Genomic DNA, 72,089 nt, shown 5'->3' with positions numbered 1-72,089 from the left:
TGTGTGTCATCCTAAATTTGGCTAGCTCCTTCACCTAGTTATTCAAGATATACCTGGAGTTGGCATTGCTACTGGGTAGGCTAAAGGGTGTCTCTATGGTGATCACTAGCTTCGACAAATGGTACATTTGCTGATAATTTTGTGCCCTGAAGATAACATTCTCTATCTCGCTGACACTACTTAACACCATCGTCTCGGGATCAATGTGAAAGACGATCCAATATATCATGTCCACGCATGGGAACGAGGGATACCTGTATGCAGTCAGGTACAAGTTCTACTTGTGAATGTTCACATAGACTTGCCAATCTTCGAGATTTTCCCCAAATGTGCCTGAGAATGCATCATTGACCTCCTACAATTTCAGCTTGATGTCTTTGTTTACGATCTGCTCAGTGTCTTTGTACATCAGCAAACTCATAGACACTCGCTCAACTACATCTCCAGTTGTGCTTCTGTTGATGTTGTTTGACCCTACTCTCTTGGAGGCCATTGATCCTGAACTGTTGAGAGATGGATGAACACCTGCTATATCTGAAGACATGGTGACATGTATGGAAATAACTATGTCAGTTAAAACCAAAGCAAACTTGAGGACTGGCATGCAACATACCATGGGAACTGTTGGCAAGGATTGCACAATTTTCATTGGGAAGTTGGGAGACTGATTGTCGGAAATGTGTAAAACTAAATCCAGACTGTTAGGAGGCCGGTTGACTGCTGGAATTGTGGAATGTGCAATCCAGACTGGCCTGCTGGGTACTGAGATTGTGCAATGCACAATTTGAGTTGGCAAGTGACTGCACAAAGCAAGGCTGGAGGGCACTGATTGGCCAGATATGAAAATTTTTTGGGAGGAAGGCAGAGCCTTCCTTTTTGGAATTACGCAATGATGTCCGGGCAAGGCAGAGTCAGGGCTAAGGTTGCCCAGACACGCTGACGGGAAATTGAAAGCATATGAAAATGTGAATGCATGGCGATACTAAGTGTAAGCAATAGTGAATGATCATTCATGCAAACAATGAATGCAAGATTCAGAAACCAGAAACATATGCATGTGTGTGAAACGAGTCGCCGAATCGGCGACTGTTCGTGCAAAACAGTGTCATGCATGCGACAACAGTGAGATGCAAATGAAAACTAAAATGGTGCTTGTACAAGCTAACATGGATGCAAATGACAAGCAGCGTTCAGAAAAATCAAACAGAAAACACTCACATAAGCCAAAACAGAAAAAGCGACAAAAATGCTACAAAAGACAAGTAAAATGAACTTACTTGGAAATAGCTGAGCTGGATGTACCGAAGAGCCCCGTATGTGTTGTGGGATGTCAGAGCTCCAAGATTGATGTGAATAATGAGCTCTGAAGTGTCAAATAAATAAGTTTGAGGCTCATGACGAGCATGCCACAAATCTAGGAAAAAGCAACACTTGGAGGAAAATTTCTAAAACGATATTTGCACGTAACCTTCAGCTGCTAAAAATATCTCCCTAAAATCTAGGGATGCTTTTTGCATGTTTCTTTTTTCTATTTTGGGAAAAAACAACCCATTCATGCAAGTCAAGATTTTGGGTCCTGGGTGGAACCGGTCAACTTGAAGGCACATGCAATAGCTTGCTTGACTGAGGGATAATTTTGCACAATTTCTGGAAGGAGTTGGGTTGGCTGTCCAGAGGGATTGCACAATTCCTTAGAGGAGCAGCTGACTGTTGCCCATAATTATGAAAATTCTAGGCTAAGCTGCAATGTTGGGTCAGATTGTGCGATTTTCCTGACAAAGGCTGTTTGACTAAATAGCGTAATTTCTGGGCCCAACAGGCTGCCCAACAGATTTGTGCAATTTCTTGAGGGAAGGCTAGTTCCCCTCTATAATTTTGCAATTTTCTGAGGGAGCTGCTTAGCTAGCAGCTAGCCCAAGTCTGGAGTTGAAGCTTATGAGGGGAGTGAAGCAAACTATCGTGCATATGCTGGAAAGCTACTGAAAAACCAATCAAGCCTACGTACTTGATAGTGCAATACATGCTGCTAAGGATGGTTGGTAGGGAGGCTCCAAAATGAAGCTAAGGCAAAATTTTGGAGGGTGGTTGTAGTCTTTACAACACTTGGCAACACACTGGTAGAACTCTAGCTCTTTAAATGGACCTTTTTTGTGAAAAGTAAGTCTAACACCTTTGGAAGTATTGTTTAGTACTCTGTTCATCTTAGTTTCCACTGTTGCTTGATTGTAAGATGTAGCATCTGCCATGATCTTGGTTAGTCGACACACATTCCAAGCCAAGCCAACACAACTATTTCGATTAGGGATGAGGGATATATTGGTGCACAAGCTTTATGGTCGTCAGAGTTTTAGTTTCATCTCTGGTGTTGCTCTACTGTCAGTAGGTTTGGACAGTACCCTGGCAGAGTCACGCAGGAACACAAGTATCGCTCAACTGCCAGTGAGCTTGGTTACTACCCTGGCGGATTTACTTGCATCACCTCTCTATGTAGGAAGTCTTTCTCTTCTTTCACCTTATTCATTTTTCATTTTTTTCATTTTCATAGCTGTGCATTACACTTATTCATTTCAGAGGCGGAAGAGGGATCCCAACTTATTGAGACCAAAAGAGGTTGTTCCTTTAGAGAAGTAGTTTATATATACCTCTGATGTGCTTGTTAAGGTTTTCCCCCTCACCTTACTCTACTTGACTGAGCTGACAAGGATTAACCCAAACACAACCGACTAGAGTAGGTGACACTAGTTAGCACCTAAGCATTGTGTTTTCACCAAGGTTCACTTCTAACAATATGTATTTTCCATCGACGTATGATGGATTGAATATAACAAGTTCTTCATATAGAGGCATGACGATAGATAACAAAGTATTGATAATTGCAAAAGTCCTCTTGTACTTTACCCAGCTTGTTTTAAGAGTCCCACATGGTTCCATGCGAACTAACCTATAAACGTAAACAAGAAAACAAACAACAAAACAAAGCAAAAGAAGAAGTGAATGCGTAAGCAAAGTGAGTAAGAAAACAAGTGAGAAAGTAAACAAACAAACAAAGTAAGAAGCAAACAAGCATGCAAGCAAACAAACCAAAAGAAAACACCACTCCTAAAGTGCCTCGATAGTCTGGGGTGTTTCGACTTCGTCAACAGATAGATCATCATAAACAGGTGGCTTGGAAAAATCAATTGCAATAGAATCATGATCATGATTGAAAACGGGGGTAAATAGATCACGACAACTACGATCAACAAAATCAATGATTTCATCGACATCCTCATGATCCGATGAATCAAATAGAGGGGTAGATGAGAAGCAGAAAAATTCACCCTTTGTGTTCTCAAAAAAGGTAGATGAAAAATTGATTGGATTTTCAATGAATGATTTGTCCCCTCCATCGTCTGATGATGGACTGACATCTGGTGTGTTCTATGAATGATCAAAATTGGGTGCATTTGTATACAAAGATACACATGCGAAACCAAGGATGGAAGAATCCCCAAAGATATCAGGAAAGAACGGAGGAGGCTCAGATAGAAGGGAGTCATCCTTCGTCGAGGGTTGATGCTCAAGCTCCTAGTCATAATCCTCATGAATGACAATGCTGATCCAGGTGGATATTGGTGGCCACCTGCCAAGTCCACTTGGACCCCCACCATTGTTCTTTCAGCTTTTCAGTTTCCTTAATTGTAGCATAGTTTACTATTTTTAGCAGTTTTTTGGGTCCTGAACTTCCAGAGCCGTTTTGAGGCCCTGAACGACGTTTTTTGGGAAAACTAAGAGCATCATGGGTTCATGGACCGATGTTGCTCTTCCCAAAGTTGTAGTTATTGGATAGATCTTTCTAATGAGATATTGTGCGCATCAAACGAAGATCATATGCCAAAGTTACGACCCCGAGAAGTTGATGTACGAATTTATCCCAATGGGGCCCACAGTTTGGTGTTTCATCTTCTAGGGTTAGGTTTTTGGATGTTTAGGGTTTTCCATTGTTTCTCAACAATAAATAGGCCTTTGAGCCTCATTGTAACACAGTTCAGAGCCATGTAGCTGCCACATCTCTTCTCAGAGATAAGCTACCATCGCCCTAGCTGGTTTATTTCCATTGTTGTTTGTAAGCATATTTCAGTATTTTAAATTAATGAAATGAAGTATTATTTCCAATGCATCTCTGTGTTTATGGTTATCTCATTAGTTTGTTGTGTTCCTGTTTAAATCCGGATCAAATGTGGGTTGGTTGCACAACACCAACTCTCTCGATAGCTTGATCCTCGTTCACAATAGGTGTAGAGTCAGGACTGGAAGAACACAAGGCAGTGCAATCCAGAGGATCAACATAACATGAAGAAAAAGGTTGAGGTAAAATAGACATGTGACAACCCATGGGCTTCGCAACCAAATTTGCATGAAAATGAGAGAAGTGATGTTGGAAGGATGTGACAGCTGAACGGATGTGTGTGCCTATTCTCCCACATCACTCTGAAGTGGTGGAGTTGTTTGATGAGGGGATGGCGGATAGTCACTTGTGACAGTGATCATGTCAGTCTGTGATTGAGTAGCTCCATCACCAAAGTCTTCTAAGTGGGGCTTGGGCTTAAAATTTCTCTTAGGATTAACGGATTTCGAAGGACAACACTCAAATCTGTCCATGAGATACTGGAATTTCATTTGACTTTTTGGAGCTTGAAACTGCAACACGCAGAAGCGGTCCCAAAATTCCATAGGCGATTCATGTGGGGCCTTCCATTGTTGTAACATTTTTTGGTCAAGAGATTCTGGATCAAAATGATGGAAAGTAGATTCAACGAGATCACATCAGTGCTCAAGTGAGTGCACTTTGCCGGGAGGTAGACTCCAACACCACCGTAGTGGGGATTTGTGAAGTATGTATGAATGTAGCAGGCTAGTCTCTTCATCAAATCATTCATCTGCATTGTGAAGCATTGCAAAGAAGTCTTGTAAGTGCATAAGCCAGGCCACTTCGCCTTCACCATCATACGTGAATTCGAACAAGAGATCAGAAAAATCCCTCGTGATGTCGAGAGGTTCAGAATGCACAAAACATCATGGAGGTGTGAGTGTGACAATATCCATGATAGATGTGCGAAGGTTCAAAATAGGATGAGAGGACACAGCTTGTCATCTAGCCCTCCTTCTAGCGCCATAAATGTTGACGGTGTTGGACCCGCCAACAGGTCTGGGGATCTCCTTGCTAAGAATTCCCAACTAGACCTCAGACCGTTTGGTGTAGGAGTCCCAGGAGTGGGTCATATGGTATCGACTTGACCGCATTTGCGCATAGAGGAAAGTAAGATATCCTTGTTAGTAGCAAGGGTGTGACATATGCAGCAAGCCATGGAAGGTGCATAAACGGTTCTATCACACGGAAAGTGGGGTGAGTGCACCCCTTGGAAACCTGTGAAAGCACATGCTTGGAATGGAACACACGTGCGAAGATGCATCACAAACTGGAAATAAAGTAAGCTAACAATCCAAAGTGATGGTTAAACCAACAACACATTTCAGTAAATTCATACATACGTATACATAAAGAGTCCATACATGCATGCGTAAGAAAACAATACATATATCATTAGAGTAAGGAAGTTAGTTGAGGTACAATAACAACAAATGCATGAAACATGCTAGCTCTGTTATATTAAGAAGTGAAAGTTTCAATCATATAGTACAACCATGTTCAACCACTAGTCTCGATAGTGGAATGTTACAGTCACTGCTTCCTACTCCTCCAAAGAGTTGTACTAGCTCTGCACAATGGAGAAGCCAAGGCTCATTACAATACTCTCCAAGATTTCTCTAAGATACTCCTATCGGAAGCTTAGCTTACCAAAATCCTATACAATGAGTTATGAGGTACTATATATAGCAAAGGGTGAGGTGACCCTTGACATTCCCCTTTGTGACTATTCATCTACCCTCATGACTCTTCAACTAATCTATGACTGTTACATTCAGGTATCGACACTTGAACTTCCACTTGACAAGATGTTACATACAATCTGCACATGTACCCATGTGAGAAAAAATAGGCTTGAGAAATCCATGCAATACACCACTATGACTTAGACAACTGTGGGAAGACCAACCAACTCTTCGACATCCTCATGATGGTCGACAGTGGCGAATTGATGCCAAGCTCGGTAGTCCGTGATGGTGTCCATATACTATGTGGTGACATATTTCTGGAAACAAACTCTTGCCTATGTTGCATTTGGGTACACTTCTTTGGCTCCTCTGTCTAACTCGTATGATAACATGTGCATCAATGTCTTGAGTGTGGCCAGAGAAATGACACACTGATGCATAGTGTTTGCACTGATCACCAAGTCTGCGCCGGTGGTTATGCACATCAACTCGTCAAAGTACGAGTCTAGCTCCAGGTGGACTTGTGCCTTTGTATTTGCCTCAGTGAGTGTCCCAATAGATGGGATCACATGTGCACGCACAACAACATCCATGATTCTGAATACCCGTGCATGGGAAGCCTACAAACTAGTGATGAGCTTCGAGAATTCTTCATAGTTCTGGATTTGACTTCGGATGCATGCATCAACTCAACCAATCTAGGCTTCATCATCTTGAGCAAGTGTAACGGGGCTCCCTTGTATCTCATTGTCCATGTTTTCATGTAATCGACAACAACATGCAAGTTTGACAAGATACTATCTCTCCTAGCAAAACGTTGCTGCCAACCATTGAGATGGACAATTGCCTTATGCATGGTACCAAATCTGGAATACAACGCTTGCGTGAATGTCTTAAGGGGTGATAATTCATCTAGTATCACCTTCTTCAACTCTTCTTGGGCGGATGTTGTAACCAATTCTCCTCCTGCTTGGCCTTCTGTAACTCCTTAGCCATCCACTCGTTCTTTGCTATCAAGAAGTGAACACTTGAGCTAGTGGCTTCGATATATGCTCTGATAGCATTGACCAATGCTGCTAGATGCTTGCGCACGTCAGATATGATCAGTCATTCCTCAAACTGCACAGGAGATGTGCAGTAATCCAGAGTAGACACTCTGCGCAATTGCACAACTCTATGTTGTGACTCATCAAATTATATGTTGTGCATCTCTTCTTCTGAATTGTCTCTAAGGATCTCAATATATCCTTGGTCGATTGGGACCTACTCTTCTTCTGCATTCAGTGAAGCTGGTGGATCAACCTCTTGGTGGTAAGGCATGAGGCCGATGTCTTGTTATAACTCTGGTTGCTCCATCTTTGTATCCATCTGCCCGAGTACTCGTTCAATCTCTTGAGCAAAGTCCCGCTCCTCCGACTACTCACCCCGTCCACTTTACGCAAGCTGCTCAGATGAGTCTACTACTTATATGGGTGAAATTTCATTAATTTGTGCATGTTGTGCCCCCTACTGTATCTGTCCCTGCTGCACTTCCTTATCTTGTTTACGAAGCTCTTGTTGCTTCTAGAGTTTCTCCTTCAACTCATGAAACTCCTTCACCGTTTCCTCCATCCTCTGTTTTTCTCTTTGCCTTTGCGCGGTCCTCTTATCGCATTGTTGCCTCTTTGCCTCTATTGCTAAAGTTGATTTCTGCACAAGTGGGTCTGCTCTGAACTTGCAACTTTGTTTTTCCTCTGTGCTGTCGACAATATTTCTCTTGCGTTTGTCACGTGCCAGTATGTTTACCTCTATTGCTACTGTTGTTAGTGCTCTCTTGGATGTTGCTTCGGTAACCATTCTAAAACGATGTCAACCAGTTCATTGGGCTTGGAGAAGCTATGACAATATCTCCATGGCTCTTCCTCAGCCTAATGACACGCCCCGTGAATCCAAGGAAACTGTACTCTCGCATAGTGATCCTTCACAAAACAATGCGGGTCATACAGATTGAAGCTTTAGGTGCCAAAAGTAAATTTCTTGAACTCTTCTGTCTTGGCATCCGCATGCTTGCGATTTTGTATCTCATACAACCCAATCTGCAATGGAAGAGTGGGCCAAGGTGCCTTCTTCTTCCGGTGTAGCCTAGCTAACAGCCCTGCCAAAATGTGGTACGATACTTCTTGCATGACTTCTCCGCCAAGGCTTCTTCGCATTGTACATCCGTATGAAGGTGCCAAATGGTGAGGCATACGAATCCGCTATGTCAATTAGTGCCTCCATTGCTGCCTTCGACATGGAAGGTGGATCTTGCTCAAATATCATCTTATACACCAGGGTGAGCAAATGTTCTGACAACTGTGTGATGACCCCTTGGAATCTGCATTCAGAAAACAATTTACAATAAGTGTTCACAGAGGTTTCTGTCGGTGTCAATGCCTACTTCAAGCCTGAGAACTGTTTTCGTGCATAGATTGCATCTAAGATTTAAGAGGACATGTATATTTTTGCTTTTTGACCTTTAGGTAGCTGTCGAGCTCTTGTTAATTGTTTCTATAGCCTATGAGTCAACATGTCGGACCAGTTGCATGTGTTGCCTTCACTAGCTAGTTGGTCCAATGCGATCACCCAACTCTGCAAGAAGGTATCCGTGCTCTCTTGGCCATACAAGCGATATGAAAAGATGACCATGTACTGATACACCTTCCACAATATCTTCGTCTTGTAAATTTGGTTGGGTGTCATCCTAAATTTGGTTGGCTCCTTCACCCAGTTCTTCAAGATATCGTTGGAGTTGGCATTACTACTGGGTATGCTGAAGGGTGTCTCCATTGTGATTACTGGCTTTGAGAAATGGTACATCTGCTAATAATCTTGTGCCCTAAAGGTAGAAATCTCTGTTCCGCTGAAACTTCTTAAAATCATCATGGGATCAGTGTGCGAGATGATCCAATGTATCATGTCCACGCATGGGAATGCAGATACTTACATGCAATCCAGTCCAAGCCGGACTTGTGAATGTTCACATAGACTTGGAGGTCTTCAAGATCTTCCCCAAATGTGCCTGAGAATGCATCATTGACCTCCTACCATTTCAGCTTGATGTCTTTGTCTACAATTAGCTTAGTGTCTTCGTATATCGGTAAACTCATAGACACTCGCTCAACTACATCTCCAACTGCGCTTTCGTTGGTGTCCTTTGACCCTGCTCTCTTGGAGGCCATTCATCCTGAACTGCTAAGAGATGGATGAACACATGCTATATCTGGAGACATGGAGACATGCATGGAAAGAAATTTGTCAGTTAAAACCAAAGCAAACTTGAGGACTGACATGCAACATACCCGGGGAACTACTGGCAAGGATTTTGCAATTTTCATTGGGAGGTTAGGAGACTGACTACCAGAACTGTGAAAAAGGTAGTTCTGACTATCAGGAGGTTGGTTGACTGTTGGAATTGCGCAATGCACAATCCAAACTAGCTTGTTGGGTGCTAAGATTGTGCAATGCGCAATTTCAGTTGGCAAGTGATGTAAGCTCAGGGATTGTGTAGTGCAATTTTATGGGCCAACAGACACTGCCTCTCATAATTGCACAAAGCAAGACTGGAGGGCACTGACTAGCTAGATATGCGAATTTTCTAGGAGGAAGGCAGAGCCTTCCCCCTCAGAATCATGCAATGATGTCCGGGCAAGGCAGAGTCCGAGCCAAGGTTGCCGAGACCCACCGACGGGCAACTGAAAGCATATGAAGATGTGTATACATGGTGATACAGAGTGTAATGAGGAGTGAATGATCATGCATGCAAACAACAAATGCTAGATTCAAAAAACATAACCATATGCATGTGTGTGGAACGAGTCTCCGAATTGGCGACCATTCGTGCAAAACAGTGTCATGCATGCGACAACAGTGAGATGTAAATGAAAACTAACACAGTGGTTGTACAGGCTAACATGCATGCAAACTACATCAAGCATTCATAGAAATCAAGCAGTCAACACTCACACAAGCTAGAACACAAAAAGCAACAGAAGTGCTGCAAAAGACAAGTAAAGCGAACTTACCCGAAAGTAGCTAAGTTGGATGTGCTGAAGACTCCTGAATGTGTTGTGGGATGTCAGAGCTCCAATATTGATGTGAATAATGAGCTCTGAAGCATCGAATAAATAAGTTTGAGGTGCATGATGCGCATGCCACAAATCTAGGAAAAAACAAAGCTTGGAAGAAAGTTTCTAAAACAATCTTTGCATGTATTAACCTCCAGCTGCTAAAAATAGCTCCCTAAAATCTAGAGATGCCTTTTGCATGTTGCTTTTTGTTGTTTTGGGAAAAAGAAGCCCATGCGTGCAAGTCAAGTTGTTGGGTCCCGGGTGGAACCGGTCAACCTGAAGGAACATGCAATAACTTGCTTGACTAAGGGAAAATTTTGCGCAATTTCTGGGAGGAGCTGGGCTGGCTATCCAGAGGGATTGCACAATTTCTGGGAGGAGCAATGGACTGCTGCCCATAATTGTGCAATTTCTGGGTTGAGCTGCATTGCTGGGCCAGAGTGTGTAATTTTCCTAAGGAAGGATGTTTGTTTGAATTGCGCAAGTTCTAGGTCGAGCAGGCTGCCCAACAGATTTGCACAATTTCTAGAAGGAAGGTTGGTTCCCCTCCAGAATTGCGCAATTTTCTGAGGGAGCTGCTCAGCCAGCAACTGGCCCAAGTCCGGAGTAGCATGCTATGAGGGGAGTGAAGAAAACTATTGTGCACAGGCTGGAAAGCTGCTAAAAAACCAATGAAGCCGATGTACTTGACAGTGTAAGACATGCTGCTAAGGATGGTTGGTAGGGAGGCTCCAAAACGAAGCTAAGGAAAAAAATTTGAGGGTAGTTGTAGCCGCTACAACAAAACCCTAGAAACATGAAGAACATGCTTTTACTTAGAAGACAATCAATAAGATGCATGAAACCCATGCTTTAATAACAATAACTTTTTCTTTTCTTATTTTCTTTGTTACATATGATACATATTGAAATGAGTACAACAATAATTATGAATACAAAAACTAGTTATATTTTCTACACATCCTTGGGTACGCCCCCCATCCTTGGGTCTACCCAAATATTATTGGGTTCACATAAAAAATAATAATTCCCAGGGTGCTGCTTCGGACCTCGTTTAGGGAGCTACCACCCCCCTACAACCCCGTCGACAATGGGGGGTTACTGTGCTCCCCATGCCTGAGGCTAGTCATGCAAATAATATAACACACACCAACACCCTTATCAGTAACATTGGTCCTTGTCATCTTCCTTGCTAAAAGAAGGGATATACATGTGCTATATATAATATAATAAATTCAATTTGGGACAAGCTAGCCTGATGGGGCAAGGGATGCCTAGTACCTCTATTGTGAATGGACACTGCAAGATTTAAGTCATGTTGTTCCAAAATTGGAACCAAGTGGTGTAGTATTATTGACTTTAAGACCTTATTCTGAATTCTTGCCCTTATATTTCTTTGTTCATTTACCATTTTGTAGGAATATTAGACTAAAGAAACTTGAATTCATGTATTTTGCAGAAAATGTTGGTTTATGATCCCTCTAAAATGTTGGTTTGAGAACACACATTTCTATTTATATAATATTACTATATCTACAAGAATGAAGTTACATTATAAAATTGTAATAGATGCAACCAATGATTCACTCCATCTTGATTATTCCTAATAAAAATAAATAACATAAAAATTAGGGAGGCCCTTTAGATTATAAAACATCCACAGAATCTCAACAGGGACAATGGTATCGAGATCAGTTGAAGTTGACTTCTCTTAATTAGAGAGATTAGGACCACCAATACATCTTAGGTATAGCATCTCAGGATTTTGTTTCCTCTCCTATCCTTGAAAATTAACCTCTAATCTTATATTATTAATAATTATTATTATTATTCTTAATAATAATTAAGTATCTAATAATAATAATAATAATAATAATAATTATTATTATTATTATTAATTATTTATAATAATTATTAGTATTAAATTATTATAATATCTATTAATCAATTAATTAAATTAACTAATTATTTCTTTTAGAAATAAGATATAATGATAATTTGTTTTTAATTATTATGTTATCTTTATAATTAATTAATTAAATTTCCTTTTAATAAGAACATTAATTATTCTAATAATATCAAAGAGTATTAATCTAATATTAATCTAATATTAATGTTATTAATAAAGTAATTAGTTATAATAATATTAATATTCTCATTATTCATAATAATATTGAAAAAATCATTAATAAAAATAAAAACAATTTGTTATCAATAATAAATAAAAAAAATTAGTTGTTTATAATAACATTAGAGCATTTAAAAATTATTAGAATTATAATAAAAAATTGTTGATAATAATAATTATTATTATAAATAAAATTTTTAAGGTTTCTAATTTATTAGTAGTAGCCGACCTTCATATCACCCTTAAAACAAATTATCTTTTAACTATTTATCCTCTCATTTAAGTTCTGCTACTATCATCATTCAAAAAAGGTTTCTAATTTATTAGTAGTAGCCGACCTTCATATCACCCTTAAAACAAATTATCTTTTAACTATTTATCCTCTCATTTAAGTTCTGCTACTATCAGCATTCAAAAAATGTTCTGATGATGGATCCATGTTGGGATTTGAAACGTTGACAAAATATGGTTAGTACTGTGGATACTCTAAAATTAAACTCAAAAGAAATGAACCACAAATGTCTTAAATCCAGAACATAAAAATTAGTTTAGATCCACATATTTTTTTGTTTGTAAACTTGGCAGTTCCTCTATTTATATTCCATTTTCAAAAATTTTAACAACCATTTGCTCCAGGTGGTTTACCTGCCCAAAGGAAACCAGATAACCACCTGTCAACTTTAAACCCTGTCCAAAATTTAAATAGGTTTATTGCTATCCATCTAGCATCACTGTTTTGACTGTCAATACTATTGTTCCTAGAAAGCAAATTAAACATGTAAATGCATTTCATCAAAAGAGGCCATTTTTTGATATCAAACTGGTTCACTGCTTCAATCCTCATCCGAGGATATTACCGGGGCTGGTGCCTTGGCACTGGATCCTGGAATCTCGCTTCGCTGCTCAATTCTCCACTTCAGGTCTTTCAGAGTCTGTTCAATTCTACCCAGGGCCAGGTTATTTCTGTAGGTCTGTATCTGAATTGTCGCTATCTCCCTGAGTAGTTTTGCCCTGACTGGGTCCTTTTCCTTGTTCTTGTCCTGTGCCTCTGCTTCTTCTCCCGCAATTTGTTCTCGATGTAGGGTCATGGCCCATGCCACCACGTTCTTCATTACCCAGTACTGTTGTATGGTTTTCCTGAATAGGGAATGCCTCCCACGAGTGTTCCTGGGGTCCAACACCATGCTTTCCCACTCTTCCATGGGGATGTCTCGGTGCTTGATACTGTCGTTTAGTTCCCTCTCCCAACTCGCAATCTGGGCTCTAATGTCTGGCAGATTCCCTGCCATGTAGGCGTCGATGATTGTCTTCATATGTTCACTGCCTGGTTTCCTACCTCTTTTCCTGGTCGGCCCACTTGTTCCTTCTTCCGTCTTGGTTACTCTCTTTCCTCTCCTAGGGGCCATTTTGCTCCCTGCCTAGCTGCAACTATCTTCTTCCTGGTGTTCTCTATTTTGTTCACTGTACTTTCCCTAGTATGTTAATATACCTATCACAAAATCGATGCATTTATTAGAGTTATAATATTGAATCAAAGAAATTTCCCAATTTCTCATTTTCTTTCCCTTTCCTGTATTTGCTACCTTCAGGTTTTTGGTCAAATTGGGTTTAGAGCCAGTCCTTTTTTTGGTTGAGGTTTGGTATTTTCTTGGGTTTCTTCCCTTTTTCCTCCCCTGGTAGCAATTTGTGCCCTGCCTTTCCATTTTAGTCAACCTCGTGGGTTCCTCCCCGGATGAGGTCAGGTTTTGTTTCCACCTTTCCCAGGGTCTCCCTGTCTTGTCAACAGGTTTCCTGGAGCCGGCTCTCCTTCCCTCCCCCCTAGGTTGCATGATTGCCTAGTTCCCTCTAATCCTTAGGTTTTTTTCCCTCCCAGGTTTCTTCCCTTTTGTCTACTGGCTCGCTCCCATCAATTCCTACAGGCCTGGCTAGGGTCATGTTCTTTCGGGGAATACTACAGGCTTTTTTCCCAGGATGGCCCTCTCCCTTCCTGGGTGCGAGACCCTCCCACCCAATCTCCATGCCCTGGAAATTCAGATGCTCTACGGAATTGGTTTTGCCCTTATCGCAAGAAGTTCTGTTATCCTTTTTTACAGTCTTATACATGTTCCAACTCAGTCTTCCTATTTTCCTACTGAAAATACTTTTGAGTCTAGCAGGAATGTGGAGCGAAAGGACTACATACCAACTTGCCGATCTATTTCCTCTTCCTTCTGCCTCCTGCATCTTCGCTCTTTTGCCACCTTCCTTCTCGCCAGCTTTCCTCATCTTCGTCTGCATGCAATTTGCTATATTCTTATTTTCGTTAAGTTTTATTCCTCTCTCCCTCCGGTCCCTTGCCTTTACTGCCACCTATCTAGCTTTGTTATCGACACGGATCCCTTCACCCTCATCTTGGGATGTTTCCCTTTTGTCCTTTCTGCCTTCACTTCTCATTAATCCATATTTTCTCCTAGTTGCTCTTGTCGTGTTACTACTATCCTTGTTCTGCCACTTGGTATCATTCTTCTGCCCGCCCTCCTGCTCTCTGCCCTGCCCTCCTCTCTGTCGTTATTATTCATCACTGCCCTCGTACTCTTGAGAGTTGTACCTTCTCTGCCCTGCTTCGTCACCTGCCAGATTACCTATCTACTTAATTCATTTTCCGCATCTTTCCTTTCCCCCACTTGTCCTCTTCCTTCCCCTTCCCAGTCGCTCCTCCCCAGTCTCTCTAGATTTTCTATGATGTTCCTGGATCTGGAGTTCCTCTCTCCTTCTTTGTCTTTTTCGAGGAGTTGCATTAAGTTTTCCATCTCCTCCATCTGAATTAGCTCGGCCTCACTTGCATCCAGAGTTCTTCCACCATTCCTGCAACCCCAATTTGCCAGACTGTTTGCTAGTTCATTGCCCTTCCTTCTCACATGGGTGGGAAGGATGTAGGCTACCTGTCTTAGGAGTTTACTTATCTCCTTCACCAACCAGGTAGTTCTCTAGCTACGGCTGATTTTTTCTGCTGGTGTTCCTTGCTGTAGCTGTTTGACTATATCCACTACCAGTTTCGCATCTCCTTCTACCTGTAGCTTTTGGTATTCCTCCCTTATGGCAATTTCCAGCCCTCTTTTCAGTGCATGAAGCTCTGCTTCATTGTTTGTTGCATTGTCGCAGTCCATCACGTAGATTCTGAGCGTTGTTCCCTTGTCGTCTCTGAATACTCCACCAGTCCCTGCCTCTCCTGGGTTTCCTTTCATTGCCCTGTCGAAATTCAACTTGATGAACCCCTGTTGAGGATTTCTGTAGTGATTGACCTCTTCCATCTCATTAGTTTGGTGTTTCCTTGCTATCTTGTTCGTCATACTAGGCTTTAGTTGCAGGCGTGTCATTATTCTTGTCTCTGTTTGGTCAATTTTCCAATCCTCCTCGTACCACCTCTTTGTGAGAATGGTCTCTCTTATATTCTGGATGATTTGGTTCCATATCTCGTTATTTGCTCTACCATCCTCCTTGAAAATCAGGCGGTTCCTCTCTTTCCAGATGTTCCACAGAACGAATCCTATTGAGAGTTTCCAAGCCCTATTCAGGATTGTATTCTGGTAAGGTTTGTTCCTCCAATTCTCTATCGTTATTTTCATGTTGTTTATGTCTCTGTCACTGATTTCAAAAAGTTGCTGATGTTGTCTCCACAGGTTGTCATTGACTTTGCAAGCATTGGTTAAATGCTCCATGGTTTCTTCTTGTTCTCAGCAGAGGGCACATCGCGATGGGCCTTGCGTTCCTTTTTTCCTCAGTTGGTCCCATGATAGTGCTCTCCTGTGGCTCGAGATCCAGGTAAATAATGCTACCTTCGACCATGTTTTTGTTTTCCATATGCTTTCCCATTTTTTTGTTTCTGGGTGTCTGTTGTATCCTGCTTTTAGATGGTATCCTTCTGCTATTGTGAACATACCTTTGATTCTATTTCCCCATCTTAGAGTGTCTGTCCCTTCTTTGACTGCTACTTTCCTTGTTGCCATTTCCTTTTCATATATTTCCCAGTGAGCTGTTACAGGTGCTTTTGGCCAGTTTTCCTTTTGTTTCCACTTTCTCCAATATCCATCCGACTTCGGGGTTTAGTAGTTTCGTATTGTATCGCCCTCAGTTTGGATGGTGAACTGGTGGATCTCTTGGAGTAGAGGTTGTTTGTTGAGTTTTTCTCTCTGTTTCCATGCCTCTTCCCAGAAATTCGCTTTATCCCCCTCTCTTACTTCCCAGAAGCTATGCTCCCTGATCAGATCCCTATTGGCTCTTGCCAAGTTCTAGATTGCAGAGCCTTTCTTCTTAGTTTGGCTTCTCAACTTTCCTTCTGGAGACCTGGGCATCTCGTATTTTCTCTCCCATAGTTTTTTCCATAGGTCGTCCCCTCCCTGTATCCATTGCCACCACAACTTTTCCCCCATTACATGGTTTAGGATGTATGGGTCTCTCAAGCTTAGTCCTCCTTCTTTTAGGGATTTACTTAGCCAACTCCAGGATAGAAGCGCCCATTTTTTTCATCTTACTCGACCCTTGCCATAGGAAATTTTTAAACATATCTACCATTTTTTGGCAGATTGTTTTAGGTGTGGCTTGGCTGGTCAATTGATAGATCGGTATGGATTGGAGCACCGATTTTAGCAGGATTATGCGGCTCAGGATGTTCAGCGCCCTGAATGTCCAGTTTTGCATTCTCCTTTGAATCTTACCCATCAGGGTACCCCAATTAGCAACTCTGTTTTGCTTGTCATTTAACAGGATGCCTAAGTACTTTGTAGGGAATTTCCCGACTCTGAATCCCATGGTTCTTGCCAGGAAGGCTTGGGAGGAAGCTTGGGTATTGAAGAAATAAATTTCAGATTTTTCTTTACTTATCTTTGTCCCCGAAGCCCCTATGAATTTTGTGAGAATTTCCATTATTATTTTTAATTCTTTGAGTGTTGCCTGTCCATATAACATAACATCATTGACAAATTGTTAGTGGGTTAGAGATAGGTCATTTCCCCATAATCGTAATCCCTTTAGTTGTTCACTATTAACTTTAGCTTTTATTAGTCTTGCTAGTCCATCCGCTACAAGGATAAACAAGAACAGGGATATCGGGTCACCCTGCTTGAGTCCTATGGAAGGATTGAAGGCTTCCGTTGGTGACCCGTTTAGTAGTACTGACATAACTGGCATAGTTATCATTGACATTACCCAGTTTATCCACCTGTCGTCAAAACCATATGCCTTTAGGATTTGTTGGAGGTATCCCCAACTAAGTCTGTCATAAGCTTTGGCTAGGTCTAGTTTTATCAGCATCCCTTTGGTTTTTGAATTTTTCAGTGAGTGAATTGCTTCTTGTGCTACCACTATGCCATCTATTATTTGTTTGCCTTTGACAAACCCCGTCTGCTCCTGGGATATCAACTCTTGGTAGTATTGGTTTTAGTCTATTCACCATGATTGTAGCTAGTATTTTATATATAATGTTGCAGAGCACTATTGGTCAGAATCCTTGTGGTTCTTTTGAGTTCCCTGTCTTTGGTATCAGGGCTAGGAATGTAGTATTCAAGGCCAGGTGCATTCTTTTGGTGCATCGGGACTCTTTTACTACATTCACTATATCCTGACTCATGAAGTTCCACGTGGCTTGATAGAATTTTGAGGTGAATCCATCTGGCCTAGGTGCTTTGTTTTTTGCCATATTTTTGTTACCTCCTCCACCTCTGCTTTCGTTATGACCCTTAGGAGTGCCAAGTTCTAGTCTCTAGTCACTATTTTGGGGATATGTTGACTAATTTTATCAATTTCGTCCTCCCTTCTGATATTGGGTTCTGTCAAGATCTCTTTAAAATGTTGTACCATCAGATTCTCCATTTCAGCTTTTTGTGTTAGCCTGTTGCCTTGGTTGTCTTTTAGGGAGAATATTCTATTTTGTTGTCGGTGCTGTAGCATTGCCTTATGGAAGAATTTTGTGTTTCTTTCTCCTTCTTTTAGCCATTGGATTCTCGATTTTTGTTTCCATAAGATTTCCTCTTGTTTTCTTCTTTCCTCCAGTTTATTTAGCACCAGTCCTTCTTCTTCTGCCAGTTCTTCATTTCTCCCTTCATCTATGATTTTCTGTTGTATTCGTTTCATCTTTATCTGGAGCGTTTCTTGTTCCTTTTGAATATTTCCAAATTCTTCTCTGTTCCACTTCTTTATCCTTCCTTTTAAGTCTTTTAATCTGAGTTGGAGAGTGTGCATTTTATTTCTTCCTTCCATCCCAGTCTCAGTCTCCTTCCACCAATTCTTCATCTTTTCTATGAAGGTGGGATCTCTCAACCAGAATGCCTCAAACCTGAAGGGTCTATTCTAGTTCTGCTGATTCATAGCTATTTCTAATTTGATGGGCTAGTGATCTGACCCTAGACACGGGAGGATTGTTGCTTCATAGAAGATATCTTTTCCAATGAAGTGTTCTATTGCTAGGAATTTGTCTAGCCTTGATGCTATTTGTCTGCTCCCTCCTCGTCGATTGTTCCATGTGTATTTTCCATTTATGGTTGGGATATCTACCATTTTTAGTTCTACCTGAAGGTCCCTGAATCTCTCCATCTCTAGCTCTTCTCTTTGCAGTCCACCTTTCTTCTCATCTTTTGATGTTGTCATGTTAAAGTCTCTTGCTATCAACCACAACTTTTCTTCATGAAGGTTTCCTAGCTGCTGAAGTTGGAGGAGGAATCTTCCTCTTTCCACTGGTGTATGAGGGCCGTATACTGCCGAAACTAGAAACCATTCTCTATTTCCGATTAACCAGAACTTCCCTGTGAGTATTCTTTTCATGCCTATCTAGTAATCTGTTGTGATTTCTACAGGGTTCCATAGTATTGCTATGCCTCCCGCACTACCTTTCGCATCTATGGTCATGCATTCATATTTCAGTTTGATTTTGTTTAGGATTTCCTCCATTTTCCTTCCTGAGATTTTTGTTTCCTGTAACAACATTAATTGGGGTTTTTCTTTTCTTAGCCTTTCCACTAAGTGTCTCTGTTTTCCTTTACTATTCAGGTCTCTTATATTCCAGGATGTGATTGTCATTGTGGTGCTTGGCTTGACTGGTGCAATACCACCGAGAGCAGAACTACTCTCTCGGTGTTCACTAACATTTCTCCCATGATCTGTATCGATTCCTGTATATTTCACCTACCTCCTTTTTTCCCGCCTTTTGCTTTGCTTTGATGGTCTTGAGTATTATCGTATTGGAGCCCTAGTTGTTCTACCATTTCCAACTTTCCTTGTCCCTATTTCGCTTGGTGCTCTTGAAAAGTTTCTCTATATATTATTTTTTTCTCTTCTGGAATGAATCTTTCATACAGGTGTCTCCATTCATCTACTTGTTTCCGCAATACTTCTTCTTCTGAGCTTAGTTCTTCTCCTTTGCTTGTGTCAATTTACATTACTACATTGGCCATCTTCTCCCTCGCTTATTGGTTCACTTTGTTCCTTTCTCTTAGTATGTGATTTTCCTTGACTTGTTCTGCTTTCCTTTCCCTTTTCTCCCTAATAATCCATTGTTTGGGTCTCATTATCTTCTTATTCATCTTGTAGGATTTCAAAGCTGTTTGTATTACTTGGCTGGGTTTGTTGTTCTTTCCTTCCTTCACTGGGGTTCTCTCTTGTGTGTCTTCTTTTTCTTTTTACTTCCTAAAACCCTTCCTTGTCTTCTTGATTTTTCCTCTGTTGTTTGTTTCTTCACTCCTCTTCTTCTATGTTGAGTGGGCATTCCTTGAACAGATGTCCATACTCATGACATCTTCTGCATCTGAATGGAATGTGCTCATAGTCAAGGGTTTGTTGCCATACTTCCTCATGATACTCTAGCTCGACTGTATCTGGAATAGGGTCAGCTATATTCATGTAGACACAAATTCTAGCATATGAGGTGTATCTTCCCTTTTTTGTAGTTTTAGCTATTTTAACAAAGCTTCCTATTGTGTTTCCTATACCCTCTAGGATTTTTGGATCCCAGAAATCCATTGGTAGCCCGAATAACCTTACCCATACTGGGGCTGCTAAGAATTTTTCCTTATCAGGGTTATAACATTCTTCCCAGTATCTCATAAACAGTCCAGCATTATAATGAAAGTATGGACCATTTTCAAACACTTTTTCTTTATCTTGCAGGTTCGAGAAGATTACCGTGAAGAAGCCTCTTGCTCCCAGCTTTAGCTCGATATGGCCTCGGGGTTGCCATTTTTGTTGGATCCATCTGGTGAGGTCCTTTTCCGTCAACCAAACTCTGATAGATTTGCAAATTAGTGCATGGTATTTCATGTATCTTCTATATCGCTCCAGTTTTTTCATTGGGATTATAAATCTTGGTTTCTCTGCCACACATGGTAAACACTTGCCTCTGTTTCCTGCCTGCCATCGTGCTCCAAGGATAGGTCCTAGTTTTCTTGTTTCTTCCGCCTGGTTGCTGGTGTTCTGGCCTTGCCCTGCCACTGCATCTCAATAGGAGGGGATCTCTCCCCTCCTCTCCTCCTCTGTCATTTCTGCTGGTTCTTAGTTTCTGCATCTGTCGTTTGCTGCAGTTTTTGGTTTTCCCGCGCTGCCTAACTCATGGTTGCCTGACCATTAGGGTTGCAGAGCGATTCCCGTCATGTATTTTGAATATAATTTGTCTTGTTCTTGATATGTTATTCCCTGGGGGATAGGAATATGGAACCGGTTGTCGGCTAAAAGAGGGGTGTTGAATGCCAACAAGATTACAGTTGATGTTGATATACACATGCTTGCTCTTTCTAAGCATTATGGAAATCACATAGTTGATCAGCTCCTAGGCATCATCCAAGTGATTCACAATATTTTAGATCCACATATTGACCACAAGAATGAAGTTCCATTATAAAATTATAACATATGGAACTCTTTTATGCCATGATAAAACTCCATGAAACCATTAAGTGTGACAATTCTGAGCATTCAATTCAATAAGTGTAAAGGATATTGATAAATTTCACTGGACACTCAATAATAAAGAATTACTGGACTGATGTGATTTTCTTGATCATTTTCGTTAGGATAAGCATGTTAAGCTATGTGATGCTTCAATATGTGGTTATTATTAATATTATAAGACATGGCTAGGTCTAGATAATGTGGAGACGAAGATGATGAGGATGAAAGTGGTGGAAACTGGTCATGAATAATGAGTGTGGATGCCTATTATGTAGATATTCTTAAGATTAGAGGACGTGGAAATGAAGAGGTTGAGGATGAAGGGAGTGAAAATTGAGAAATAACACTGAGCTATGGGTAGATCATTCTCCTATTCAATAAATAGGTTGGCCTTGGCCTAGGCTCAATTGGTTACCCCCCGAAAAATACTAAATATGAAATTTTTACTCTCATATATCACATCACAACTGTTCAATTCAATTATGAGGGGTACTTTTCCTGCATGCAGCTTTGACATACTTCCTCTCTTAACATATCCTTGTGTATATTTTGAGATCCATGGACAATTTGTATTCCAACATATTAATTAACTTATCTTGTTAATGTAAAGCCTTGAATGTGGCTCAAATATACAATTTCTTTTTACTCCTCTTGCTCTTATTGCACTTGCATAGTTTCACACAATTGAGAAAGAAAAAAAGGGAAATGTCTCTTTGCAAAAAATGGATAATATCTTCCAAAACCTACTCTAGTACTTTTAATAATGCCTAGAACCTTTAGACTAAAAAATTGAACTAATAAAGAGAAAAATGAAAGCATATTTTTGCACATAAAAATGGATAATATCTCTTCCAAAATCTATCTCTAGTGAACTAAGATAATGAAACAAAGTTAATCATCAAAGGAAAGTAGACGGGGATCAGAAACCTCCCATAGGTAGCTGCAATATGCCTCCTATTGAATAATAATTGCTCACATTCACTGATAAATTACAGAGTCCAGACTGCTATTTTTACCAAGCAGTTAGTAAGATCGTCATTATTGCTGATATGATTCACTGTAAACCATATGTCATACTAGGCTAGATAGTTTTTGATCCAGGTGGATGTTGGTGGCCACCCACCTATCCCACTTGGACCCCCACAACTGTCTCTTTCAGTTTTTCAGTTTCCTTAATTGTAGCACAATTTACTATTTTTAGCAGTTTTTTGGGTCCTAAACTTCCGGAGCCATTTTGAGGCCCTAAACAATGTTTTTTTTGGAAATCTATCGCCAACGATTTTTTTCCTAAAATAATCTCTTTTGTCGTAGTCCTCGAGAGATCTTTCAAATGGGTTATCATGCGCATCAAACGGAGATAATATGACTAAGCCGCGACCCCGGGAAGTTGGTTGTCCAACTTCCCCAAACGGGGCCCATAAACTCTTGGTGTTACATCTCCTCAGGTTAGGGTTTTGGTTGTTTAGGGTTTTCTCTTATTGTTCAATAATGAAAAGGCCCTTGAGCCTCATGGTAACACAGTTCAGAGGCATGTAGTCATCACATCTCTTCTCAGAGATAAGCTACCATCGCCCTAGTTGGTTTATTTCCATTTCTGTTTGTAAGCATATTTCAGTATTTTACAGTAATGAAATGAAGTATTATTTCCGCTGCATATTTGTATTTATGGCTATATCTGTAATTTGTTGCGCTCCTGTTTAAATCTGGATCAGTTTTTGGGATGTTCCATAGCTCTTATGCAAGAAACCTTAGTACAGTTATAAAATGTCTATATGCTAATAGCTCAAAAATCAAGTACATATGGTACTTTCAAACATGTTCAAAAATTAGATTGTAGCTTTAGTATTTGTAAATTTTTTAAGAAGGTAATATAAATTCTTGGATTTTGTTTACACAAAACTTGCTAAGTCATATTGGCATATCCCACATCCCTTGTTTAGGAGTTAAGGACTATTATTATGATTTATTCTTTTGTATATACATCCATAGTATGCTCCTATGTGTTTAATGAAAAAAAATTAATAAATATTCCCTTTGCATGGCTACTTTAATCTATACATTTGATCAACATAATTCATAAATACAAGTGTGGAGTAACTAGGTAATTATCCTTTCTACATCAGCTTTATAAGTAGAGACTATTATTGTGCACCGGAACCAACTCCAACGAGCCACACCAAATTTGCATGCCTCGTTCTCCAATTCCTTAGGATGTTCTTTCAAATAATTCAAGTAATTTTGGGCCTCTGGAAATCCTATGTTGTCTGTAATAATGCATGATCCTTTTTCAACCATGCATGTCTCCTTAAGTAATGGAAGATCTAACTAATAGTAATTCTTGAAGTGATCAATGAATATAAATTCAAATGATGATGTTGTCATTTCAATGAGGAACTCGTCTAATTCATCCAACACCTTACTCCACTTTCCTTTCAACATCGTCACCTTTGAGGACAATCCTAATGAGGAAAAATGGACACAAAATTCTATTAAAATTCAGTTCATGGAAATATTCTCATTGCTAGCCTCTAGTATTAGACTATGATTCAAGAAAACATTTGAAATATGATCAACATCATAGATACTCAAAATTTTTGGGACAAATTAATACAAGAATTTATTGGCAATTAAAATTTCAAACATGCCCAATACTAGCATTAAGTCATATGCCCAGACAACAACAACTTATTTGAAGTAGATTCAACATTAGATAAAACCTTTACCCTTAGTAATAGCAATGATACACTAATAATGCATCTACAAAATTTCTATGCACTAGAAGTGAGATCAACGTACATATGCTTAAAGGATCCACCTCAAGTTAGATGCAATATTTCTAGCCTTCAATATTTGCAACTTGATTCATGTAAATAACATAAATTGTTTCCATCTAAAATGGAAGGCCTCACAATATATGCTTAGATTTGATTTCCATTGAAACATTAATTGAATAATAGAAAATGTATAAATTTAAAACAAATGTGTCTAGAATTTTTTTTTTTCTCATATAAAGCATGTTTAAATACTTTTGATTCCTTAGAAGATATGCTACTAGAAGCATATGGGTATCTCAAAGATTGTGATTAGGCTATCAACGTTGGGGTTATGAATATACTCGAGAAAAAGTGGATGTAAGTTCATGTTCCAATTCCTTGGTTATTCGTATTTATACATTTTCAATCTTGATGATTCTAATTATTTTATTTTACAGTATATGTAAGATCAAATGATGAACACAATAGGCACAATTATTGAAATCCAAGACGAAGAAGCTTGATTTTGACTTAAACCTTTGTAGTTGTAAACTTTTATTTTCTTTGATTGACATTGATAGACATTAACTTAAACTTGAGTGGTTGTAAACGTGTTTTTTTCTCCATTAACATTAGTAAAAGTTACTGCTTCACATCTCCCCTTATTTAATTTAAAATAAAAGATTAATATAGAACCCTCAACCTAATTAAGAATCCTTTACTTTACGCAACAAAATTATCAATACATTTAAGATCGGAATAAAGTGCTTAATGAAACTTTGGAAAGAATAAACGGCTTTTACTCAAAGAATACCGGGAAGATAAATGGCCTTCTAAGTTTTTACGCCAATTTAAAGTAAATAATCCATAGCTCATTTCATGAAGTTACTATATTAACGTTGGGAAAGAATACACCGCTTTCACTCAAAGAATAATGGGAAGGTAGTTGGTCTTGAAAGTTTTTACGTCAATTTAAAGGAAAAAATAAAGTAAATAATCCATAGCTCATTTCATGAAGTTATTCCATTAAAGTTGGAATATATAAAGGTAGAAAAACTTGCACTACCATATAAAACAACGATACGTAGGCAGGCAATAATGTAGAAACATTGGAAAGCAGCCGGACCTGTGGAAACAGTGAACCTATGAGAACAAACAAAATGGGGTCATTTCAGAGTACAAATACTTTTCTTGCACCCAAAGTAAAGTTGCTTACTTTTTTTGTTTGGAGTAGCTCACGGTCGTACATAATCTTGTTTAGAATCTCGTTTAGAAAGGGACTTTGTCGATTAATGTATTGATGTGATTTTCTTGATTATGGTTGTTAGGATAAGCATGTTAAGTTATCTTATGCTTCACTCACTATGTGGTTATTATTAATAACATAAGACATGGTCAGGCTTAGAGAACGTGGAAACGAAGATGATGAGGATGAAGGCAATGGAAATTTGGCATGAATAATGGTTATGGATGTCTATTATGTAGTTATTTTTAAGATTAGAGGATGATGATGTGGAAATGAAAAAGTTGAAAATGAGGGAAGTGAAAATTAAGAAATAACATTAAGTTGTGGGTAAATCATTTTTTTATTCGATAAATAGGTTGCCATTGGCCTAGTCTTAGTGGGTTACCAAAAAAATACTAAATATGAAATTCTTACTCTCATATATCGTTGTTCAATTGAATTATAAAGGGTATTTTATCCTTTAAGCAGCTTTGACATACTTCCTCCCTTAACGTCTCCTTGTGTATGTTTTGAGATCCCTAGACAAATTGTATTTCAACATATTAATTAACTTATCTTGTTAATGGTAAGCCTTGAAAGTGGCTCAAATTTATAATTACAATTTCATTTCATTCGTCTTGCTCTTATTGCATTTGAGCATAGTTTCAGAAAATTTAGAAAGAAAAAAAGGGAAATATCTCTTTGCAAAAAATGAATAATATCTTCCAAAACCTACTCTAGTACTTTTATAATGCCTAAAACCTAGTACTTTTGTAATGCCTAAAACCTTTAGACTAAAAAAATGAACTAATAAAGAGAAAAACGAAAACATGTTTTTGCACATAAAAATGGATAATATCTCTTCCAAAATCTACCCTCGTGGACTTTGATAGTGAAACAATGTTAATCATCAATAGAAGGTAGATGGGGATTAGAAACCTCCTGTAGGCAACTGCAAGATGCCTCCTTTTGAATAATAACTGCTCACATTCACTCATAAATTGCAGAGCCCGGACTGTTATTTTTACCAAGCAGTTAGTAGGGTCATAATTATTGCTAATATGATTCAATGTAAACCATATTTCACACCAGGCTAGATAGTTTATGGGGTTTTACGTAGCTCTTATGCAAGCAACCTCAGTACAGTTATAAAATATCTATATGTTAATAGCTTAGAAATCTAGTACATATGATACTTTCAAATGAGTTCAAAAATTAGATTGTAGCTTTAGTATTTGTAAAGTTTTTAACAAGGTAATAGAAATTATTGGATTTTGTTTACACAAAACTTGCTAAGTCATATTGGCATATCCCATATCCCTTGTTAGGAGTTAAGGACTACTGTTATATTTATTCTTTTGTATATACATCCATAGTATGCTCATATGTATTTAATGAAAAGAAGTTAAGAAATTTTCCCTTTGCATAGTTACTTTAATCTATACATTTTATCAACATAATTCATAAAGACAATTGTGGAGTAACTAGGTAATCATCCTTTCTACATCAACTTTGTAAGTAGAGAGTGTTATTGTGCATGGGAACCAACTCCAACAAGCCACATCAAATTTGCAGGCCTCGGTCTCCAATTCCTCAAGATGTTCTTTCAAATAATTCAAATAATTTTGGGCCTTTGGAAATCCTGTGTTGTCTGCAACAATGCATGTTCCTTTGCCAAGCATGCCTCTCTCCTTCAGTAACAGAAAATATTACTGATAATAATGCTTGAAGTGATCCATGAATATGGAATCGAATGACGACATTGTCATTTGAATGAGGAACTCATCTAATTCATCCAACACCTTACTCAAAGTTCCTTTCAACATCGTCACCTTTTAGGACAATCCTAATGAGGAAAAATGGACACAAAATTCTATTAAAATTCAGTTCATGGAAGCATGTTCATTGCTAGCCTCTAGTATCAGACTATGATTCATGAAAGCATTTGAAATATGATCAACATCATAGATGCTCAATGTTTTTTAAGACAAATTAATACAAGAATTTATTGGCAATTAAAATTTCAAACATGCCCAGTACTAGCATTAAGTCATAAGCACAAAAAAAACAAAATATATAAAATAGATTCAACTTTAGAGGCACTCTAAATCATTAGAATATGCATTGGAATGTAGTTCGGATGAATTTTTGTGTTCATTCTCTTTCTAATGAAAATATGAGAATACTATCTTTATATGTTGTGTTATGATATTTAGAAGTGATTATAGATGCATTGGAATGAAAGATTCTTCATTAAAACAAAGGCTTAACAATGCTTTCAAAAGCCAAAACCAATGAATAAATAAATAACAATTGTTTAATATACATGTAACTGAGTAATATTCATTGAAAAAACATAATGGAACTACCATATTCATTTGTGTTGAAGGAAAGTTATTTTAGTAGGAAAAATGCACTAGTTACATTTGGAAGAAGCCTTGGAGAGCTAGATGGAGGGTAAAATAGTGCATGTCTATCAAAATGTTGACTCATGGATTTCCTTCTGCTTTTTCTTTATCAAAATTAAAAAAACATTGGTTATATTATATCCAAAATGTACAACAAAAGAACAATGTTTGGGGCTCAGACTCAGACTAGGGCTTTGATATACAATGGATGATCCCTTCTTTGGTATACAATGGATGATACCTTCAACTATAGTAGAGAAAATAAATATGATGACGATCATTCAGTCCATAAGTACCAACCTGACTAATGAAAAACTTTTGTAGACATGGAGACAGGTGGCTCACCTTGTTTTCCTTTCCCTTCTTCTTTGAAACATCCTTCCACTAAGTTGAAGGGAGGAGGCCTGGTGGAGGCCCCTACGAAACTACCTATCCATCTATATTCCAATCAATGTCTCCCTCACAATTAAGGGGAATTTTCGTTTCCAAATCATAGTTCTCCTAGTTTGAATTAATTGTTCAATAAAACTAGGTTATGTTTGGAAGACCAAAGTGTGATATTCATCCCTTTTCATAGAAGGGGCAATTGGTGCCTTAGTCTATTTAAAAGGCTCAAGTAGAACATATATGTTTCTACGAACTAACCCAACAGTTATATTCCAACCTCTAGGTTTAATCAATTTCCCCTTTCTTCCATGAAAATATTGGTCTTTTGACATCTATTCTATAAATGGCTGACTAGTTCTTAACATGCCCTGCATTTGAACGTAGTATTCTTGTGAGAATCATTCCATTCCAAGACGATATTATTTGGGAGATCATGAACCAAAATGAGTTCAACATCGATTCAAAGCACATGAGACAATGTCCTTTTGGACTTGATTGGTCTGAGCCTTTAGAAACTTCCCATGGTGTTTCCAATTAGTTCGAGCACTGGTAAAACCCACAAAAAAGGGAATATTGGGCATGCTCATCCACAATGGGTGGTATTAAAAGATATGGTAGTAGGATTGAACACGAAAACCAAGGATTAATAAATAGGCCATGCCTACCCATAAATCTAGTTATTTTTAATGCCAAAGGAGGAATGAAATCAATGTTCAGCTCTAAAATTTAGAGTGAAAAATAATAAAAATAATAATAAATAAAATAGATCAACCCAAGTTTAGCTCTACCTTAGCCTTGGGCCCCAAAATTACAGAAAAATAATGTAAGGAGGTAGATAGAGAGATAACATTTCTACCATTAATTAATGTAATTACTAACATGTAATATGCTTGATTACCTTGTATCTCTTAGCTATTAGTGGTGCTTGAAACATGTATGCTTATTATTAATATTGATTATAAGCCTAATCATATTATGTTACTAGTAGTGTTGTAACCAAGCTTATACCTTATCGTTACTAGTTGTTATGGTTCTAGTGCTTGTAATATATTGATATTGATTCATGGGTGCTAACTCTCCTTATTATTTTACCTATCTTAAGCTTAGCTCAGGCATAGTGATACTGATAGAATAGAGTGATATCACAACTTAGCCAATATTGATCTCTTGTTATTACTAGTTCTTTTAGCTTGTTCCTTTGATATAGATAATCGCATAATCTACATTAGAGTGATGTTACTATGTTCAAACCACCTTGTATCATACTTAGTATATCAATATTTCTTCTTCAAAGAAGTTCATCACACTATCTCATCCTATTACTCAAGAGTGGTTGTAAATATCGTATGTAAGTTAATGTAATGGAATTAGTACTACTTAACTATCACATTATGTGCCATGTTTTCCCTAATGGTGTTATGTATTCGTATGTAAGTTAATGTAATGGAATTAGTACTACTTAACTATCACATTATGTGCCATGTTTTCCCTAATGGTGTTATGTATTTCTTGTATTCCCATAGATATGTGAATATAAGGAAATAAACATGACTCATATTAGAAATGGCATTGAATTAGATCTGACATGGTTTTATTACCCCAAATCTTATTGATTAGGCATGTATCATATATCTTATTCGGTAATCAATGAAAAACGTATGATGGTTAGTATGATGGTTATAATGATATTGGTTTGATTCACTTAAGCACATATATACAAACCTTGTTACTGTGCTTTTCACTTATTCTTAACATGCTCTCCATAATGAAACCAACTAGATAACCATAGTTATACCGCCCCGTATGGAATCACTTAATACTTAGTACTAATGTTTATCCTAATATTCATATTAATACAATAAAACCTTTACCCTTACTAATAGCGTAATACTAATAATACATCTACAAAAGTTCTATGCATTAGAAGTGAGATCAACTTACATAAGGCTAAAAGATCCACCTCAAAGTATATGCAATATATGATTACAGATATTTGATCTCCATCGAATCATAAATTGATTAATAGAAAATGTATAGATTTAGAACAAACATGTCTAGAATTATTTCTCATATAAAGCATGTTTAAATACTTATTGATTTCATAGAAAATATGCTACTAGAAGCATACGGGTATCTCAAAGGCTATCAAATCTTTTGCTATGAATATACTCAAGCAAAAGAGGATGTAAGTTCATGCTCCAATTCGCATTGGTATTTGTACATTTTCAATCTTGATGATTCCAATTATTTTATTTTACAGAATATGTAGGATCAGATGATGAACAAAATGGACATAAATACTGAAAATCAAGACTTACTTGGAAGAAGCTTGATTATTTTTTCCCCTTCAATTAAATTGATTTCTCATAAAGTTGTTTACTTTTTGCCCTTCACAGTCGTACGTAATCATGTTTAGAAATGGGCCTGGTGGAAACAGTACATAATCATGTTTAGAAATGGACCTTGTGGAAACAGTGAAATTCTGAGAATACACAAAATGGGGCCATTTCAGAGTACAACTATTTTTTTGTTCCCACAAATAAAGTTGATTACAGTCATGCATAATCCTATTTAGAACTGTTTAGAAATAAATGCCTGGGGAGACCAAACCTCTACATACCAACCACAGCTTCGAGACTTGTAAAATTGACAAATTACTTGCTGTTGAGTGATAATGAACCAGAACCGACAAGTAAAGTTGCTTGCGAGCTGTTGAATACTGACGGACCATAACCAGAAAATGAATTAGTACTCATTTGAAAGCCTTAGCACAATTTGAGCGAAGATAAATCCTAATCTTGCTGATGATTTAGCAGTGGAAAGAGAAACCTTAATCTTGACGCATTTCATTTGGGGAACTTTTCACTGTCGTGAAGGAAATGGCGTGCGCTAATTTTGGGATTGGGGCTGCAGCCAATGTTTTACCGGGTCTTTTGAAAAAGGTTGTTCAAGAGGTGAAAATGCTCATTTATTTGCCTCAAGCGATCAGCGAAATGGAAGGCGAAGTTCAGCATCTGAACGATGTAATACATGGTATAAACGCGGAGCTCGACCGAGAGCAAAGACCCCCTCAAAGAATAGTGAAGGCTTCGCTGGATAAGGTGGGCGAGGCTATAGAAAGTTCAGGATCTCTTCGCAGTGATTACGAGCTACACAAAAACTGTCTCACTTGGTGTCCTAACTGCGTCTGCCGCTACAGAATCGGCAGACATATCAGAGATTGGAAAGCAAGTGTTGCTCAACTCCATTCACAGAGGCAATCTGATTTTCCTCCAAGCGGGGAATACGGGGACCCTACTCCGCGCACCCAGGTACCAATCGAGAATCGCGGACCTGGTTTCTTTGCAAGCAAAAGGAGATCTGAAGAGACGGAGCATGTCGAGAGATGGTTAACCCAGATAGCAGCATTCGAAGAATTGGTATACAAGGTATGGGGGGTGTCGGTAAGACGTCGCTGCTTGATACCATTAACGACAGCCAGCGTGTAAGGGATTCATTTGATCTCATCATTAAGGTAAATGTTTCCAAAAACCATATCTTAGATATGCAGAATTGCATAGCTGATAGATTGAAGTTAAACCATTTTCCAGAAAATTCCAATTTCGAAGAGCGAAAAGAAATGCTGCGCTCTTCTTTAAAGAATAAAAGAGATCTGCTTCTGTGTTGAAAATATAATTTCAACTGCGATCGCGGATATCGCATCGGCAAAATGAAGTGAAGGAATTATAAAGGAGCCTTTGTGTTTGCGATAAGCGATCGCCGATATCGCATCGGCAAAGTCAAAGTGAAGGAATTATAAAGAAGTTTTTGTGTTGCCGACGAGCGATCGCCGATATCGCATCGGCACATCGCTATCGGCAATGTCATAGGGTCGGGTTCTTTGACATGAGTAAAGTTGCGATGCGATGGTGTGGACCCGATGGCTTCTCAAAACCAAATTGCATAATGTTTGAAATTCACCCGACGGCAAATATTAAATGTTGCGTGGAGTAAATCTAAGTTTTGGTTGACCATACGTCTTAATGAAATGTCATAGTGGTAGGTAAAATATTAAAGTTTTACATAGAGTTCGTAAGTTTTTTTTATGAAAAGGTATGGGCGTATGTACTTATTACATAAATTCTGTATGGGATATGAGTATGTAATTTATTACTGTGTTGACCATTGTTTCTTGGTATGGCACACGGGAGGTTTTTAGTGAGAGTTCACAGTAGAGTAAAATCAGAGTGGTGAAGCGAAAACCATGTGTGGTATGTATTGAATACACAGCGGTGTGAAAAATGTGAAGAACCAGAGGGTGAATGCACAGCAGTGCACAAATGTATTTGGTAATGTTTTGTAAGGAATTGTAAAACAGAGGAATAGCAAAAACCATGTGTGGTTTTGCATAAAGGAAATGGTGGAGTGTGAAATTTTGTAAGCCTGTGTGAATTTTGTTTACAGCAGTTAACTTATGTAAACTTTTGTTACAACAGTAAGTTGTTTTTTTTTCACAGCAGTGAATATGAAAATGGTTTTACAGTGTTAAATCCCTCTCAATAAAAGAGGATGAAGTTTGTATCGGTTTTTAATGAATAGAAAATTCTTATGGTGAAATACTCTGATTCTCTGAGTGAAATTTTTTTTTAAGTCTTCTGTGCATAAAAGATCCTGGAGCAAAGTAAAAACAGAGCATTACCTCTGTGTGTTTGTTTATTTGGTTTTGGTATTTTTCCCCATTTAAACAAAAATACCCAACATTCTGCTGGATGACATGTGGACGAGTGATGAGCTTCAAAACCTAGGAGTGTCGTTGAATGACACAGGTTTTAAAATTGTCCTCACCACTCGGGATAAGGAAGTGTGTGCAAGAATGAATGTGCAAGAGACTATAACAATGGAACCGCTGTCGGAAGACGAGGGTTGGCAGCTGTTTCGTAGCCGTGCATTTCAGAATGCAAATGGAAATGTTGCGCATGAAATAGAGGAAGTTGCCAGGGAAATCGCAAAGGAGTGCAAAGGGTTGCCGCTGGCCATAATTGTAATGGCTGCTGCAGTGACACACCATACTAAACTATATCAGTGGGTGGATGCTTTAGATCAGATGAAAAACGTCCCTCAAACGTTTTATCACCTGCACTCTGGAGTGGACAAAAAGCTATTTCAACGTCTCAAATGGAGTTACGATGTTCTACCAGATATTTTAAAGACTCCTTTTCTATATTTTGCAGCTTACCCTGAAGATAGAGTGATCGAGGTCACAGAAGTCATAGACATGTGGATCTGTGAAGGTCTTGTGAAAGGAAGTGGAGACAGCTACTTGCATGACATTGGGCACAGTTATATCGAACACCTAGGGAATCGTTGTTTGATTGGAGTGGTAAAGAATGATGAGGTGGGAAGGATTTCGTCTGTTAAAATACACGATGTCCTTCGGGAGCTGGCGATCCGCATTGCGGAGACGGAGCAGAGGTGTTATTTTAAAGCCGGGCTGGGCGTGTGTCATTTTCCCTCTCACGAAGATCTCCATGGCTGTGCAAAATTGTCATTAATGAGTAATAATCTACAGTCCCTCCCGACAATCTTTGCATGCTCGTCCCTCTCAGTTTTGCTGTTAAGGGAGAATCCTGGTATTAAAGAAGTTCCTGAGTCAGTTGTCCTCACTGAAGGTCCTTGAGTCAGTTGTCCTCACTGAAGGTCCTAGATCTTAGTTCGACTGGCATAACGTCTCTGCCGCCTTCTATCGGAGATCTGAAACATCTTGCCTCCCTCCAACTACAGCACACCGGCATCCATGAATTGAGACGCCTTCTATCGGAGATCTGAAACATCTTGCCTCCCTCCAACTACAGCACACCGGCATCCATGAATTGCCTGAAAGCATTGGCGACCTAAAGGAGCTTCAATTCCTGAATGTTAGTAGCTGTTATGAATTGCGGCGCCTTCCTGAGAGGGTAAGTCAACTCAAACGTTTGAGGGCCCTCGACATAAGCGGCTGCTTCCAGTTGAGGCATCTTCCGCGTGGGATCTCGGAATTGGTTTCACTGGAAAGATTGACGATGCGGGACAGTGGTATTAGATTGGATTTGAACGACTGCGCAAATACTGAAGGAGAGTATGGTTGTTTAAAGGACCTGCAAAGCTTCAGTCGTCTCAGGGTTTTCAGTGCACATATAAAATTGCTGGTTAAGGAGGGGGTTATGGGAATTTGGTCAAAGATGAGAAATCTGTGGTTAGATTTTAATGATGCAAATGGTCAAGATTACCTTCCGGGGGATATGCAGGCGATGAGTGATCTGGAAAATTTAACTCTTTGGCATTGCGATGTGGAGCGACTGCCGAGTTGGGTTACTCAATTCTGAAAGCTCGCATGCCTTCTACTCGTTCAATGTAAGCAGTTGAAAGAGCTCCCGGCCGAATTGCCATGTTTGAGAGTGTTGGGCATATTAGGATGCGATAAGTTGGAGGAGTTGGGATTAGGAATGGGTTTTCCAAAGCTAGAGCAGTTGAGTCTTTGGAATTTAATGTCTTTGGAGTGTGTGGCGGTGGGGGCAATGGGAGCAGCAAGTGGAAGTGGAGGGTTGTGGAAGTGGAGGGTTGGGAGGAGGGGTTTCACTGTTATCCCTATCTCACGCCCCTACACCTATGGTAGTCTTCCAACCGCTTGTAGCAAGGTGCGGCACCACCGAATGCTTTCTTTTCACCAATACTAACATTCATGGACTACGCCTACTTCTACATTAACATTACTTAGCTTGTGTTTCGCAAACAAATAAACATGCAATTATCTTTTATACTTAATGAAGCCCATACTCATTCATTATCCATAGCAATGATAACAAGAATATCAACAATTGCAACAAGTATAAAGGGGAGGGGCAACTCCCCGTAATGTGAGTCTGCCCGACAATATATTAAGAATATCAGTTTACAACATACAAGTGTGTCTTGGCCGAACCAAGTCTCACACTTAGCCAAATATTACAAAGAGAGGCAATTCTGCCTTTTACAATAACATGTGCACACCTTGCACAAAGGATGAGTGCCCACCCGGGTCACCAAGACATCCTTGTCAAGTCCAACACAAATCTGCTCCTCGACCGAACCTCGGGCACACCTTGCCCACGCCTTCACCCAACTTCCAAGTACCAATTTCCCCTATGCGCATTCAAGACAAACGCATGGGCTATGCGCTCAACACTTGTTACCTCTGCGCCTTAGAAATCTGCGCACTTGTCTTAGAGCGAATGCCAAGTCGAATGATGCCAAATGACCTTCAACGCATGCCAATATATATGCGTTTTAACTTAGTTTCATTTTGGGTGGTGGCACTCCAGCCGACCCCCAAAATACCATCTACACACCCTCTCATGTGCCCCTTTACCATGTCGGCCAACCCACATGCTTTGCCACGCATTATAGGCTATAAATCCTCCATCCTTCCACGCATTTCATTAAGTGTCGTAATCTGTCCAAGTATCGTCACACGCAGCTCTTCAAAACGTCGCATCTCCGTGTCGTCGCGCCCACCCGTCGTGCAGCCCTCGCTCGCCCGTCGTGCAGCCCGTGCCCACCTCGTGCACCCGCGCCTGCCTGCGCCCGCCCGTGCGCCCGTCGTTCACTGTACGCCCGTTGACTCGCCCAGTGCCCAACCGCGCCCGCGCTCGGGTAGAACTCAAGGACCTTACATCCTCCTCCACCTGAAATCGTTGTCGTCCTCGACAACATACCATCCCGGTAGCCATCCACCAAGATCATCATCATCCATGATGTCAACTCCTCCACATAAGGCAAACATCCCTGCAACATATGTAGAGTCTCGTCTCCATCATGCCTCGACTTAGTGACCAACTGCCACCAAGCTCACCATACCAAGGTATACACCTCTACGGTATGTCCTCCATCAGATATCATCTCGATCCATGATCATCGACTCCTCTGCCACAATCTCCACTGCAACATCTTGTGTCGACCTCATCATGTGTCCCCATGTGAACCTCTGTCATGATACTCCAACACAATGCCAACATATCTCTGTACACTACGCGTCCCCATGTCTGAACTAGTTGGGTAGCTAATCCAACTGTCACGCTCAAATCATGAGAGTGAACATCCTCATGTCATCATCAGTTGTTCCTCAAACATCTGCCACATTCTTGACTCATCAAGAATCTATCTCCATAATCCATGCTCAGGTCCATGGAACTCCATCCATCTCATCTGCAACATGTCATGATGCTTGATGCCAAGCCATCCCTGCACCATTAGTCATACCTGCTCAAACATGTTTAAGGACTCACTGCCATGAGCAGCTAACAATGAGCCCCATCTTCTCCATCCATCTAAGAATATGTAGAGGGAGTAGAGCCTGAAGGCTCTCCCTCACTAATCAACTCGATCCATCTATCAGGATCCTCAATCTCCATCCTTTGTAGATAAGCAACCCGATCTTCCCTCTGGACATCCGGCCTCACATATACCTCATCATCATCATCATCATCCTCCACCAACTCTAGCCTTCTTGTCAAATCCAAGATGCTATCTGAAAGTGATCTAATGACCAATGACTGCTTGGCAAGCTTTGTCTCAACAGTAGACAACCACTTGTTCACCTTCTCCTTATCCTCCATTTGCATCACTCCCAATTTACAATCAGGCCTTGTCACACCAATGGGTACATCTTCACTTCCATCATAAATGTAGAGCTTCCTCAGATGTGGAACAATCATAGCCTCAAATTGTTTCATGAATTCCATCCCCAATACAGCCTCATAGTCATCAATCCGCACTATAGTGAAGTCCACCTTCCCGGTCCATTCACCAAGTGTAGTGTCCACCCTTTCAGCTATATCAAGAATCTCAATAGGAGGAGAATTCACTGTCTTAATTTGTGCCCTTGTCAATACAAATTTCAGCCCAATTCTTCTCGCAGTATCTTCGCCCATGAAGTTGTGAGAAGCCCCACTATCCACCATAGTGAGTACATCAGCACCTCCAACCTTCATCTGAACATACTCCAATCTGTTCCTCTCAGGATCCCTCCTAGAGGCCACCTCCGTAGTAGCAGAAGCACCAAGTATCTGCATCATCCCCACAGAAGCATCTTCATTCTTTCCATCAGACTGTGCAATAGCGGCCACCTTTGGTTTAGAGGGACAATTCTTCACCACGTGTGGTCCTACACATATCCAACATTTCAAAGGTTTCTTCGTCTTCGAACCATCATCCGATCTCGAAGCATTATCCTTCTTTTCCTTCAGCTTATCGGACTTCTTCTTCTTGTCATCAGAAGTCTCATCATAGTGATCCACCAACCTATCAACCACAGCAAAAGCCTCCTCAAGTGTCCTAATCTTCTGCCTCTTCACCTCATTGCGTGCCCAAGGCTTCAACCCAATAATGAAGTTGAACACTTTGTCCCTTTTCGCCATGTCGGGAAGTTCCAGAGCTGCACTTGCAAACTCTCGCTGGTATGCTTGTAGGCTCCCGGTCTGCTTTATGTACTTAATCTTCGTCCTTGCTTCCCACGTTTCATCCTGGGGACTGAAATGGGTCTGCAAAGCCTTCTTCATGTTATCCCACGAAGTGATGTCATCAGCACTGCCATTGACAATCTGGTCCACCCTCCTCCGCCACCACATATTAGCATCCTTTGTTAAGAACTGAGCAGCCACCTTGACTTGTGTCCCACCATCAGATAGATTCAACCACTCCAAGTACTGCTCCATGTCCCACAAAAAGTTGCCAAGAGCTTTTGCATTCCTTGTGCCATCATAAGATTCTGGTTCCTTGACTTTCACATGAGGCACTCCTCCACCTGAGTTATGCCTCATGGCCTTCTTCAACACCGCGATCTCATCCTTGGCTTCATCAAGTTCACGATCTCTGCAAGACCCTAATCCCTTGCTTCTTCAACCTCCTTGACCCTTATCTCAAGTTGTGTACACATAAGATCAGTGTACTCATGCTGTGTCCGGAGCTCATCAAATTCTTCCCTCAGCTTCGAGTTGGCCTCTTGCTCCCTAGTGAGCAAGTCCACCTTCTTACCCCATGAAGTTTCCATAACCTCCATCCTCAACATCATCTTTTCCATAAGTGCTATAGTAGCATCTTGTCCATGACTAGACCCAGCCTGAGATTCAGCCGCCATCTATAACAGATTCTTCTTCTTCTGCAATCTAGTTTCGACCATCCAACAGCGTCACCAAGTCACCTGCAACCTGAACCAACCCTTGTTCCACTTGTGTGAAACGGCTTCCTTCACTTGCAAGTACCTGCTTCACTGTCACGAGCAACCCTGCTCACCAGCTTCAAATCGAAGCTCTGATACCACCTGTCACGCCCCTACACCTGCGGTAGTCTTCCAATCGCTTGTAGCAAGGTGCGGCATCACCGAATGCTTTCTTTTCACCAATACTAACATTCATGGACTACACCTACTTCCACATTAACATTACTTAGCTTGTGTTTCGCAAACAAGTAAACATGCAATTATCCTTTATACTTAATGAAGCCCATACTCATTCATTATCCATAGAAATTATAACAAGAATATCAACAATTGCAACAAGTATAAAGGGGAGGGGCAACTCCCCGTAATGTGAGTCTGCCCGAAAATATATTAAGAATATCGGTTTACAACATACAAGTGTGTCTTGGCCAAACCAAGTCTCACACTTAGCCAAATATTACAAAGAGAGGCAACCCTGCCTTTTACAATAACATGTGCACACCTTGCACAAAGGATGAGTGCCCACCTGGGTCACGAAGACATCCTTGTCAAGTCCAACTCAAATCTGCTCCTCGACCGAACCTCGGGCACACCTTGCCCACGCCTTCACCCAACCTCCAAGTACCAATTTCCCCTATGCGCATTCAAGACAAGCGCATGAGCTATGCGCTCAACACTTGTTACTTCTGCGCCTTAGAAATCTGCGCACTTGTCTTAGAGCGAATGCCAAGTCGAATGATGCCAAATGACCTTCAACGCATGCCAATATATATGCGTTTTAACTTAGTTTCATTTTGGGTGGTGGCACTCCAGCCGACCCCCAAAATACCATCTACACACCCTCTCATGCGCCCCTTTACCATGTCGGCCAGCCCACATGCTTCTCCACGCATTATAGGCTATAAATCCTCCATCATTCCACACATTTCATTAAGTGTCGTAATCTGTCCAAGTATCATCGCATGCAGCTCTTCAAAACGTCGCATTTTCATGTCATTGCGCCCGCCCGTCGTGCAGCCCTCGCCCGCCTGTCGTGCAGCCCGCGCCCACCTCGTGCGCCCACGCCAGCCCGTGCCCCCGCGCACCCGTCGCCAGCCCGTGCGCCCGTCGTTCACCACGCGCCCGTTGACTCGCCCGGCGCCCAACCGCGCCCGCGCTCGGGTAGAACTCGAGGACCTTACACCCTATGCTCAAGTCTCTCATCGTAAGGTTTTGTCCGAAATTGAAAAGATTGTGCGGGGGATGGGATAAGTTAAATTATTTGGAGAAGATAGAAGGTCCAAGAGAATGGCGGGATGCATTCCAATGGGATAATCCCAACATTAAGGTGTCAATTGAAAGTAAATATAGGAATCGGTTTTTGCAGGTCTGAAATTAAAGGTATTTGAATTGCATTAGTTAAAGGATCCCGATATTAAGCCGTTACTCTAAAGTAAATTCAAGAGTTGTCTTTATAGATGGCTTATGATGTTCTTTATTATACTACATTGTTATACTTATTAAGTTGGTTTAAAACATAAAAGAATAGAGATATGTTTTGGGAGCGGCTTCCTTATTGTTTTTATGATTTTCACTATTAGATGTTATACTTTATAGAATTTTTGAGAATTTGTCAAATATTGTTAAATTTGAATTCATGTTTTTGTGATTTATATTTTGATATTTAAAATATTTTTGGAAGAAATCATATTGAAGATTTTAGTCACACTTTTCGAACCAATAAGTGTAGTTCAAGTAGTGTTAAATTGTAAATTCAAAATAAAAACATACAAATATGATATCGTAATTAAAAATTAGTTAAATAAATTTAATAGAAGAAAACATGACCAAATAATAATGTAAACTAAAAATTGCTTTGAAAAATTTAATGTAGAAATTAAAAATACGATATTGTAAATTAAAAATTAGTTAAATAAATTTAATAGAGGAAAACATGCACAAATAATAATGTAAATTAAAAATTGTTTTGAAAAATTTAATGTAGAAATTAAAAATTAGTTAAATAAATCTAGGGTATAAATTTGTATAATATATTATTTTAATTTTAATTTTTTCTTTTAAATACAAAAAAATTATTTTTACTTTAAAATTCTCCATTTTTCTTTTATATCCCTCCTTTGAGCTATTGTTTTCAATCAAGTTTTATATTTTATTTTGTTGTGTTAAACCCTTTTAAATTGTAAATTTAATATGGAAAAAAACATATTTATACAATATTGTTAATTATAATTTTCCTAATTAGATAATTAATATTATAAATTAGTTTATTATTATTATTATTAATTAATCAATATAACAAATAATTAGTTTTCTTTTCATTATTCTTAGTTTGAGAGGCATTTTACAACTTAATATAAATGAGTAAATTTCAATTTATTATTATTATTAATTAATCAATATAATAAATAATTTGTTTATTATTATTAGGTTGAGAGGCATTTTACAACTCAATATAAATGAGTAAATTATTGGGTTGAGGGACACTTTACAACTTAATACAAGGGAGATGTAGTAATGAATCATTGAATAAATGAATATACAAAATTACATTTTGTATATATGCTATAGAAAAAGTTCATTACCAAGGATCCACTAGATCCTTCAAAAATTCCAATAAATACATCACAAATAAATATCAATATTGTCTAGCATATGAGCCCACAAGATACATCAACCAAAATATGACTGATATATACAAAAAAAAATAAGTCAACTATCCATTAGAGACCGTGCAAAAAGTAGACAACTAATAAGGCTCTAATCAATATATACATGATTAATAAATTATAAATTGAGTTTGATGAGATTAAAAAAATTATGTGTAAGTGAGCTACAAAAAGGATCATGAAATTAATGTTGTGGGAACTATTCATCCAAAAAAGGCCTATGATAATAGTTGTAATGGTCTCCATTTAGGCTCTCCCCGATGTGCCAAAGGCCTTAATCCAACTATAAGCATTCTTTAGAAAACATTTTCATCATTGTGTTCCTATCCCTATAAATATGAGTGCATGTGACATGTGAGGTAGAAATATTTATCCTTTCAAGTCCTCCAAAATAGGAACAAAATGAATGTTACACCATTGTTGAATTCAGCTAACCCAATTGATACTCAGTAAGGAAACACCAAAAACTTGCATATTTCACATCCCTTATCTATAACAAAGGCTATCAAGGATCAATAAGCTAAAATCTTAGCCAAATTATTTGTACCATGCCCTAACCCCATACTGACAATAAAATTGTGTTGTTAAGAAAGATGTGGAATAAAATCACCACCATAGATATGATTTTCTCCCAACTTTTCCCCATCAAAAACCCCCAATGATAATATTTGTATGGAGCTTCCTGGAACACATTTCTATTCCATGAAGGGACCCTTTATTGTGGAATTAGAAGGTCAAAAATAACTAACACTTTAGCTACCGCGCTATCAAGACTGGAAGATTTGTTTTGAAATATTTCTTTATTGTGAGCCAGTCAAACACCCCATCAAATGAGGAGGGGTAGGGTTCTAAACTATCTATCATTTCTATTCTAGGATGAATATCTTCAATGATCCTCAATAGATGGCCCATGTCGAACAAAAAATTGACCACAAAATGAACTACATTGATCCCATATTCGGTAGACAGATGGGTAAGCAGAGAAAATATGTTTAATGGACTCATTGTCTGATTTGCACAAAGGACACCAACTAGGCCCAATTTTGTGCCTCTTCTATAAAATGACTTAATTAGGAACATTTGTTTCCCAAAATACACCACATAAATATATGAGTTGTTTTTGGGCCTTTTATCTTCCAAGCCCCTTTCCACCACCACAGATCTGCACCAATATGCACTTCCACATTCAATTGAAAGTATCACAATTTTGGGGTATAAAATCCATCTAGAGCAAGGGCCCATACCAACTCATTATTGTCCCCTAAAATGCGAATATGATTATTTTCTAGCACCTGTAGATAGACCCACCAACTGTTTTTAAACCCTGGCCAATATTTAGATCATTTGCCTCAAGCCAACCTTGCTTCCATATAGTAGTAATGGCATGGTTAAGTAGGTGATCTAAATGAGAGAAACCAATGTCACGTAACATATCCACTAGAGCCTGAGGAAGATGATAACATTGAACACTACTAGGGCAGGGATATTTCCCCACCCTCTTCCTTAATTCATTCTCAACCTTCCATGCCAAACCCAATGCAATGATATTAAAAGAATTCAACGCAACATGCCAAATCAAAGAAATGTTTGCCCGTGGTTTTTCTAGCAATCTAATACAATCATTAAGTGAGTAGGGATGAATATAGTTTTGAATGACAACAAAAACCCAAAGTCTGGAAGGAGAGAGAAACCTCCACCTACATTTAGTCACTAGGGTTTTTGAAAAACTGAAAATATTTTAAAGTCCCCACCCACCATGAATCTTTGGTAAGGCAATGCGATTCCACTTCACACATGGGAGAAAAAAATGATCCTATACCCTAGCCCACAAGAATTTAAAGCATAATTGTCTAATTTGTTTTCCAAAATCCCATTAGTAATTTAGGTTGCGGGCATCCAATAAACAAGAATTGCCTCAAGTATTTAATTTACTAGGACTAAACTTCCTGCATGTGACAACCACTTGAAGCACCAACATTTTAATATATTCTCGATCTTTTAGATTAACTACAACCGGTCTTTTTTAGAAATTTTATTTAAATGAAAACCCAAATATTTCAATACCACTTCCATATAAAAAATATGATACAGAAAATTCGTGCTAAATTGTTGGAGTTTAAGAGCATCTATATTTTGTGTGGAAATAGTTGATTAAATTTTCCAAAATCCCATTAGTAATTTAGGCTGCAGACATCCAATAAACAAGTGTTGGGTTGTGTTAGAGGGGGGCGGTAGCCCCCCTTCGTTGCGCCGATTGCGCAGCGGGGGGGTCACAGGGGGGGCGGCAGCCCCCCCTGTTCGGGGGGTTTGAGGGGGGCGGGTAGCCCCCCTCTACGGGGTCCGGGGCAGCACCCCGGGAATTTTTTTTTTGGACCCTATATTAGGTTGGGCAAACCTACCTATGGTTTTGTGCATGATTTTCGCACATGGTATTGGACGCGATGGTTTTTTCGGTCCATGGTATTGAATGCTTCTGCATGTATAAATATGTATTGTAACATTGAAAGGAACATAATGAAAAATCAAGCTGGTAGTCCCGGTTTTGGGATCCAGGGAAAAATATTTGTGCATATGTGTTTTATGGGTTATGCTCTCGCATTGTTTATTTTCTTTGTTTAAGAATTCATATGCAGGTAATTTCTGTACAGGGTTAAAACCTACATTTGGTATCAGAGCTGTTTTGGCTTCAAGGGGACGCCTTTGTTGCTGAGGGGTTTCGCTCGGGCCTGTGGTAGACCCTGTTCAGTGGGAGATCTGCGAGATCGATTCTGGTGGTGAAAGAAGATGGCGAGCAGTGGAAAGATCGAGATTGAGAAGTTCAATGGTCAGAGTTTTGAGTTGTGGAAACTCAATATGGAGGATCTGTTGGTCGATAAAGATCAGTGGATCGCGGTAGATCTGGGTACTAAACCATCGGGAGTGACCGATGAAGAATGGAAGAAATTGGATCGGAAGGCAAAGAGCACAATACGATTGTGTGTCTCCGATTCAGTATTGCTGAATGTATCAGGGGAAGCTACGGCAAAGGCTTTGTGGGTCAAGTTAGGGACTTTGTACCAATCTAAGTCTCTGGTGAATAAACTGTTCCTGCGGAAAAAGTTGTATAACCTGAGGATGAAAGATGGAGACTCGGTGACAGAGCATCTGAATGCGTTTAATACTGTGGTAAGTCAATTATTATCTGTTGATATTAAAATTTCAGATGAAGATAAGTGCATCAGTCTATTGTGTTCTCTACCAGATTCGTGGGATAGTCTGGTTATTGCAATAGGTAGCAATGCAACTGCTTTGCAGTTTGATGAAATAGTCTCAGCCTTGCTGACGGAGGAGATGAGACGGAAGAATATGGACAACCAGAATGGTGATGCCTTGTCTGTACGAGGACGGTCCCAGAACAGAAACAAAAATAAGTCATCGAGTGGGAGATCTAAATCTAGAGGGAGATCTAAATCTCCAGGAAAACCTACAAAGGTGGTGTGCTGGAAATGCGGAAAGGAAGGGCACTTCAGAAGGGATTGTAAATCTAAAGCTCCTGATAAAGGAAAGGGATCTGATGATGCTCCTTCTGCAGAGGCGAAAACCACCTCAGTTGAAGGTGGGGATGTGTACTTGGCTTCTTCAAGTACACATGTAGATCATGAGGCATGGTTGATTGACTTAGGTGCATCCTTTCACTTCACTCCCCATAGAGAGTGGTTCTGCGAGTATGAGAAATACGATGGTGGTGATGTCTTCTTAGGAGATGATAGGAAGGCTAGAATCATTGGTCGGGGAAAAGTAAAGTTGAAGTTGCAAGGTGGAAGGGTTAGAACACTTTCGGGTGTTCTACATATTCCTGCATTGGCCAGAAATCTGATTTCTGTAAGCAAGTTGGATGATGTAGGTGTAAAGACGGTGTTCGAGAAAGATACCTGCAAGATGGTTCGAGGAGCACTGATATTAATGCGGGGAGTTCGGATTGGAACTCTGTACAAGCTGCAAGGTAGCACTGTTGTTGATGGGTGCAATAGTTCTATGGTTCCTGAAAATGGAGTAGAAAATCTAGTGGTCTCTGGAGAGAAGACCATGTTGTGGCATCAAAGGCTTGGACATATTGGAGAGAAGAGCCTTCGAATAATTCATGGTAAAGGTATGGTAGAAGGTATGAATGATAGTTCTCTGGATTTTGATTTCTGTGAAAATTGTGTGTATGGGAAGCAGAATCGAGTGAGTTTCCCCTCTGGTGGTAAGAGGACGAAACAGATATTAGAGCTTGTGCACAGTGATGTGTTTGGACCTGTGAAGGTTCCATCACTGGGTAAGTCTGTGTACTATGTATCATTCATAGATGACTTCTCAAGGAATACATGGATATATTTCCTTAAGAAGAAATCTGAAGTCTTTGACAGGTTTAAAGAATTTAAGGCTCTGGTGGAAAATCAAACAGAGAAGAAGATAAAGGTGTTGAGGACAGATAATGGTGGAGAATTTTGCAGCAAAGAATTTTAAGAATTTTGTAAGAAGTGTGGTATAGCACGGCAGAAGACTACTCCATATACACCTCAGCAAAATGGAGTCGCAGAAAGAATGAACAAGACGTTGATGGAAAGGGCAAGAAGCATGCTCAGTGGTGCCGGGTTAGGACAGGAATTCTGGGTAGAGGCGGTGGATACTGCACGTTACCTGATCAACAGATCACCCTCATCAGCGTTGGAGGATAAGACTCCACAAGAAGTATGGACTGGTAAGAAACCCTCTCTTTCACATCTGAGGGTATTTGGATGTGATGCATATGTACATGTTCCAAAGGAGAAACGAACCAAGTTGGATAGTAAATCTGAAAAGTGCATCTTTATTGGGTATAAGGATGGTTTAAAGGGTTATAAGCTTTGGAACCCAGTCACACGGAAGGTTGTGTACAGCCGAGATGTGGTGTTCAGAGAGGTAAAAGATGTTATTCAATCTGAAGTCCAACCAAAGGAACCTGAGAAGATAGAGTTTGAGCCAAAGGAGGAAGAATCAGACTCTGCAGCAGAGGAGGAATCAGAAGATGAAGAGCAACAAACTCCGGCTGTGAGAAGATCAGGTCGAGAAAGAAGGCAGCCAGAAAGGTATAGTCCATCTGCTTTCAGTTCAAATTTTGCTTTGTCTGTTACTGATGATGATCCCAGAACTGTGAAGGAAGCAGTGGATTCAGAGGATGGAAAACTCTGGAAAGAGGCCATGGTTGATGAAATGGCATCTTTGCACAAAAATGAGGCTTGGGATCTGGTAGAGTTGCCGGCTGGAAGGAAACCCATTGGCAGCAAATGGGTGTTCAAGAAGAAGACTAATGCAGAAGGAAAGGTGGAGAAATACAAAGCTCGGTTGGTAGCAAAAGGTTATTCCCAGGTGCCGGGAATTGATTTTGGTGATATTTTTTCTCCTGTTGCCAAGGTAGCTTCTATTAGATTACTTTTATCTATTGCTGCTGCTTTTGATTTTGAGGTAGAACAGATGGATGTGAAGACAACATTTCTTCACGGGGATTTGGAAGAGGAAATCTACATGAGGCAACCTGAAGGCTTTGCGGTGAAGGGTAAGAAAGAACTGGTATGCAAGTTAAAGAAGTCTCTGTATGGGTTAAAACAGTCACCAAGGATGTGGTATCAGAAATTTGATACATTTATACGGGGACTTGGCTTCACCAGAAGCAAAGCAGATCATTGTGTGTATTTTAAATTAATTGGTGACCGTGTTATTTATCTGGTCTTGTATGTGGACGATATGTTGCTGGTTGGAAATGACAAAGAAATTATCCAGGATTTGAAGACCCAATTGTCCTCCAAATTTGACATGAAAGATCTTGGTGCTGCAAACTATATTTTGGGCATGGAAATTAAAAGAGATCGGGCAAAGAGGAAGCTCTGGTTAAACCAGAGGAAGTATGTCGAGACAATACTGCAGAGGTTTAATATGCAGGATAGTAAACCGGTGAAGGTTCCTATTCCTGTAGGTGTGAGGTTATCTGCTGAACAGTGTCCCAAGACACAAGAAGAGGAAGAGGACATGTCCCGTGTTCCATATGCAAGTGCAGTCGGTAGCCTGATGTATGCAATGGTCTGTACTAGACCAGACATTGCACATGCAGTGGGAGTATTGAGCAGGTTTATGTCAAAACCTAGGAAGGAGCACTGGACAACAGTGAAGCGGGTTTTCAGGTATTTGCGTGGCACTAGTGATTATGGTTTGTGCTGCCAAAAAGACCAGGATTGGACAGAGTGTTGGATATTCATGGTTTTGTTGATGCAGACTGGGCTGGAGATCTGGATCAGAGAAGATCTACAAGTGGGTATGTGTTTAACCTATTTGGAGGTGCAGTGAGTTGGATGAGTAAGAAACAATCTGTAGTGGCACTATCAACTACAGAGGCAGAATACATGGCAGCCACTCATGCAAGCAAGGAAGCAGTTTGGTTGCAGAGGTTGTGTTCAAGTATGGGGTTAGTACAGGGAGATATAAGAATAGACTGTGACAGCCAAAGTGCAATTTTCTTGGCAAAGAACCCTGCTTATCATTCAAAGACAAAGCACATTGATGTTCAGTATCACTTTGTGAGGGATATGATAGAAGACAAATAGGTGTTGCTGGTAAAGGTGGACACTTTGAAGAATACTGCAGATGCATTGACAAAATCTGTGAGCTCTGAGAAGTTCTCTTGGTGTAGAGAAACAATGGGTGTTTCAGGGCTGGAAAAATGACTAAGCTCTCTTGTGGCCCCTTGTGGAAAGAAAACAACAAGTGGGAGATTGTTGGGTTGTGTTATATTCTTTCCACGACTAACCGACGTAGTTAAATGGGGGGTTAGAGGGGGGCGGTAGCCCCCCTTCGTTGTGCCGATTGCGCAGCGGGGGGGTCACAGGGGGGTTTGAGGGGGGCGGGTAGCCCCCCTCTACGGGGTCCGGGGCAGCGCCCCGGGAAAATTTTTTTTGGACCCTATATTAGGTTGGGCGAACCTACCTATGGTTTTGTGCATGATTTTCGCACATGGTATTGGACGCGATGGGTTTTTTGGTCCATGGTATTGAATGCTTCGGCATGTATAAATATGTATTGTAACATTGAAAGGAACATAATGAAAAATCAAGCTGGTAGTCCCGGTTTTGGGATCCAGGGAAAAATATTTGTGCATATGTGTTTTATGGGTTATGCTCTCGCATTGTTTATTTTCTTTGTTTAAGAATTCGTATGCAGGTAATTTCTGTACAGGGTTAAAACCTACAACAAGAATTGCCTCAAGTATTGAATTTACTAGGACTAACCTTCCCGCATGTGACAACCACTTGAAGCACCAACATTTTAAGATATTCTCGATCTTTTAGATTAACTACAACTAGTCTTCTTTTTTAGAAATTTTATTTTAAATGAAAACCCAAATATTTCAATACCACTTCCATATCAACAATATGATACAGAAAATTCGTGCTAAACTTTTGGAATTTAAGAGCATTTATATTTTGTGTAGAAATAGTTGATTTTCCATTGTTTACAACCATTCTAGTTGCCACCTCAAATAGGACAATAATTTCAGCTAAAGTATCTGGATCTCGAACAAAGTTGTTACAAAAAATTAGTATATCATCAACAAATAATAAATGAGTGATCACAAGGTTGTTTGAAATAAAAAAACCCTAAAAGAGAACTCTGCACCTTGCATTCAAAATCATAAGGCTAAGACATTTTGGAACTAGAAGGAACAATAAGGAGGACAAAGGACAACCCTGTCTTAGACCACACTATACATGAAAGAAAGGGGATTGATAACCATTGATTAAAATGAAAAAAGAGACTAATCTAAGATATCCCATGATCCAATTGATGCCAACAATACCAAAACCCAGATGAGTCAGCAACAACCTTATATATAACTAGCTTACTTGGTCATATGATTTAGAGAGATCAAGTTTAATGATGGAACCTTTTTTTCTAAGGATTTTGATAATGTGAAGGCCCTCCTGGGCCACCCCAATGCCTTCATGGATCTTCCTACCTTCCAAAAAGGAAAATTACTATTTGGATATAGAACAAGATAGAATTGGATTTAACCAATTGAAAATAGCCTTGGAGTTGATCTTATAAGCACAATTTCATAGGGATATTGGGAAAAAATTCTCAAAAGTAGAAGGATTGTCAATTTTGGGAATGAGGGAAAGAAAGGCCGAATTGAAAGCTACCAAAACTTTACCTTCCCTTCTAGATTCATTTATTGCTTCAAGTAAACCCTTCCAGATAATATAAAAAGAAAACCCATAAAAACTATATTCCCCACCCATTAGGCCCTGGAATTTTGTCTTTTTGAAAGCTGTACACAACAACTTTCAATTTTTCTTCAGGGATCTCCTTCTCCAGTTCACTGTTGTCTTCCTCATTTACAAAATTGGAAAAAAAATGAGCCACTTTGTAAAGTTTTTCCTGACAAGATCCTAAAAGAGATACTAAAAGTTGTATCTTACCATAGAGGCAAGACCCTCAAAACTTGTAACTTCCCTACCATTCACATCCCAGGGGTTCTATATTTTGTTAGCTAGCTTCCTTCCCTTTGCAAAAACATGCAAGTTTTTTTTGTCCCCACTTCTGAGCCACAGAGCCCTAGTTTTTTCACCTCCAGGAAGCCTCATGAGCCTCAAGAATGGTATTTTTCCTAGATTCCAATAAGAAAATATTCTCCTTGGAAGTTTCATTATAAAAAACCCCATCCTCTAATTCATAAGAATCAAGGATCACTCCCTCAATCTCCATAAGATCTTCCTCCTCTTTTCAACATTTACTTCTTGCCCACTCCATTACTTTCCTTTTCACTGATTTGAGGTTTTCCTCAAACATTTAGGCCACCAAAGCCCGTTTGAAAGGTTAAAAAGGAATCCAACCATCTTTGAGAAAAGAGGAAAAATCTTCCTCTTTTAACCAATATAAATTAAATTTGAACGGGTTACCAGGCTTAGCTCCATGCCTTTTTAATTCTAGCAAGATGGGTGAGTGATCAAAGTCACCCCCATAGCCTACCCACTTCCTGATAGAATTAAGACACTTCAAAAAACAATCAACAGTAAAAAATCTATCCAATCTCTTAGCAATACACTCCTCCCCAGTGCAATGTTCCACTAATTATGTTTTAATATAATAGGTTCAAGATCCATAAGGCTTCATGATTCAAGCTTGTTTATGAAAAATTCTAAAAGATTATCAATTATAGCTCTAGGTTCCCAGGACTCAGCACCACCAAAAGAAAATTTTATATCCCCCCTAGAATCAAATTTTCAGATTCCATCACCATTAAACCAAACATATTATTCCAAAATTCTAGTATACCTTTGCAAGGGCCATAGAGATATAAATAGGTAAATGAGACCCCCATCTTAGCTAAAAAGATCCCAATCTCCAAACCCGAGAAAATGCTCTAAGAATTTTCAACCTTCATTTTACACTGTAACCACCTAATAACAATACCCCCTGAATGACCCCTTGCATCATATGTAATGAATTTTCAACCACCAAATAAAGATTCCAAAACAAAAGTAATGGATTCACCAACACTCAAAGTCTCTTGAAGAAAAATAATATTTGGCTGCTCCAACTTGGCCAACCTTTTTTAAGCAATTTTTTTGAAAGGTCTTGCCAACCTCCTACAATTGAAGGAAAATATTTTGATTAAGACACCACCCCTTGGGTGTTTTTAGCTCTTAGTACCATATTTATGGATAATTGTCTATTCACAACCATCTCCTTGATGACTTTTTTCTTTTGATTTTCAGATGGTGTATTTTCATCCACACAATTTGGATCCCAGAGATGATAAACCAATTTGGCCAAGTCCACATACCTGACCCTCTGAGGGTGGAAAGATCAATATATACCTAAGATTATAAAGGATGAAACCACTTTCTAAATCCCTTGAGGAACTAGAGAGTGTCGAGGCTTTTGGAGAGGGGATTGGCATAGATGAGGAGGGGACTAAACAAGGGATCTACGAAAAAAGAGTACTAGGAAAAGGGCTCAATGCAAATGCACTTGAAAAACTATAGACATGACCTCAATCATTCCCCAAAAAAGAGATAGCATTTTAAAGTATGATAACAGAGGGAAGGGGTAAAGAAGAACCTGGTGAAGGAGAGGACAAAGTTATCTTAATACCAAAATGATGTGAAGAACTTCCAATATCAGTCACGCCTTTATGAGGAAAAGGGACCCCATCCGCCACAAGCTCCTCCTCCACTACATCTACCATATTCTCATTGACCACATTAGCACCACCCCCATCCTTCAACCCCTGCTCTGAATCGACACTGCTTTGCTAACCATTCCACAACGATGCCGACCAGTTCATTGGTCTTGGAGAAGCTGTGAAAATATCTCCATGGGTCTTCCTCAGCCCAATGACATGCCCCGTGGATCCATGAAAACTATACTCTTGCGTAGTGATCCTTCACAAAACAATGTGGGTAATACGGATTGAAGCTTCGGGTGTCGAAAATAAATTTCTTGAACTCTTTTGTCTCGACATCTGCATGCTTGAGATTCCATATCTCATACAACCCAATCCGCAATGGAAGAGTGGGACAAGGTGCCTTCTTCTTGCGGTGCAACCTAGTTGACAGTCCTGCTGAGATGTGGTACGATACTTCTTGCATGACTAGCTTGTCCATGGCAAACTTCAACAAAACATGTGAAGGCTTCTCCATGGTGTACATTCGTATGAAGGTGCCAAACGGTGAGGCATACCAATCCACTATGTCGATCAATGCCTCCATTGTTGCCTTTGACATGCAAGGTGGATCCTTCTCAAATATCATCTTGTACACCAGGGTAAGAAAATGGTCTAACAACTGTGTGATGACTCCTCAGAAGCTGCATTCAGAAAACAGTTTACAAAAGTGTTCATAAAGGTTTCGGCTGGTGTCCATGCCCACTTCAAGCCCGAGAACTGCTGTCAGGCATAGATTGTATCCAAGATGTAAGAAGACAGGTATATTTCTACTTGCTAATGTTTGGGTGGCTGCCAAGCTCCTGTTACCCGTTCCTTTAGCCTATGAGCCAACATGTTAGACTAGTTGCATGCTTTGCCTTCACTAGCCAGTTGGTCCAACGCGATCACCACACTCTTCGGGTAGGTCTCCATTCTCTCTTGGCCATACAAGAGACATGCAAAGATGACCAAGTACTGATACCTTGTGCAATATCTTCATCTTGTAAATCTGGTTGGGTGTCATCCTAAATTTCGGTGGCTCCTTCACCCAGTTCTTCAAGGTATCCCTGGAGTTGGCATTGCTGTTAGGTAGGATGAAGGGAGTTTTCCATAGTGATCATTGGCTTCGAAAAATGGTACATCCGTTGATAATATTATGCCCTGAAGATAGAAATATTTTTCCCACTGACACTGTTTAAAACCATCGTCTCAGGATCAATGTGCAAGATGATCCAATGTATCATGTTCGCGCATGGGAACACGGGATACCTACATACAATCCGGTATAAGCTGGACTTTTGAATGTTCACATAGACTTGGCATTCTTCGAGATCTTCCCCAAATGTGCTTGAGAATGCATCATTGGCCTCTTGTCATTTTAGCTTGTTGTCTTTCTCTACAATCTACTCAGTGTCTTCGTATATCAGTAAACTCATAGACACTCGCTCAACTGTATCTCCAGTTTTTCTTCCGTCGATGTCATTTAACCCTACTCTCCTGGAGGCCATTGATCCTGAACTGTTGAGAGGCAGATGAACACCTGCTATATTTGGAGACATGGCGACATGCATGGAAATAAATATGTCAGTTAAAACCAAAGCAGAATTGAGGACTAGCATGCAACATACCTGGGGAACTGCTGGCAAGGATTGCACAATTTTCACTAGGAGGTCGGGAGACTAATTTCCAGAACTATGAAAAAGGCATTTTGGACTATCAGGAGGCTGGTTGACTACTGGAATTGCGCAATGCGCAATCTAGACTGGCCTGCTGGGTATTGAGATTTCGCAACACACAATTTCAGCTAGAAAGTGATGCAGGCCCAAGGACTGCATTGCACAATTTTCTGGGCCATTAGACACTGCCTCTCAGATTTTGACAAAGCAAGACTAGAGGGCACTGACTGGCCATATATGCGCATTTTCTAGGAGGATGGTAGAGCCTTCCTTCTTGGAATTGTGCAATGCTGTTCAGGCAAGGCAGAGTGTTACACAGTAATTTGTCACTGTCTCCCTGTCAGTCTCCCTACTGTGTCAGGAGTTCAAAACAATTAAGCTCATGCTCTCTAAATTGGCCAAATGACCCACTTTGCCAAAGTTTTCATCATCAGCACGACTGTTATTAAAATAACCGCGCTGACTGGCGCTTCATAACAGAACTCATGCGCTGCCAGCGCGGAAGCACACGGGTTTTCCGCGCTGGTCGAATTTCATGAGCCAGCGCAATTTCTGTTCATATTAAGTCGCGCTGACATGGGCCTGTCTATTATTACCTTGCGATGTCAGCGCTCCAGTCCAGTTATGCACTCGCGCTGATCCTGTTTGGGCGAGTTTGTTCTAACAGTCGGCCTTCCAGATGACTCCAGACCTGGTTGTTAGCCTTGCAAATGTCGCCCTACCTTCTCTGGCATATCTGTTCATCATTTGAGCCACCTTCCTTGGAGATAAGCTCATCCTCCCACCTTTCATGGAGACTCCTTCTCCTATTTATACCTCTACCATTGCCATGAGCAGCTAGTTTGGATAGTTTGGAAAGTGTGGAATTGATAGTGCTTGCATTGCTGCTAGTGTGTGTTTGATAGGTAGTTGGTGTGACAAGTGTGGGAATGTTATAGAGCTCAAGGAAGGTTGTAAAGTGTGGCTTGTGTGAGAGAGAGTTTGTCTTGGGAGATCTACCTCTAAGGGTGAATGCTCAAGAGACTTGCTGGCTGGACCCTCTTGAGAAGGATTCGACGTCAGAACATTGGTTGTACTCTTCTCTGTTATTGATGATTAATAATGGATGACTACTATTATGGTTCCATTCTCATTTGTCTTCATAATGGTTAATGTGAATTACATCCTTTCTGACTGATGTATAATTGCATTTATTAGATTTCACGCTTGTATTTGTATCTCTCTTCGTGTGTGCAGGTATCTATTCACAAGGATCGTGAAGGATTGTGACCGGCCAAAGCGAAGGAGCGAGGACAACATTTCTTCATCAAACATAAGCATTGGAATCCAAGTAGGTCCTCTTTGCCTACCTTTTATTTGCAATTAGGAACTTGCGTAGTAGCATTGTGTGATTGTTACTAGACCCGTTCTGGGCTAGTAGGGATCGTCTCTGTCCGCAGAGAGGATTTACCTCCGTAACACAGAGTTTGGGCCAAGGTTGTCCAGACCCGTTGACAGGCAACTGAAAGCATATGAAGATGTGAATGCATGGAGATACTTAGTGTAAGCGGTAGTGAATGATTATGCATGCAAACAATGAATGCAATATTCAAAAACTAGAAACATATGCATGTGTGTGAAACGAGTCACCGAATCAACGACTGTTCATACAAAACAGTGTCATGCATGCGACAACAGTGAGATGCAAACAAAAACTAAAACGATGGTTGTATAGGCTAACATGCAAGCAAATGACAACAAGAGTTCACATAAATCAAGTAGACAACACTCACACAAGCCAAAACACAAAAAGTGACAGAAATGATGCAAAAGACAAGTAAAGCAGACTTAATAAAAAATAGTTGAGTTGGATGTGCCGAAGACTCCTCGATGTGTTGTGGGATGTCAGAGCTCCAAGATCAATGTGAAGAATGAGCTCTGAAGTGTTGAATAAATAATTTTGAGGCTTATGACGCACATGCCACAAATCTAGGAAAAAGTGACACTTGGAGTAAAGTTTCTAAAACGATATTTGCATGTAACCTCCAATTGCTAAAAATATCTCCCTAAAATATAGGGATGCTTTTTGCATGTTTCTTTTTGCTATTTCAGGAAAAAATAACCCGTGCATGCAAGTCAAGTTGTTGGGTCTTGGGTGGAACTATCAACCTGAAGGCATGTGCAATAGGCTGCTTGACTGAGGGATTATTTTGCACAATTTCTTGGAGGAGTTGGACTGGCTATCTAGAGGGATTGTGCAATTTTTGGGAGGAGTAGCTGACTGTTGCCCATAATTGCGCAATTTCTGGTTTGAGCTATAATGTTGGGCCAAATTGTGCAATTTTCTTGAGAAAGGTTGTTTGATTGAATTGCGCAATTTCTGGGCCCAACAGGCTGCCTAACAGATTTGCGTAATTTCTGGAGGGAAGGTTGGTTCCCCTATAGAATTGAGCAATTTTTTGAGGGAGCTTCATAGCCAACAACTAGCCCAAGTCTGAAGTGAAAGCCTATGAGGGGAGTGAAGCAAATTATCATGCATAGGCTGGCAAGCTATTGAAAGACAAATCAAGCCTATGTACTTGATAGTGCAATACATGCTGCTAAGGATGGTTGGTAGGGAGGCTCCAAAATGAAGCCAAGGCAAAATTTTGGAGGGTGGTTGTAGCCGCTACAACACTTGGCGACACACTGGTAGAGCTTTAGCTCTCTGAATGGACCTTTTTCATGAAAATTAGGTCTAACACCTTTGGAAGTATTGTTCAGTACTCTGTTCATCTTGGCTTCCAAAATTGCTTGATTGTAAGGTGTAGCATCTGCCAGGCTCTTGGTTGGTCGACACACATTCCAAGCCAAGCCAACACAATTGTTTCAATTAGGGATGAGGGGTATATTGGTGCACAAGCTTTATGGTCGTCAGAGTTTTAGTTTCATCTCTGGTGTTGCTTCGCTGTTAGCAAGCCAGGACAGTACCCCAACGGAGTCACCCAAGAACATAAGTATTGCTCCACTACCAGCAAGCTCAGTCAGTACCCTGGCGGAGTTACTTGCATCACCTCTCTACGTAGGAAGTCTTTCTCTTCTTTTGCCTTATTCATTTTTCATTTTTTTTCATTTTTTTCTTTTTCATAACTGCGCATAACACTTATTCATTTCAGAGGCAAAAGAGGGATCCCAACTTATTGAGACCAGAAGAGGTTATTCCTTCAGAGAAGTAGTTTATATATACCTTTGACGTGCTTATTAAGGTTTTCCACCTCACCTTACTCTACTTGACTGAGCTGACAAGGATTAACCCAAAAACAATCGACTAGAGTAGGTGACACTAGTTAGAGCGCAAGCATTGCGTTTTCACCAAGGTTCACTTCGAAAAATACGTATCTTCCATCAATGTATCATGGACTAAATATAACAAGTTCTTCATATAAAGGCATGACAACAAATTACAAAGTATTGATAATTGCAAAAGTCCTCTTGTACTTTACCCAGCTTGTTTCAAGTGTCGCACATGGTTCCATGTGAACTAACCTACAAATGTAAACAAGCAAACAAACAAAAAAACAAAGCAAAAGCAGAAGTGAATGAATAAGAAAAGTGAGTAAGAAAACAAGCGAGAAAGTAAACAAACAAACAAAGTAAGAAGCAAACAAGCATGCAAGCAAACAAACCAAAAGAAAACACTACTCCTAGTCTTAAGCTAACGGTGCATGGGTCTGCTTATGTGAAGAGATACTTCTAACGTAGCCATTGACACATTGGTAGACCAATGTTGGTGAAGGCATGGTTTGCAAACAACACAGTTGTGCGAACCACCATACATGAAAGATATAACAATGAATACAAACACACTCTGAGTTGGAATGCATTCACAGGATATACGTGAGTGCAAGCGCATGAAATGCAATCTGTGGACTTACCATGACGCTGTGCGACACTACGTGCAAATGTTATGAATACACATACTCTTGACTGTGACATGCAAGCAAAGGAAAGAAACAAAGACAACTTGCATCGTGCCCTTGTGCTTGCTATGTAAGATTCCTCCAATGAATGAGCGATGGGATCATGTAGTTCGAGTGGAGGGAGCATAACCTGTGTGTGATATTGATCTTAAATGCATACAAATGAGTGATGAGGAGCCTCGGGTGTTTCAACAATTTCTTTATCGGAAGTGAAACCAACCTCAAGACAGCGAGGGCCGGACATAACCATCAGCTCGAGTTGAAGTGCCTCGATAGTCTGGGATGTTTCAACTTCATCGATAGATAGATCATCATAAACAGGTGGCTTGGAAAAATCAACTGCAATAGAATCATCATCGTGATCGAACATGGGGGTAAATAGATCACGATAGCTATGATCAGCAAAATCAATGATTTCTTCGGCATCCTCATGATCTAATGAATCAAATGGAGGGGTAGATGAGAAGTAGAAAAATTTACCCTCTATGTTTTCGAAAAAGGTAGATGAAAAATCGATTGGATTTTCAATGAATGATTTGTCCTCTCTGTTGTCTGATGATGGACTAGCATCCAGTGTTTTCTACGAATGATCAAAAATGGGTGCATCCATAGACGTAGATACACATGTGAAATCGAGGATGGAAGAATCACCAAAGGTATTAGGAAATAATGGAGGGGGCTCAGACAAAAGGGAGTCATCCTTCACCGAGGGTTGATGCTCAAGCTCCCAGTCATAATCTTCATGAATGACAATGCAGGTTGGTTGCGCAACACCAACTCCGTCGATAGCTTGATCCTCATTCACAATAGGTGTAGAGTCCGGAATGGAAGAACACAAGAGAGTGCAATCTGGAGGATCAACATAACATGAAGATGAAGGTTGATGTAAAATAGACATGTGACAACCCATGGGCTTCGCAACCAAATTTGTGTGAAAAATGAGAGATGTGATGTTGGGAGGATGTGACAATTGAATGGATGTGTGTGCCTTTTCTCCCACATCACTCTGAAGTGGTGGAGTTGTTTGATGAGGGGATGGAAGACAATCACTTGTGACAGTGACCATGTCCATCTATGATTGTGTAGCTCCATCACCGAAGTCTACTGAGTGGGGCTTGGGCTTAAAATTTCTTTTAGGATTAGCAAATTTGGCAAGAAAACACTCAAATATGTCCATGAGATACTGGAATTTCATCTGACTTTTCGAAGCTTGAAACTACAACACACAGAAGTGGTCCCAAAATTCCATAGGTGATTCATATGGGGCCTTTCGTTGTTGTAACATTTTTTGGTCAAGAGGTTCTCGATCAAAATGATGGAAAGTAGATTTAATGAGATCACACAACTGCTCAAGTGAGTGCATGCTGCCGGGAGGTAGACTCTAGCACCACCATAGTGGGGATTTGTGAAGTGTGTATGAAAGTAGCAGGCTGGTCTCTTCATCAGAGCATTCATCTGCATTGTCAAGCATTGCAAAGAAGTATTGTAAGTGCATAGGCCAGACCACTTCACCTCCACCATCATATGTGAATTCACACAAGAGATCAAAAAACTCCCTCGTGATGTCGAGAGGTTTGACATGCGAAAAACATCATGGAGGGGTGATTATGACAATATCCATGATAGATGTGCAAAGGTTCAAAATAGGGTGAGAGGACACAGCGTTTCATCTGGCCCTCCTTCTAATGCCAGAAATTTTGACGGTGTTGGACCCGCCAACATGTCTGGGGATCTCCTTGGTAAGAATTCCTAACTAGACCTCAGGCCGTTTGGTGTAGGAGTCCCTGTAGTGGGTCGTATGGTATTGCCTTGACTGCAGTTACGTGCAGAGGAAAGTAAGATATCCTTGTTGGTAGCAAGGGTGTGACATATGCAACAAGCCAAGGAAGGTGCATGAATGGTTCTAACACACAAAAAGTGGGGTGAGTGCACCCCTTGGAAATCTGGGAAAGCATGTGGCTTGGAAGGGAACACACGAGTGAAGATGCATCACAAACTAGAAAGAAAGTAAGCTAACAATCCAAAGTGATGGTTAAACCAAAAACACATTTCAGTAAAATTCATACATAAGTATATAGAGAGAGTCCATACATGCATGCGTAAGCAAACAATACATATATCATTAGAGTAAACAAGTTTGTTGAGATATAATAACAACAAATGAATGAAACGTGCTAGCTCTATTATATTAAGAAGTGAAAGTTCCAATCATATAGTACAACCATGATCAACCACTAGTCCCGATAGTGGAATGTTACAGTCACTTCCACCTACTCCTCTAAAGAGATGTACTAGCTGTGCACCATGGAGAAGCCAAGGCTCGTTACAATACTCTCCAAGCTTTCTCTAAGATACTCCTATCGGAAGCTTAGCTGACCAAAATCCTATAAAATGAGTTATGAGGTACTATATATAGCAAAGGGTGGGGTTACCCTTTGTTACCGGGAAAAGTGTCTATTCAGAACGACTCTATCCCACTAAGGTGTGACAGTTACCTTAGAAACAAACAGAGAAAACTACTTTTGTATTTCCTTTATGAATTAAAGATAGAGGGGGATAGCAGCTACCTGCTCCCTTACTTGCCTAGCTTCACCAAGTTCTTGTAAGATCACATAAGAAGAAAACTACACAAAGACATAGATCTATATTCATAAATAGCTTAAGATCAGATTTAAGCTAAACATACAAATGTAACAAACATCAATGATACACAAGCATGTAGGAGAAACTCAAATAGTTTTATTGATATAACAAGAAGATCCAGGAGGAGTTACAACCGATGATTCCTGACCCAACATCAACCTCCCAACAAAGAAGCCCCTCTTCACCTCCAACAAAGCATAAATCACCCAATACTCTGATATCTATCTCAAAACCAACAACAATTCCTTGCAATGCACAAAATTCCAGCCTCTGGATCTCTGGGATGAGGGATCCATATATAGATGTATGCAAGGAGGATGAGTCAGCTTGTCATTTGCTTAGTGTCTTCTCTCTGTCAGTTCTTGCTTCCACTTGGAGACTGAAAGCCTCTTACTCACCCTTGGTTGAACTCAGTGAGGCAAGTGTCATGGGAGAAGATTCTGGAAGCTTCCATTGTCTTTCCACCTCGCGGAATGGCACTGCCATTTGTCATTTCCTGCTCAACGCACCCTGATAGTGCATTTAGGTGCGTTGCAACGCACCTAGCTAGTGTATTTGGGTGCTATGCAACGCAGCTAGCCAGTGGAGCAGCTGAAATGATCTTGATTTGACTGATTCTGAGCAGTTTCTGGTGGAGAACTTCTGGGAGAAGCTGTAATTTGTTGACCTTGTTCCTTTAGGGGTTGGAACAACACTTTTAGGGACTTAGGAGCCCTTGGTTTATGGACATTTCATGCTTGGTGCTGCAAGGCACAAAAATGTCTATAACAGTTTCCCCCTAAAGTATGAGGCCGTTAATAAGGTGAAATGCTTTATTATGAGGATCCGAAGTTCTTTCAATGCTAGGAGGAGACCTATAATAAGATACAATACAATACATTATCTTCATTCTGTTTTTCATGATCTATCTGAGGCGGGCATTCCCATGCTCAGCTTTATAAATTCATTTTCATGTACATAGGACAGACAATCGTTTGAGTGTAGACTGATGATTCTGATAGAGCCATCATCCCTTTGGTAGGATGATTATCTGTGCTGCAATGCTGTACATTTTAATGTCTTTATTTTCCTGAATATATATCGCAGCCCGGATGGATGAAACTAGATCCGGGGTCTTCAATCTCGTCCGATCTTCACTCAAAGTACAAGTCGATCCATGTGAGAAATGTTCTGAAGTCGAACATGGAAAGACATCACTTGATTACCAGTCAATGATATAAACTGTTAACAAGCGCGAGAGGAATCACCGATAATGCTAATGACCCTCAAGGTACTACAGTACAATTCACGTGGTGTGAATAAAGGACTTGGCGTCGAACACCACGCAAAATCTTTTGGTCGAAGGGCATTGATGTAAACCTGTCGCCGAAAGTGAGAAACTTGCCATTAAGGCATGCAAGCTTCAAAGTACTGAATGGGGTGTTCCTAGACCAACTTCTTGGATAATGAGCTGTTGTCGATAAGAAGTGATCCGTCAAAGGAGGGCCTTAATGAATCCCACATCAATGACATGGAACGGAGCAAATTATTTTGATGGAGGTGAAAACAATCTGATGATATACGGTTCAGGATGGCGATCATGAATGAATGGAGTATAATGTATGGTAGTGGGTGAGACACAGGTGACTTCTCTGGATGACTTCTCTTGAACATGTCGGCGACACTTATGTGATGGATTGGTAGCATTAACCCCAAATGTGGATGGTATGGCGTGACCATGGTGATGTGGCTGGTGAATGAAACAACCCAACCCGACTCGAACACGGAGTGGAAGTGTCATGTTCAAGAGCGACTTGCTACCAATAAAGATTTTTTGAGTTTTTTCCCAATTTTTCCCCAGTCATTGCTGACCAGTACCTCTTTATTTTTGTCAAGCTTCAGGAGGATAACATATGCTTGTTCTATAATTTGCCCTTCGGGAAAACCCATCGCTATGTTTTAACAAGCCTAGCGATAGTGAAACTCGTTCTCGTCTAAAGACAAGTTTGTCGCTATTAATCTTTTTAACGAGTTTAACGACAAAGATAACTCGGTCCTTTTCATTTTTAGAGAGTCTAAAAAGGTACATAAAGGTAACTCCAAAATTCCTTTTTCGTCATCTAATCCCTTAAGTCCGAAAAAGTATAAAACAATACAGAAGGGATGAATTTTCGATAGTTTTAACGAGCCGAACAAAACAAGCGCTCGATCTTTTTGTGCAATAATCCCTCAGGTCCAAAAAGATTAAAATCTAGAGGAGGGATAGCACTTCCTGTCCCTTTAACGAGCTGGAAGGCCAAGGACTTGGCAGTCTTTTCATATTTTACGAGTCAGTTGAAAAGAGCTTAAAGGAGACTCGTCTTTTGAGGAACGAGTGATAAAATGGGTAGCAGCTGATTCCAGGTAAGGTTTGGAATTTTCCAATCACGGCAGTGTCACAAGGATGGCTAGTGAAATCACTCTTGGTAGTTGTTCCTCAAAATGGGTAAACAATCAAATGGAGGTGAATGATCGGCCAATGGAAAAGTGAAGGTGACGGTGCAAACACGACCAAGGCTTTAATGGCTGAAGTACTACATTCACGGTGGTTATTTACCAGGGAATAGTTCATTTTTTAACGAGCTTAAACGCAGGTGGAAACACTTGCTCAGTCCGGGTTTATTTTTTAACGAGCTTGAACTTCGTGGTGAACACTGCTCGATTGGATGGTCTTGTTCTGATTTTACCATAAATAGCTTTGTTCTTTCAAAGATCGTACTGCATTTTCAACTACTTCATCAAACTAGTCAGAAATGAACAATATTTGCTTGAAAATGAGTTTAAAACGCTAATACTTTACTTTGAACTACGTAAAAGTAATGAAAAAGTGTTTTTTACCTCTCATTTTACCATTTCATTTGAACTTGGTTTGTTGGGGCTTTGGAGGTGCTTTTCCCCCTCGATTTTCATCAGTTTATTTCGAGAGATTCTGTGGACGATTCTCGGCGCCGTCTGGACCAGGTAGGAGCTAAACCTGAGCTCTTTCATTTCATGGTTTCCATTTTGCATTTTGAGCTTAATTCCTTGCTTTTCTGAGCCCCTGGGGTTTGAGGTACTCGTTCTGCCATCAACGCACCCTCAGTGTATCGAAACCTGCGCTGAATGTTGGCTTCTCTAAAGGCTATCTGAAATTCAACGCACCTAGAACACTGCTGGAGCTGCATTGGGCGCAAGAAGGGAATTTGATGCACAATTTTTGATGGAATTTTTGCCTGTTTCTCACCAAAATCAGGACCTAACTCCTCTCTTGTTTGTTTTTCAGAGGTCTTTGGAGTAAGATGACCCTTACATGGCGAGAACGTGAGCATGAAGAAGAGGACATGGTTGCCCTCCATGATCCAGTTACAGTGAACGCGTTGCGGAATTGTGGCTTGCTGAAGTTCTTGCGCATTTCTAGCATGAGACAGCAGATCAACTTACTGCAGTATTTGCTCGATGCTTGGGATCCTACCAATCAAGTTTTTTAGATCAGGGGAAAATCTATCCCCTTGACTGCAGTAGACATCTATTTTTTGACTGGCTTGTCGAGGCGGGGTGCCCCCATCTCTTTGTCAGGTTCGGCTCGAGGAGGTGATTCTGTGAGAGATTATGTCCGCTGGTACTGTAGAGAAGGATATCAGCCGAGTAAAGACGGCAAGATCATCATCCGTGATGTCACTGACAGGTCCCTTAGGACTATTCTGTTTACTTTTGGTAGGATGGTCGGTAGTGCATCTCTTCATGTAACCAATCGATCTTATATGCAGCATGCCTTGGAATGCCTCCAACCGAAGGTGCTCAACTGGTGCGACGCAGTACTTCTTGTGATGAAAGAACAGTTGACCAAGATAAATAACGGGAAATTGAAGAACTTTGGGTATAGTTCTATTTTGACCGCCTTTGCCTTAGAGAAGATACCACTGATGCAGCCGCAGTATATTGCACTCGATTTACCTTCTCCTACTGAACCACGTATGCAGAGATGGGTTGACCATATGTCTAGGCATGCTGGCCAGTCTCAGATTTCATTTTCTGATACCTTCTTCAGGCGGTTTGACCATCAGGAGATGGTTTATTCTGAATATCCATATGCTGGCATGGACTTCTGGGGTGATCGAGATTTAGTACTGTCGGATGGCGAGCAGTGGGGCGCCATAGGTAAAATTTTTGACCATATTGCTGTTTATCGTTTTTTCCTTGTAATGTTCTTGTGCTTTATTCTATCAAGACTTTAATCAAACTCATGTGTACATGCAGATGTTGGTCCTGTTCGTCCAGTAGTTCGCCTGAGAGTACCAGCTGCTGCCCCAGCAGGGGAGGCCGTCGAAAGAGTTGTTCTTCGTGACCTTGATGTGGCCGAGACTCTCACAGCTTTGCAGGAGCAGGTTGAGGGCCTCACTCTCGATATTCCGGATGTGAGGACCAATGAGTTACCTTTGCAGTTACAACGGCATACTACTGGTGTGCCCAGACGATGGACTCGTCTCTTACGCTTGATCGCACAGGCTGTGACTTGCTATCACGAGCATCATTAGACTAGGGTGCCCCCTAGCATTTTGAGTTTTTGGGTCATTTGACCGATTTTGTCTTGGTTACAGAACATTATGTGTAAACCATAAACAATTATATATATTTTTGATTTTCGGAGTTTTATTTTGGTTGAGTTACATGATCCACATGCGAATCATTGATGACATGCTTCTTTTTATAAATGTTGCAAATGTCTATCTAACACATAGTTTGCTAATGAGTCAGTTAATGTGTTTAAGTTTCTGGAAATATGTTGATATTGAATAGAATCAAATTGTCTTTCCAAAATCTTAACCCTTAGGAACATGCGATAAATAGCTGGATTTCAGACAGAATAGATACCAGTGAGTTGTAGTATTACGAGTTGTGAGTCTAGCCTGACAATTAGTCGGCGTATGCCACGTGTGATGGCATCAGAGAGTAGTTCTATCAATGTGCTATACTCAGCGATGTTATTTGTTGATCGACCAATACATACACCTCTGAAACTTACTAACTCACCGCTTGGATCAAAAATGGCCCAGGCTGCGGAGGACAAGTTCCGTGAACTACGACTCGCTCCGTTGGCATATCCAACACATGGCTCCGATAGGTTTGACATCTGTAATAAATGTAAAAAGTGGATTACTCGACCAAAACAAACACTTTAGCGAAAACAAAAACATAACAAAAGCATGCAGGTTACCATTGGGCATAGTAACGCTTGAGGTACAACCCATTACGAGGTTGCGCCAGTGGAATTCCGTCATAATCCATTAACTCGTAGGCTCCTTCCGCTAACACTCATTTAACAATATAGGGGCCCATCCATAAAGACTTAAATTTACCTGCTCCCAATTTATCGGATTCTTGGTCGTAAAGCAAGACCAAGTCACCTTCTGAGAAGACACAGGGTTTGACATTTTTGTCGAACTGCGCCTTGAATCGTTTATTATGGGCTTCGTTAGCCAAAGCGGCGTCACGACGGGTTTCATCCAATTGGATTAATTCCAAGAAACGAGCCTCTTCTTCAAAAGTTCCGGGGAGGAGATCAATTGCGAGTTTGAGAGACGAGATTTCACACTGGATTGGTAAGACTACTTCCAGGCCATATACCAGTTGGAAAGGTGTAAACCCAGTTGCATTTATTACCGATGTTCGGTAGGCCCACAAAGCTGAGTACAGGATTAGGTGCCATCTTCTCTTGTGAACTCCAATCATCCTTTGCAGCATGCGTTTCAGGACCTTGTTGATTGCTTCAACTTGTCCATTGGCTTGCAGATAATATGGAGTAGAGCTGTCGTGAGACAACCCTAGTTTGGCAGCTAATTCGACCATCATGTGATTGCGAAAATGCGATCCATGATCTGTGACTATAGCCTGTGGTACGCCGAATCTGGCGACTACATGATTGAAAAAGAATAGGGCAGCTGTTTCACCAGTATTATCTAATGTAGACATCGCCTCGGCCCATTTGGTAAAATAGTCAACTGCGACTATGATATACCCATGCCCCCCGGTCGAGGTGGGGTTACATGTCATGAAATCGATGCCCCATTTGGCGAACGGCCCAACAACAACTATTGGCTGTAGAGGTGCGGGTGGTCTTCTGGTTTTGCTATCAAAAATTTGACAAGCATGTCAACTTCTGACTGCGGTTATGCAATCTTTGAACATTGTTGGCCAAAAGTATCCTGTTCGTAAATTTTTTTGTGCTGTAGCATATCCAGATTGATGCCCCCCACACGCGCCTGAATGACACTCATTCAGGACTTTTTCGGCTTCCTCATGGGTGAGGCACCTTCTCAGAACTGTATCGATACCACGACGGTAAAGTGTATCACCGAAGATCATGTAGTCTTTTGCTTGGTATCGAATAGATTTTTGTTCAGAGTGGGAGGTGTTTGGCCTAAATTTTTGGGTTTGGAGATAAATGATTATATCTCCATGCCACTCATTGCTTTTAGATATCAGAAACAAACTCTCATCCACGATTGATTCTTCGGATGTTTCATCGTTGGACGACGATGGGAGATCGCATAATAATTCTGCGAAAACTAGAGCTTTCTTTGACTTGGACTTTACAAATTCCAGACCAAACTCTTGTAGGATTACTATCCATTTTGAGTATTTGCCCCCCAGTAACTATCGCGATAATATATAAGTCATGGGGTTGCAATCTGACAGAATGGTAGTTTTCCGAAAGAGGACATAGTGTCGAAATATCTGTATCGCTTGAACCGCTGCAAGTGCTAGCTTTTCAACGTAAGAATATTTGCTTTCTGTATCATTTAAGTTTTTACTTAAATAATATATAGGATGCTCAATTCCATCTACTTCTTGAACTAAAACCATTGCAATGGTCGTATCTGCTGCAGCCAGATACAGGTTAAAGTCTCTTTGATAATCAGGGGCATACATTAATGATGCTTTCATTAGGGAATCTTTTAAAGCATCAAAGGAAGCTTGCGCAACCTGATCCCATACAAAGGGTACCTCCTTTTTCAAAAGACTTGTACAACCTTTAGCAAGTTCGGCGTAATTTGGAATGGACCTCCTCAGAAAGTTTGCTTTCCCTTGGAGTTTCTGAATCTGAAGCAAATTTGAAGGTGGAGGCAAATTTATGATTGCCTGGACCTTACAGGGGTCGAGACGAATCCCATCCTTGGAGACTACAAAGCCAAGTAAACGACCATAACTGACGCAAAATACACATTTGTGTGGATTGAGTCATATCCTGTAGTGTCGGCAATGTAGAAATATCGCTCTTAAATGCTGCGGATGATCAGTTCGCTTTCGCGAATGAGCCGGAAGGTCGTCGAGGTATGGTTGAACGATGTTTTTGATGTCATGGAAGGCATAATTCATTGCCCTCTGAAACGTCGCCCCTGCGTTCTTTAAACCAAAGGGTAATTTTCGATACGCGAATGTGCCCCACGGACAAATAAATGCAGTCTTTGACTGGTCCTGTGGGCGGATATTTATTTGATTATACCCAGAGAATCCATCCATGAATGAAAAGATTTCGCATCCGGGGCATTCATCAATTATCTGGTCAATGAAGGGTGTTGGGTAGTTGTCTTTTGGACAAGCTTGATTTACATCCCTATAATCGACGCACACTCTAATTGTCCCTTGTTTTTTCATAACAGGGACAATATTCGATACCCAATCGGTTAGAGGAACCGGGTAGATGAAACTAGCATGGAGAAGTTTTTCAACTTCTGCCTTAATAGCAGCGGCTTTCTTGGGGTGCACCTGCCTTAGCCATTGTCGTACTGGTTTGACATCTGGATACATCTTAATTTCGTGTTCAACGACACTCGAGTCAATGCCTGGCATTTCACTATATGACCAAGCAAAGACATCTCTGAATTCGCGAAAAAGAGCGTTATATATTTCCAGTTCTGAAGGAGAACAACATTTGCCAACATAAATATTCTCTACAACATCTGTTTTGGTCGAGATATTTATGGCTATAGTCTCTTCAATGTTGGATAAGTTTCACTCGGAATCCACTGTATTTACAGTATTTGATAGAAAATCAAAGACTGAAGGATGATAAAGGTCATCTTGAGTATCTTCTCCACAATCCGGAAGAAGGGAACGATGGTGGGAATCATTCCATGGTGCTCCTTCGATTACCATTGATTGGATAATTCCTTCGTTGGTGACATGCACTCACGACCAAGGATCTGAAGGAGTACCATATTCTCTAGACCTATCTATCCAAACACTTGATGAGCGTTGACTTGGGTTTGCCTCCCATGCTAGGAACATTGATTTCTACAATATTTCCATAGGGCTTGGGGGTAAAACCATTTCATGGTCCATGTCGATATCGTCTTCTGAGATCTTTCGTGTCGAAGATATCATATTGCAGGTTCCTACCGACGCTACTTCTCCCATATTGATTGGAGGTGGAAGTGCGAAAGTTCCCATTAATATAGGGTCTTTTAGTAGGCCTACTCCGATATTCTGAAGCGAATGGGTGCTTCCATGGATCATTGGAATGCTTCCCGTAACTTGAGAACCATTGGGGAGGAAGTTTTGTTGATCGACGATTGTAATCCTTCCTTGAAAGGGAAATGCAATCTTTCTGAAATAGGTCGACACAACAGCTGCCATGGCATAAATCCATGGTCTTCCTAGTAGGATGTTGTAATCAAGATTCCCATCGATGACTTCAACATCTATTTCTACCGTTTTCCCTCCTAGTTCAACTTTCAAGTTATTTAGGATACCATATGGGGTATATGTCCTTCCGTCGAATGCTTTTAATGTCGTCGAAGATCGCGACAAGGTTGGAGATCCAAATTTTTTCCAGCAACTCATCGACATAATGCATGTAGATGCCCCCTCATCAATAATTGTTCGATGAACAGTTTTGTTGAGGGCTTTCACTTGAATAAGGAAAGCTAGTTGAGCTGGTAACTGAGGATTGTATCCTTTATGATCGAAGGATACAAGATTGGAATCCTTTGGGTCAATCCCACCAATGGCTGATAATAAAGCTTGCCTTTGGGATGGGCAATTTTGTAGTACTTCAAGAGTCGACATAGCGGATGGCGATTGGGCCAAATCTTCCACTATGTTATAATGTTGTGCCGCTCTAGCGCAGGGATTAAATGTCAACTTGTGTACTACTCCCTTTGGCGGTTTTATCGTTAATTCAGGAATGGTGGTTGGCCCAACTTCTGTCGAAGTTGTTGTCGAACTACTTGGTTGATCTTTATCCTTGTTGTTCGACAGTTGTGGATTCCCATAATCTTTGTTCCTTGTCGATATCAAAGCATCATTTTGTTGTTTTGAAACTGATAACATTAGCACTTGAGACGGGGAAGCATTTCCACTTTCAACCAGATTTGTTCCTGGATTTGGAAATGGATCAGTTAACACTGCGGAGGTTTTTGAATTCTTGAAGAATTTTTTAACCTCAGCTTTGTATGGACAGTCTGCGGTCCGGTGATCCTCATCGCATATGAAGCATGGATTTCTTGGTTTCCTATCTCCAGGAGGGTTTGAATAAGATTTTTCAGGTGATGATTCCTCCTGTTTCTTCTTCTTCCCTTTGCCCTTCTTCTTGCTTCCTGGTTGTTTGGTTTCTTTGCCTTTATCTGTCGATACGACATTTACTTCCGAAGCAAGAAGTTCGTCTTGTGCATTTTGACCTGAAAGCTTACGGGCCTTTTTGGATGTAGCCTTTGTCGATTTCGTGTCTGTCGTGCCAATCACGCCATCGCCGGCATGAGAGTCATTGTTTGATTTAGGAGGAGGAGGAATTGAGAATTCCGGTCTAGGGGCGTCAGGTATTTTGTCGTAGAGCATGCCGGACTGAGTGTAGATCAAGTCCAGATATTGTGCACGAGCGATAACTTGCTCTTCTGTTACGACTCCCCCCTTTGCCACATCTTCTGTGATGGAAGGAAGTAATGACTTGATAAACCATTCAGCTAATAGCTGATCGGGGACGTACGTTTTTACCATCCTACGAAAACGTCGCCACTCATGTATATGATCAGATATGTGAGTGGCCGTTGTCTGTTTGAAGTTGGTAAGAAGTTATGTTCCCGTTTCGTACCTTATTGGTAATTGAAAATGGGTTAAAAAGGTTGTGGCTAAGGTACTGAAGTTGTCGAATGAAGCTTTAGGCAATTCAATATACCATTTTGCCGCTGGACCCGTTAACGTCCTCTGAAAGAGGCTAAGTCTTATCGAATCATCATTTAGGGTGTTTGATGAACACCATAGATGAAAGGTCATCACGTGATTCGATGGATCTTCACCCGGATTTCCATTAAATTTAGGAATATCTGATGGAAGTTTATGCGGAATCGCTGGCCACCAAGGGGCGTAAGCAATTGGATCGTTTGTTAACTGATTTAAATCAGGTAACTCTAAGGTTGCCACAAAGGGTAACTGTTGATTCAGGTTAGGTGAAGCATACCCAGGATAAGATGGGATTGCCTGAGTAGTTGGTCTTTGCATACCAGCATAATGCATTTGATGCTGGTATGTTTGATAAGGTTGGTGGACATGCCCATTGTAAAATGGTTGATTTTGACCGTTTTGAATGTACGGCTGTCCACTGTTCGCAAAGATTTGCTGCTCAGAACCTTGGTATACTTGTTGGAATTGTGGTTGTTGGTATTGCACCAACCATGGTTGTGAAGCCATGTGCTGTTGCACTATACTAACCATTGGACCAAGGTGAGGGGTAATTGTACCCGTCTGTACCTGCGTCGCCCACTAGTCGGTGATTGTGGTTGAGTCGCAGGGTCAAGGGGCTGTTGCATTACAACCTGAGAAATCTGAGGTTGGCATACAACAGGCAGCGTTTGAACTTGTGACACTGTCACAATAGCTGGGGTAGTCGGGATATTCGACATAGGTACACATTGTTGCATCGAATACACAAATCTTGGTTGTTGAGGTAGTATAGGTACCCAACCACTTGAGGTAATTCCAGTGTAACCTGAATTTTGTTGTGAACTCCCGTATGGATATCCTCCCGGAGGGGGTAATGAAAGGATATAATGCCCCCCATACGGTAGTAATCCGGAACTCCAGGGGATTGTTTGCCCTTGGGGACCGGACTGCCCAAATTGACCTCCAAATGGATCAATTTGTTGAGACTCAACATAAGAGTTTCCGGATATTATTCCGGATGAACAAATGGGAACAGACCATACTGTTGTAATAGCCCCTGAGTGGGCTCCTTCTAGCGGCTGAGAGCTAGTTGGGACAACTGGTAAGCCGGCGAACATCGTCGGAGTGATAGCAGGAAGTTCTGCCGTCACTGTGTCGAATGACACAGTCCTAGATGTTGACGGTTGTTCAGACATTTGTAGTCTATCCAAAATATTACCTAGCGATTCTACAGGAGCTTCCGCTGGTGTTAGACTAACTTCTGATGAAGAAGGATATAGAGTGATCCCAACTCCAAAGTGCATTGGAGTACTTGTTTGAGGATCTTCTACAATTTCTTCAATAGCAATCAGACCAGGTGGAAGGGGAAGACCGTCAGGTCCGTAAAATATTTCTAGTGCCGAAGAAGGTATGGAATCAACAGCGACAGATGTTTGAAGAGCAAGACTCTCCGAACCGGTTGTAGATGGAACTGGTTCGGTAACATAAGTGTTTACTCTCAGACTAGGATCAGTATCACTGTCCCTCTGTAGTTGTTGAACTTCTTCTGTAGAGGCAGGGATTCCAGAAATGTTTGGAGTAACCAGAGTCTCTGATGTCGTTGGAACACTTGTTCTAACTTTAATAGGAGATTTGGAACCGGTTAAACGAGTTTGCTTTGTCCGTACTGGTTTCGATTCCGGAGACAAAGACGGTTGACTCGTAAGCCTCCGCGAATGACGGGGTTTCAATTGACTTTCTTCCATGATTGCGGATTACTCAATCAACTAAAATAAAAAGGCGAAGTATGTTTCCAAATTAAATGAATTTTAGACGCGTTTGACACAACTTGTTTTTTCAGTTTTTAAGAGTCGAGAAAAAACAAAAGATGACTCTAGTCTCCTTCGATTTTTAATGAGCCTGAAGTGACAAGTGCTCAGATGGACCTTTTCCGTTAAGGAGTCTGAAAAGGAACGAAAGGGACTGCTCTGGAGATCTAGGTAGAGGCAGTACCAAACCAATTGCAAAACTGAAGAATACTTTTTACGGTACGACAGTCAATCTTCCTGAATGCTGTGTTCAGTGCATTGCGTTCGATAGGGCGGCAGACACGGCTTCCTATGGATAAAGGATTTAAGCCTATAGGGGTCTCCCAATATATACTCGACGGTACGTGGGAGCACAAGTCCGTATTGGCACTTATCGTCTCAAAGTGGAGGAATCGCCCAACCATCAGTGAGGACAACAGTTACCAGGCTTTACGACGCCGGAATACGTCTCTAGCCTAGACCTCTAAATGTTGTGCGTTAAGTTCCAAAGCGTTGTTAGATTCATCGAATTTATTTTAAGTTGATCTTTCTTATGAAGTTTGCCTTTTGGGTTCACCACGAGATGTAGATGTAATTCCTAAAATGCAATATAAAGATGATAAGCAAACTTTTATCTCTTTTCAGCAATGAAAATCCTAGCTACTAGGGGAAAATAAAGACACAATCTTTTCACAAAGAGAAAAGAGAACACTGTAAATGCACTTTTCCTAAATCAAGCCAAACAGACTGTCAATATGCAAATGCACATGTGCATGTATTTGTTTTCGACTTCCTTAATATTGATGTTAAAAATAAAGTTGATGTACAAATCTGAATTTGCTTTCAAGCGACAAACACAAACAAGCTTCTTTTCTAAATCAAAAGGTAGAGATGATTACGACACTTTATGATTTTGAAATAAATACTCGTTTTGACACTAGAAAATCACAAATTCAGACCAAAGGCAAAAGTAAAAGTATAGTCAACTATCAACAGCAATCAAACTTTCTCCTAAGATTGAAATCGACACTTGC

At 40.3% G+C, this 72,089-nt stretch overlaps 2 protein-coding genes across 2 annotated transcripts; one reads left to right on the top strand and one right to left on the bottom strand.

Annotated features, from left to right (window-relative positions):
- Positions 1 to 15,059: 15,059 nt before the first annotated feature.
- LOC149161966 (uncharacterized) lies at positions 15,060 to 15,791 on the bottom strand. Its single transcript, XM_089435060.1, has one exon. The coding sequence runs from the start codon at positions 15,789 to 15,791 to the stop codon at positions 15,060 to 15,062; it is 732 nt and encodes a 243-aa protein (XP_089291186.1).
- A 16,864-nt stretch (positions 15,792 to 32,655) lies between these two features.
- Positions 32,656 to 33,435, top strand: LOC149161965 (disease resistance protein RPS5-like). The gene has a single exon (XM_089435059.1). The coding sequence runs from the start codon at positions 32,656 to 32,658 to the stop codon at positions 33,433 to 33,435; it is 780 nt and encodes a 259-aa protein (XP_089291185.1).
- The last annotated feature ends 38,654 nt before the right edge of the window (positions 33,436 to 72,089 follow it).

This window comes from Pinus tabuliformis, chromosome 5_2 (assembly GCF_031772625.1).
Source record: "Pinus tabuliformis cultivar Carrire ecotype Pingquan chromosome 5_2, CPIR1, whole genome shotgun sequence".
Classification (NCBI taxonomy): Eukaryota; Viridiplantae; Streptophyta; class Pinopsida; order Pinales; family Pinaceae; genus Pinus; species Pinus tabuliformis.
The sequence above is the reverse complement of the archived record's forward strand: the minus strand, read 5'-3'. Positions and strand labels throughout refer to the sequence as shown.

Coding starts and splice junctions, on each gene's coding strand:
- LOC149161966 (XM_089435060.1), bottom strand. CDS start 15,791: ATGGAGCATTTAACCAATGCTTGCAAAGTCAATGACAACCTGTGGAGA.
- LOC149161965 (XM_089435059.1), top strand. CDS start 32,656: ATGGAACCGCTGTCGGAAGACGAGGGTTGGCAGCTGTTTCGTAGCCGT.